This window comes from Triticum urartu, chromosome 2 (genome assembly GCF_003073215.2).
Source record: "Triticum urartu cultivar G1812 chromosome 2, Tu2.1, whole genome shotgun sequence".
Classification (NCBI taxonomy): Eukaryota; Viridiplantae; Streptophyta; class Magnoliopsida; order Poales; family Poaceae; genus Triticum; species Triticum urartu.
In genome coordinates, this window is record NC_053023.1 from 148100871 (window position 1) to 148172959 (window position 72089).

Below are 72089 nucleotides of genomic sequence, written 5' to 3' on the forward strand. Positions count from 1 at the left end.
AGATGGAGATCAAAGGAGCTATGTGATATTGGCCATATCATGTCACGTTTATTATTTGATTGCATGTGATGTTTATCATGTTTTTGCATCTTGTTTACTTAGAACGACGGTAGTAAATAAGATGATCCCTCATAACAATATCAAGGTGTTCTCCCCTAACTGTGCACCGTTACTAAAGTTCGTCGTTTCTAAGCACGTCGTGATGATCGGGTGTGATGGATCCTTACGTTCACATACAACGGGTGTAAGACAGTTTTACACATGCAAAACACTTAGGGTAACTTGACGAGCCTAGCATGTGTATAGACATGGCCTCGGAACACAGAAGACCGAAAGGTCGAGCATGAGTCGTATAGAAGATACGATCAACATGAAGATGTTCACCGACGTTGGCTAGTCCGTCTCACGTGATGATCGGACACGGCCTAGTTGACTCGGATCATGTAATACTTAGATGACTAGAGGGATGTCTAATCTAAGTGGGAGTTCATTAATAATTTTATTAGATGAACTTAATTATCATGAACTTAGTCTAAAATCTTTGCAATATGTCTTGTAGATCAAATGGCCAACGTAGTCCTCAACTTCAACGCGTTCCTAGAGAAAACCAAGCTGAAAGACGATGGCAGCAACTATACGGACTGGGTCCGGAACCTGAGGATCATCCTCATAGCTGCCAAGAAAGATTATGTCCTACAAGCACCGCTAGGTGATCCACCCGTCCCACAGAACCAAGACGTTATGAACGCTTGGCAGACACGTGCTGATGACTACTCCCTCGTTCAGTGCGGCATGCTTTACAGCTTAGAGCCGGGGCTCCAAAAACGTTTTGAGAGACATGGAGCATACGAGATGTTCGAAGAGCTGAAAATGGTTTTTCAAGCTCATTCCCGGATCGAGAGATATGAAGTCTCCGATAAGTTCTTCAGCTGTAAGATGGAGGAAAATAGTTCTGTCAGTGAGCACATACTCACTATGTCTGGGTTACATAACCGCTTGTCTCAGCTGGGAGTTAATCTCCCGGATGATGCGGTCATTGACAGAATCCTCCAGTCGCTTCCACCAAGCTACAAGAGCTTTGTGATGAACTTCAACATGCAGGGGATGCAAAAGACCATTCCTGAGTTATTCTCAATGCTGAAATCAGCGGAGGTAGAAGTCAAGAAGGAACATCAAGTGTTGATGGTCAATAAAACCACTAAGTTCAAGAAAGGCAAGGGTAAAAAGAACTTCAAGAAGGACGGCAAGGAGGTTGCCGCGCCCGGCAAGCAAGCTGCCGGAAAGAAGCCAAAGAATGGACCCAAGCCCGAGACTGAGTGCTTTTATTGCAAAGGGAAGGGTCACTGGAAGCGGAACTGCCCTAAATACTTAGCGGACAAGAAGGCCGGCAACACCAAAGGTATATTTGATATACATGTAATTGATGTGTACCTTACCAGTACTCGTAGTGACTCCTGGGTATTTGATACCGGTGCCGTTGCTCATATTTGTAACTCACAGCAGGAGCTGCGGAATAAACGGAGACTGGCGAAGGACGAGGTGACGATGCGCGTCGGGAATGGTTCCAAGGTTGATGTGATCGCCGTCGGCACGCTGCCTCTACATTTACCTACGGGATTAGTTTTAAACCTCAATAACTGTTATTTAGTGCCAGCTTTGAGCATGAACATTGTATCGGGATCTCGTTTAATTCGAGATGGCTACTCATTTAAATCTGAGAATAATGGTTGTTCCATTTATATGAGAGATATGTTTTATGGTCATGCTCCTATGGTGAATGGTTTATTCTTAATGAATCTCGAGCGTATTGCTACACATATTCATAGTGTGAGTACCAAAAGGAGTAAAGTTGATTATGATAGTACCACATACTTGTGGCACTGCCGCCTTGGTCACATAGGTGTCAAACGCATGAAGAAGCTCCATGCAGATGGACTTTTAGAGTCTCTTGATTATGAATCATTTGACACATGCGAACCATGCCTCATGGGTAAGATGACCAAGACTCCGTTCTCAGGAACAATGGAGCGAGCAACCGACTTATTGGAAATCATACATACTGATGTGTGCGGTCCAATGAGTGTTGAGGCTCGCGGTGGCTATCGTTATGTTCTCACGCTCACTGATGATTTAAGTAGATATGGGTATATCTACTTAATGAAACACAAGTCTGAAACCTTTGAAAAGTTCAAGGAATTTCAGAGTGAGGTTGAAAATCAACGTGACAGGAAAATCAAGTTTCTACGATCAGATCGTGGAGGAGAATACTTGAGTCACGAGTTTGGCACACACTTAAGAAAATGTGGAATAGTTTCACAACTCACGCCGCCGGGAACACCTCAGCGTAACGGTGTGTCCGAACGTCGTAATCGCACTCTATTGGATATGGTGCGGTCTATGATGTCTCTTACTGATTTACCGCTATCTTTTTGGGGCTATGCTTTAGAGACTGCCGCATTCACTTTAAATAGGGCTCCGTCGAAATCCGTTGAGATGACACCGTTTGAATTATGGTTTGGTAAGAAACCTAAGTTGTCGTTTCTAAAAGTTTGGGGATGCGATGCTTATGTCAAGAAACTTCAACCTGAAAAGCTCGAACCCAAATCGGAAAAATGCGTCTTCATAGGATACCCAAAAGAAACTGTTGGGTACACCTTCTACCTCAGATCCAAAGGCAAGATCTTTGTTGCCAAGAATGGGTCCTTTCTAGAGAAAGAGTTTCTCTCGAAAGAAGTAAGTGGGAGGAAAGTAGAGCTTGATGAAGTATTACCTCTTGAACCGGTAAATGGCGCAACTCAAGAAAATGTTCCTGAGGTGCCTGCACCGACTAGAGAGGAAGTTAATGATAATGATCAAGATACTTCTGATCAAGCTCCTACTGAAATTCGAAGGTCCACAAGGACACGTTCCGCGCCAGAGTGGTACGGCAACCCTGTCTTGGAAATCATGTTGTTAGACAATGGTGAACCTTCGAACTATGAAGAAGCGATGGCGGGCCCGGATTCCGACAAATGGCTAGAAGCCATGAAATCCGAGATAGGATCCATGTATGAAAACGAAGTATGGACTTTGACTGACTTGCCCGTTGAACGGCGAGCCATAGAAAATAAATGGATCTTTAAGAAGAAGACAGACGCGGATGGTAATGTGACCATCTATAAAGCTCGGCTTGTCTCTAAGGGTTATCAACAAGTTCAAGGGGTTGACTACGATGAGACTTTCTCACCGGTAGCGAAGCTGAAGTCCGTCCGAATCATGTTAGCGATTGCCGCATTCTATGATTATGAAATATGGCAAATGGACGTCAAAACGGCATTCCTTAATGGTTTCCTTAAGGAAGAATTGTATATGATGCAGCCAGAAGGTTTTGTCGATCCTAAGAATGCTGACAAGGTATGCAAGCTCCAACGCTCGATTTATGGGCTGGTGCAAGCATCTCGGAGTTGGAACATTCGCTTTGATGAGATGATCAAAGCGTTTGGGTTTACACAGACTTATGGAGAAGCCTGCGTTTACAAGAAAGTGAGTGGGAGCTCTGTAGCATTTCTCATATTATATGTAGATGACATACTTTTGATGGGAAATGATATAGAACTCTTGGACAGCATCAAGGCCTACTTGAATAAGAGTTTTTCAATGAAGGACCTTGGAGAAGCTGCTTATATATTAGGCATCAAAATCTATAGGGATAGATCGAGACGCCTCATAGGTCTTTCACAAAGCACGTACCTTGATAAGATATTGAAGAAGTTCAATATGGATCATTCTAAGAAGGGGTTCTTACCTGTGTTACAAGGTGTGAAATTGAGCTCAGCTCAATGTCCGACCACGGCAGAAGAAATAGAAGAGATGAGTGTCATCCCCTATGCCTCAGCCATAGGTTCTATTATGTATGCCATGCTGTGTACCAGACCTGATGTAAACCTTGCCGTAAGTTTGGTAGGAAGGTACCAAAGTAATCCTGGCAAGGAACACTGGACAGCGGTCAAGAATATCCTGAAGTACCTGAAAAGGACTAAGGAAATGTTTCTCGTTTATGGAGGTGACGAAGAGCTCGTCGTAAAGGGTTACGTCGACGCTAGCTTCGACACAGATCTGGATGACTCTAAGTCACAAACCGGATACGTGTATATTTTGAATGGTGGGGCAGTAAGCTGGTGCAGTTGCAAGCAAAGCGTCGTGGCGGGATCTACATGTGAAGCGGAGTACATGGCAGCCTCGGAGGCAGCACATGAAGCAATATGGGTGAAGGAGTTCATCACCGACCTAGGAGTCATACCCAATGCGTCGGGGCCGATCAAGCTCTTCTGTGACAACACTGGAGCCATCGCTCTTGCCAAGGAGCCCAGGTTTCACAAGAAGACAAGGCACATCAAGCGTCGCTTCAACTCCATTCGTGAAAATGTTCAAGATGGAGACATAGAGATTTGTAAAGTGCACACGGACCTGAATGTAGCAGATCCGTTGACTAAACCTCTCCCTAGAGCAAAACATGATCAACACCAGAATTCCATGGGTGTTCGATTCATCACAATGTAACTAGATTATTGACTCTAGTGCAAGTGGGAGACTGTTGGAAATATGCCCTAGAGGCAATAATAAAAGCATTATTATTATATTTCCTTGTTCATGATAATTGTCTTTATTCATGCTATAATTGTGTTATCCGGAAATCGTAATACATGTGTGAATAACAGACACCAACATGTCCCTAGTAAGCCTCTAGTTGACTAGCTCGTTGATCAACAGATAGTCATGGTTTCCTGACTATGGACATTGGATGTCATTGATAACGAGATCACATCATTAGGAGAATGATGTGATGGAAAAGACCCAATCCTAAACATAGCACAAGATCGTATAGTTCGTTTGCTAGAGTTTTCCAATGTCAAAGTATCTTTTCCTTAGACCATGAGATCGTGTAACTCCCGGATACCGTAGGAGTGCTTTGGGTATACCAAACGTCACAACGTAACTGGGTGACTATAAAGGTATACTACGGGTATCTCCGAAAGTGTCTGTTGGGTTGACATGGATCAAGACTGGGATTTGTCACTCCGTATGACGGAGAGGTATCACTGGGCCCACTCGGTAATGCATCATCATAATGAGCTCAAAGTGACCAAGTGTCTGGTCACGGGATCATGCATTTACGGTACGAGTAAAGTGACTTGCCGGTAACGAGATTGAACGAGGTATTGGGATACCGACGATCGAATCTCGGGCAAGTAACATATCGATTGACAAAGGGAATTGCATACGGGGTTGATTGAATCCTCGACATCGTGGTTCATCCGATGAAATCATCGTGGAGCATGTGGGAGCCAACATGGGTATCTAGATCCCGCTGTTGGTTATTGACCGGAGAGTCGTCTCGGTCATGTCTGCTTGTCTCCCGAACCCGTAGGGTCTGCACACTTAAGGTTCGGTGACGCTAGGGTTGTGAAGATATGTATATGCAGAAACCCGAATGTTGTTCGGAGTCCCGTATGAGATCCCGGACGTCACGAGGAGTTCCGGAATGGTCCAGAGGTAAAGAATTATATATAGGAAGTGCTGTTTCGGGCATCGGGACAAGTTTTGGGGTTATCGGTATTGTACCGGGACCACCGGAGGGGTCCCGTGGGCCCACCGGGTGGGGCCACCTGTCCCGGGGGGCCACATGGGCTGAAATAGGAGGGAACCCAGCCCATAGTGGGCTGGGGCGCCACCCCCTATAGGCCCATGCGCCTAGGGTTCCACCATGGAAGAGTCCATGTGGTGGAAGGCACCCCTAGGTGCCTTGGGGGGGAGGGAAACCTCCCCTTGGCTGCCGCCCCCCTAGTAGATCTCATCTACTAGGGCCGGCGCCCCCCCTTGGCACCCCTATATATAGTGGGGGGGAGAGGAGGGATTTCACCCCAGCCCCTGGCGCCTCCCTCTCTCCCCGTTACGTTCCTTTTCGTAGTATAGGCGAAGCCCTGCTACTGTGACGCCCTGCATCCACCACCACGCCGTCGTGCTGCTGGATCTTCATCAACCTCTCCTTCTCCCTTGCTGGATCAAGAAGGAGGAGACGTCTCCCGTCCCGTACGTGTGTTGAACGCGGAGGTGTCGTCCGTTCGGCGCTGGTCATCGGTGATTTGGATCACGTCGAGTACGACTACATCATCACCGTTCTTTTGAACGCTTCCGTGCGCCATCTACAAAGGTATGTAGATGCATCCGATGACTCGTTGCTAGATGAACTCCTAGATGATCTTGGTGAAACGAGTAGGAAATTTTTTGTTTTCTGCAACGTTCCCCAACAGACAATTCCAAAGTCTTCGAAGGCTTTAGGAGAGGAGATCTGTATCTTGTTGATTTCTCTACAGGACCACAACCTGCTACATGTCTATTTGCAAAAGCCTCAGAAGGCTGGCTATGGCATCGACGACTTGGTCATGCTGGCATGAGGAACTTGCACATGCTCGCGAAGAAGAAGCATGTCATCGGCATCGAGGGTGTCAAATTCCTCAAGGACCATTTGTGTGGAGCTTGTGAAGCTGGAAAGATGACCAAGGCCAAGCATCCCTCAAAGACCATCATGACTACCACTCGTCCATTTGAATTGCTTCATATGGTCCTCTTTGGCCCTACTCATTATGCCACATTTACCAATGCTGCATCTCTATATGGCTTTGTCATTGTTGATGACTATTCTCGTTATACATGGGTGCATATCATCACTTACAAAACTGAAGTGCCGGAAGTCTTCAAACAATTTTCCTCGAGGGCTTCAACCAACTTTGGTGTGAAGATCAAGCACATCAGAAGTTACAATGAAACTGAGTTCAAGAACACTGGTCTTGATGACTATTGTGATGAACTTGGTATTACTCACGAGTTATCTGATCCTTATACTCCTCAGCAGAATGGTGTCATGGAGCGCAAGAACAGGACTCTTGTTGAGATGGCTCGCACTATGCTTGATGAGTACAAGACGCCTCCTCGCTTCTGGCATGAGACAATTGATACTGCGTGCCACATCATCAACAGGCTATATCTTCACAAATTCTTCAGAAAGACCTCATATGAACTCGTCACTGACAAGAAACCCAATGTGAGTTATTTCAAAGTCTTTGGTGCTAAATGTTGGATTAGAGATCCTCATCACAATTCTAAATTTGCACCGAAAGCACATGAAGGTTTTATGCTTTGTTTTGGAAAGGACTTGCACACCTACAGAGTCTTCAACACCTATCATCACAAGGTTGTTGAAACTGTAGATGTGCGGTTCGATGAAACTAATGGCTCGCAAAGAGAGCACCTACCTCCTATGCTAGATGAAATACCACCCGAGGAATCCATTAAGTTCAAGGCTACTGAGGATGTCATTCCTACCGAAGAATCTGTTGAAGAAGTCATTCCAGAATGTGAAGAACATAATGCTGGTGCACCTAAAGAAAATGGCTCTGAAGAAAATGCTGAGCAAATTCCTCGTCGTCAACCAGCTCATCCTCGCGTTGCTAATGAAGTGCAGATTGATAAAATCATCAGTGACATCAACGCAGCACGTCCTCTCACACGCTCAAAAGCTTCACATTTGTCTAACTTTTGTGGGCACTTTGCTTTCGTCTCTATCACAGAGCCTACTAAGGTAGATGAAGCATTTCTGGAGCCTGAGTGGATTCAAGCTATGCAGGAAGAATTACATCACTTCGAGCTCAACAATGTCTAGGAACTTCAAGCGACCAGATCCTTGCAAGCACAATATCATCGGCACAAAATGGATATACCACAACAAGCAAGATGAAAATGGCCTTGTGGTGAGGAAAAAGGCACGACTTGTAGCTCAAGGCTACACACAGGTTGAACGAATTGATTTCGATGAAACTTTTGCACCTGTTGCTAGACTTGAAGCTATTCGCATATTACTTGCTTATGCTAACCATCATAATATCATCTTATATCAAATGGATGTGAAAAGTACATTCCTCAATGGTAAGCTTGAGGAAGAAGTATATGTTGCTCAACCCCCAGGTTTTGAAGATCCCAAGCATCCCGACAAAGTCTTCAAACTCAATAAGGCTCTCTATGGCCTCAAGCAGGCCCCTCGGGCGTGGTATGATACTTTGAAGGAATTCCTCATGAAGAAAGGCTTCAAACCTGGTTCACTTGACCCAACTCTCTTCCCCAAAACCTATGATGATGAATTAATCGTATGCCAAATATATCTTGATGATATCATCTTTGGCTGTACTGACCAACGTCACAGTGATGAATTTGCCTATATGATGAGTGAAGAATATCAAATGTCTATGATGGGAGAATTGAAATTCTTCTTAGGTCTTCAAATTCATCAACAAAGAAACGACATCTTCATATCTCGGGAGAAATACCTCAAGGATGTATTGAGGAAATTCGGCATGCAAGATTGCAAAGGCGTCAAAATACCTATGCCCACAAATGGTCATCTATGCACTGATGAAAACGGTATTGACTTCAATCAAAAGGTATACCGCTCCATGATTGGCTCTTTATTGTATTTATGTGCATCTAGGCCAAATATCATGCTTAGTGTTTGCATGTGTGCCCGCTTTCAAGCTACACCGAAGGAATCACACCATAAGGCTGTGAAGCATATTCTTTGATATCTAGCTCACACTCCAACACATGGATTATGGTATCCCAAGGGCTCGGATTTTGCTCTCATTGGATATTCAGATTCTTACTATGCTGGTGATCGTGTGGACCGCGAGTCAACATCAAGCATATGCCATTTCCTCGGACGATCTTTGGTATGTTGGTCCTCGAAGAAACAGAACTGTGTACCACTCTCTACTGATGAAGCTGAGTAAATTGCTACCGGTTCGTGCTGTGATCAATTGCTATGGATGAAGCAAACTCTCAAGGACTACGACATCAATGTAAATAATATTCCACTCTATTGTGACAATGAGAGTGCCATCAAGATTGCTTATAACCCAGTTCAGCACTCGAAGACAAAGCACATTCAGATTCATCATCATTTCCTTCGTGATCATGTGTTGAAGGGCGACATTGCTACCTCTTGAGCATGCATTGGTTTTCCCTTGAAGAGGAAAGGGTGATGCAGAAAAGTAGCATAAGTATTTCCCTCGGTTTTTGAGAACCAAGGTATCAATCCAGTAGGAGACTACATGCAAGTCACCTAGTACCTGCACAAACAAACAAGAACCTCGCAACCAACGTGATAAAGGGGTTGTCGATCCCTTCACGATCACTTACAAAAGTGAGATCTGATAGAGATAATAAGATAAATATTTTTGGTATTTTTGTTGTATAGATTGAAAAGTAAAGATTGCAAAATAAACGGTGACAGAAATAGCTAGTTGACGGGAAAATAATATGATATAAAGTAGACCCCGGGGCCATAGGTTTCACTAGTCGCTTCTCTCAAGATAGCATATATTACGGTGGGTGGACAAATTACTACAGAGCAATTGATAGAAAAGCGCATAGTTACGATAATATCTAGGCATGATCATGAACATAGGCATCACGTCCGTATCAAGTAGACCGAAACGATTCTACATCTACTACTATTACTCCACACATCGACCGCTATCCAGCATGCATCTAGAGTATTAAGTTCATAAGAACAGAGTAACGCATTAGGCAAGATGACATGATATAGAGGGATAAACTCAAGCAATGTGATATAAACCCCATCTTTTTATCCTCGATGGCAACAATACAATACGTGTCGGTCCCCTTTCTGTCACTGGGATCGAGCACCGCAAAATTGAACCCAAAGCTAAGCACTTCTCCCATTGCAAGAAAGATCAATCTAGTAGGACAAACCAAACTGATAATTCGAAGAGACTTGAGAAGATATCAAATCATGCATATAAGAATTCAGAGAAGAATCAAATATTGTTCATAGATAATCTTAATCATAAACCCACAATTCATCGGATCTCGACAAACACACCGCAAAAAGAATTACATCAAATAGATCTCCAAGAAGATCGAGGAGAACTTTGTATTGAGATCCAAAGAGAGAGAAGAAGCCATCTAGCTAATAACTATGGACCCGAAGGTCTGTGGTATACTACTCACACATCATCGGAGAGGCGATGGTGTTGATGTAGAAGCCCTCCGTGATCGAATCCCCCTCCAGCAGATCATCGGAAAAGGTCCCCAGATGGGATCTCACGGGTACAGAAGGTTGCGGCGGTGGAAAAGTGGTTTCGTGGCTCCCCTAGATGTTTTCAGGGTATGAGAGTATATATAGGCGAAAGAAGTAGGTCGGTGGAGCTGCGAGGGGCCCATGAGGGTGGGGGCGTGCCTGGCCCCCCTGGGTGCGCTGCCCTACCTCGTGGTCGCCTCACTGCTTCCTTGACGTCCACTCGAAGTCTCCTGGATTGCGTTTGTTCCAAAAAAGATCCTCGTGAAGGTTTCATTCCGTTTGGATTCCATTTGATATTCCTTTTCTGTGAAACACTGAAATAGGCAAAAAAACAACAATTTGCACTGGGCCTTCGGTCAATAGGTTAGTCCCAAAAAATAATATAAAAGTGCACAATAAAGCCCATAAACATCCAAAACAGATAATATAATAGCATGGAACAATCAAAAATTATAGATACGTTGGAGACGTATCAAGCATCCCCAAGCTTAATTCCTTCTCGTCCTCGAGTAGGTAAATGATAAAAATAGAATTTTTGATGTGGAATGCTACCTAACATAATTTTCAATGTATTTCTCTTTATTGAGGCATGAATGTTTAGATCCGAAAGATTCTAGACAGAAGTTTAATACTGACATAAAAATAATAATACTTCAAGCAATCATGTCTTATCAAAATAATATAGCCAAAGAAATCTTATCCCTACAAAATCATATGGTTTGTCCATGCTTCATTTTTGTCACACAAAATGCTCCCATGATGCACAACCTCGATGACAAGCCAAGCAATTGTTTCATACTTTAGTCTTTGCAAACTCTTTCAACTTCCACGCAATATATGAGCGCGAGCCATAGATATAGCACTATGGGTGGAATAGAATATGATGATGTAGGTTGTGTAAGAAGACAAAAAGGGAGAAAGTCTCACATTGATGCGGCTAATCAATGGGCTATGGAGATGCCCATCAATTGATGTCAATGCAAGGAGTAGGGATTGCCATGCAACGGATGCACTGGAGCTATAAATATATGAAAGCTCAACAGAAGAAAGTAAGTGGGTGTGCATCCAACTTGCTTGCTCACGAAGACCTAGGGCATTTGAGGAAGTCCATTGTTGGAATATACAAGCCAAGTTCTATAATGAAAAATTCCCACTAATATATGAAAGTGACAACATAAGAGACTCTCTATCATGAAGATCATGGTGCTACTTTGAAGCACATGTGTGGAAAAAGGATAGTAACATTGCCCCTTCTCTCTTTTTCTCTCATTTTGGGCCTCTCTTTTTTATGGACTTTCCCTTTTTTTCGAAGAACTTTCCTCACATGGGACAGTGCTCTAATAATGAAAATCATCACACTTTTATTTACTTTACAACTCAATAATTACAACTCGATACTTAGAACAAAATATGACTCTATGTGAATGCCTCCGGCGGTGTACCGGGATATGCAATGAATCAAGAGTGACATGTATGAAAGAATTATGAAGGTGGCTTTGCCACAAATACGATGTCAACTACATGATCATGCAATGCAATATGACAATGATGGCGCGTGTCATAATGAATGGAACGGTGGAAAGTTGCATGGCAATATATATTGGAATGGCTATGGAAATGCCATAATAGGTAGGTATGGTGGCTGTTTTGAGGAAGATATAAGGAGGCTTATGTGTGATAGAGCGTATCATCTCACGGGGTTTGGATGCACTGGCGAAGTTTGCACCAACTCTCGAGGTGATAAAGGGCAATGCACGGTACCGAAGCGGCTAGCAATGATGGAAGGGTGAGAGTGCGTATAATCCATGGACTCAACATTAGTCATAAGGAACTCATATACTTATTGCAAAAATCTACAAGTCATCAAAACCAAGCACTACACGCATGATCCTAGGGGGATAGATTGGTAGGAAAAGACCATCGCTCGTCCCCGACCGCCACTCATAAGGAAAGCAATCAAAGAACACCCCATGCTTCAAATTTGTCACACAAATTTTACCATATGTGCATGCTACGGGGCTTGCCAACTTCAACACAAGTATTTCTCAATTCCATAATTACTCAACTAGCACAACTCTAATATTACCACCTTTATATCTCAAAACAACTATCAATAATCAAACTTCTCATGACATTTAATGCACTCTATATGAAAGTTTTTATTATACCCATCCCGGATGTCTATCATATTAGGACTAATTTCATAACCAATGCAAATTGCCATGCTGTTATAAAATACTCTCAAAATAATATAAGTGAAGCATGAGAGATCAATAATTTCTATAAAATAAAACCACCACCGTGCTCTAAAAAAGATATAAGTGAAGCACTAGAGCAAAATTATCTAGCTCAAAAGGTATAAGTGAAGCACATAGAGTATTCTAATAAATGCCGAATCATGTGTGTCTCTCCAAAAATGTATGTCCAGCAAGGATGATTGTGGTAAACTAAAATTAAAAGACTCAAATCATGTAAGACGCTCCAAGCAAAACACATATCATGTGGTGAATAAAAATAAAGCCTCAGGTAAAGTTACCGATAGATGAAGACGAAAGAGGGGATGCCTTCCGGAGAATCCCCAAGCTTAGGATTTTGGTTGTCCTTGAATTTTACCTTGGGGTGCCTTGGGCATCCCCAAGATTAGGCTCTTGCCACTCCTTGTTCTGAAATCCATCAAATCTTTACCCAAAAACTTGAAAACTTCACAACACAAAACTCAACAGAAAATTTCATGAGCTCTGTTAGTATAAGAAAACAAACCACCACTTTAATGCACTGTAATAAACTCATTCTTTATTTATATTGGTGTTAAAACTACTGTATTCCAACTTCTCTATGGTTCATACCCCCCCGATACTAGCCATAGATTCATCAAAATAAGCAAACAACACATGAAAAAACAGAATCTGTCAAAAACAGAACAGTCTGTAGTAATCTGTAGGTTTCGAATACTTCTGTAACTCCAAAAATCCTGAGAAATGAGTAAATCCTAAATAATTTGTATATTGATCTACTGCAGCTGGAATCGGTATTTTATCACTCTCTGGTTAAAAATGAAAATTATTCTCGTGAATGCATACTTTCTTTTTTTTCTTCAATCAATGAAGACTAACCCTCTAAGTGTGAACAAATTAATGAAGAATTTGATTCTCAGAGCCCTACGACAATTGTACGCGGCGTATGAAATCAGCATTCTTATACGGTGGGTTAAGCCACCAACAAAAGTTGAAAATCTTCAATTTGAGTATTTCTTCATCTTGAATTTCCTCAGTTGTTCGATTTCTTCAACTCTGCAATGTCTTCACTCTCTCCGTCGTTTTTCTTCATTGACTATATATATATATATATATATATATACGAGTTTATGTCCTCTACAACATTCACTTATTACAATTCCTTTAAATTGTTTTTTTGGCTAAGTGAACGTGATCGGACCCTTCCCCCTCTATGCTATACTCAACCAAGTCTGTTCACAAATTCTTCATGTGCGTTCTATTTGAAACCCGTTCAAAATCTTCACTGTGTCCTTGTCAGCTGAAGAATTTGCGGACGAAACATTAACAATTTTCTTATCTAAATTTTCGGCTGTTGCCGCCTAAACCGTTCCACAACCCTCGATAATACTTATCTATTCACCCACGATCACACATGATCTCCACCTCTCTGTACGTGGGTGACACATGTCACAAGGATGAGAAAGGTCAGGGGAACGTTCGTCCATTTTCCTCGGGCGAGCAGTTTTTCACCGTGGCTATAAATACCCATTCCCTTCCTCAGTCTATTTTTACTCTGCTTGAACTCACTCCCTCGCTCGAGCTCTCAAAACCTAGTGTTGCCGCTACTTCCATCGTCGCTGGTGAGGAAGAGCTTCGCTACCTCGACCTCGTCGCCGTCGTACTCGCGTCAGCCACGGATTTCTTCACTCCATCGCCGCCATAGTTGTCTTCCTCTGCCAAGTTAGGGCGTGGAAGATCTGAACCGATGAGCTTCAAATGTTGCTTAGTTCGTCGTGTTCTTCGTCAAGGGTAATTAAAAGTCACTTTTACTACCCTTGTTGATTCTTATGTTTCCTACAAAATCCTCAAAAGGTGTATATTCTTCAATCTTCACACACTAAACACCTCACATAAACATCTGTTCTTGATTTATTTCCCTAAGCAACGTTTTTCTTCAAGATTCCTCAATTGTGTGGATTTTCAATCTATATAACTCTGGAACCTAAGACAAAGAACACTTAGTGAAATTCCTCAATACACCTCTGGTCAAATTCCTCAAACTTGTTCTTTTTGCAAAAACTTATGAGAACGCATATGACCTCTCCAAATTCTTTGCACCTATACTCTATTCGCAGGTACTCATGTCCGCTGCTGAATCACTAGGTTCTCATCAACTTAACTCATTTGTAGCATTCCTCGAAGAAAAACTACATACCTCTTCAGAGAACTCAATAGTTCAAAATCCTCAGCTGAAGAAAATGGCTGACGGGAAGAAATCTCAGAAGGGAGGCAGGAGACTAGAAGTCAACACAACATTTGAGATACCCGAGGACATTTATGAAGACTATTGTACTCCTGATGAGGCCAAACATGGCAAGGAGAACAAGAATTAGCGCAAGGTGTGCATACAAAGGATAGAGAGGAGATGGGCATGGGAATGGAGGGAGTACAGGTATGTTACTCCAAAGTACATGAAGAAATTCGCTCTTCACCCTCCTTGCCCAAGACCTCCACTGGCACCTGGCCAAGAAGCTGATCCCACCAGCCTCAAGCACGGTGAGGACTATCCTGACGAATGGGCAAGACGGCAAGCAAAGCTAGCCAAAATGGCTAAAGAAGCAGCGAGGAAATTCAATGAAGACTCTGCTGCTGCTGCCACTGCTGAGGCCTCTGCTAGCAAGCCCAAGAAGTCTATGCCAAAGAAGCCCACACACAAGCCCAGTGCCTCTTCTTCAATGTCCACACGGCCAAGCACCTTAGCAATGCCCTCACGGCCAATTCCTCAAGCTGCCCCAGTTCCTCAAGTTTCAAAGTCCTCAGCACCTGCGCATCTTGCCTCATGTCAAAGGACCACAGGCAAATCAATTGCCTCAGGAGCCTCTGCAAGTTTTTCAACATTGCCACAATCCTCAACTGGCCCCACTCTTCTGAAGACAAAGGCTACTGCCGGGCGAGGCACTCGACCAAGTCATCATAAGAAGCAGGTCGCCTTCCATGTGTCGTCCACTGATGACGAAGCTGATGATGATGAATTCACTGAAATCATCAGAGACAGACAGCATAGGGCCGCTAGAGCCAAAGGCACAAATGTGCCATTGATGCTGGATCCTAAGTTGATCCTCGACTTCATTGATCTATGGCACAAGGATCCAAACACACTTATGCCAGACTTCAAGCTCACTCCTGGACAAAGTCACATGCCGACTGCCTTCATCAGTGAAGAAAAATGGAAATTTGAGAAGGCAAGGAAGCTGAAGAAAGCTCAGTACAAGAAGGAGCATTATCTGAAGAAAAATGTTGTCAACATGACAACCGATGAACTTGTGGCTATCCAAACTGAGATCAAAGGACTCAGTGATGAATTCGATGTCTACCACATAGATTGGCTTGGAGCCAAAGTTAGGTTTGTGAAACTGGCTAAAGGATTCACCTCAAATGTTGCTGCTCCAACGCAACGTGAATCTCCTGAAGCTGAAGCATCTGCTCGGCAAATTGAAGGTCATGCCAGCACCGCTGATGAAAATTAGGCTGCACATGAAACTGCTAGTACCAGGGCTGATGACTCTATTCCAGCCGCTGATGACACTGCCAGGGAAACCACTAGCGTTGGGCCTCAGGAACAATCCAGGACAGCTGAGACATCAACCGCTGAGCCTGAAGAAACTGAACCAACCAGGCCAACTGCATCAGTTGTGCCTGAGGTAAATGAACCTATTTCCTCTGCTCCTCCCGCACCAACACTGATGACCCACAAGTATAGGGGATCTATAGTAATCCTTTCGATAAGTAAGAGTGTCGAACCCAATGAGGAGCACAAGGAAATGATAAGCAATTTTCAGTGAGGTATTCTCTACAAGCACTGAAATTATCGGTAACAGATAGTTTTGTGATAAGGTAATTTGTAACGGGTAACAAGTAATAAAAGTAAATAAGGTGCAACAAGATGGCCCAATCCTTTTTGTAGCAAAGGACAAGCTAGGACAAACTCTTATATAAAGGAAAACGCTCCCGAGGACACATGGGAATTATCGTCAAGCTAGTTTTCATCATGCTCATATGATTCGTGTTCGGTACTTTGATAATTTGATATGTGGGTGGACCGGTGCTTGGGTACTGCCCTTCCTTGGACAAGCATCCCATTTATGATTAACCTCTCTTGCAAGCATCCACAACTACAAAATAAGTATTAAGGTAAACCTAACCATAGCATGAAACATATGGATCCAAATTAGCCCCTTATGAAGCAACTCATAAACTAGGGTTTAAGCTTTTGTCACTCTAGCAACCCATCATCTACTTATTACTTCCCAATGCCTTCCCCTAGGCCCAAAAAATGGTGAAGTGTCATGTAGTCGATGTTCACATGACACCACTACAGGAAAGACAACATACATCTCATCAAAATATCGAACGAATACCAAATTCACATGACTACTTATAGCAAGACTTCTCCCATGTCCTCAGGAACAAACGTAACTACTCACAAATCATATTCATGTTCATAATCAGAGGGGTATTAATATGCATAAAGGATCTGAACATATGATTTTCTACCAAATAAACCATCTAGCATCAACTACAAGGAGTAATCAACACTACTAGTAACCCATAGGTACCAATTTGAGGTTTTGAGAAGATTGGATACAAGAGATGAACTAGGGTTTGAGATGAGATGGTACTGGTGAAGATGTTGATGGAGATTGACCCCCTCCCGATGAGAGGGTCGATGGTAATGACGATGGTGATGATTTCCCCCTCCCGGAGGGAAGTTTCCTCGGCAGAACAGCTCTGCCGGAGCCCTAGATTGGTTCCGCCAAGGTTCCGCCTCGTGGCGGCGGAGTTTCGTCCCGTGAGCTTGCTTATGATTTTTTTCCTGGACGAAAGACCTCATATAGCAGAATATGGGCACCAGAGGGCTGCCAGGGGGCCCACGAGGCAGGGGGCGCGCCCAGGGGGTAGGGCGCGCCCCCACCCTCGTGGATGGTGGGTGGCCCCCCTCTGGTACTTCCTTCACCCAATATTTTTTATATATTCCGAAACATGCTCCCGTGAAGTTTCAGGACTTTTGGAGTTGTGCAGAATAGGTCTCTAATATTTGCTCCTTTTCCAGCCCAGAATTCCAGCTGTCGGCATTCTCCCTCTTCATGTAAACCTTGTAAAATAAGAGAGAATAGGCATAAGTATTGTGACATAATGTGTAATAACAGCCCATAATGCAATAAATATCGATATAAAAGCATGATGCAAAATGGACGTATCAACTCCCCCAAGCTTAGACCTCGCTTGTCCTCAAGCGGAAGCCGAAATCGAAAAATATGTCCACATGATTGGAGATAGAGGTGTCGATAAAATAAAATATGGACATCAGGGCATCATGATCGTTCTTATAACAGCAACATATATATATATATATATTGTCATATGATTTATTATGCTAAAGTAACAATTCATTCACAATTTCAAGTATGAATCAGATACTTCATTGAAAACTAACAAACTATAATCTCAGACATTGAAGCAATTGCAATTTATCATAACATCAGAAAGAGTCAATATAAGAGCTTTTCAGCAAGTCCACATACTCAACTATCATTTAGTATTTCACAATTGCTAACACTCACGCAATATTTATGGGTATGAAGTTTTAGTCGGACACAGAGAAAGATAGGGGCTTATAGTTTTGCCTCCCAACCTTTTACCTCAAGGGTAATGTCAACAATAATAGTTCATGAAAACTCACATCCAATTAGCTATATATTTTAGGATCTTTCCAACACATTGTGCTTGCCAAAGGATAAAATGTAAAAGGAAAGGTGAAGATCACCATGACTCTTGTATGAAGTATAAGGCAAGAATAAAAGATAGGCCCTTTGCAGAGGGAAGTAGAGGTTGTCATGTGCTTTTATGGTTGGATGCACAAAATCTTAATGTGAAAGAACGTCACTTTATATTGCCACTTGTGTTATGGACCTTTATTATGTAGTCTGTCGCTTTTTTATTTCTTCCACATCACAAGATCGTATAAAGGTTATTTTCTCCACACTAATAAATCATACATATTTAGAGAACAATTTTTATTGCTTGCAACAATGGGAACTTCCTTGAGGGATCTTACTCAATCCATAGGTAGATATGGTGGACTCTCATGGCAAAAATGGGTTTAAGGATATTTGGAAGCACAAGTAGTATCTCTACTTGGTGCAAAGAATTTGGCTAGCATGAGAGGGAAAGGCAAGCTCAACATGTTGGATGATCCATGACAATATAATTTATTTCACATGTAAGAAAACATAACCCATTACGTTGTCTTCCTTGTCCAACATCAACTTTTTAGCATGTCTTATTTTAATGAGTGCTCACAATCATAAAAAATGTCCAAGATAGTACATTTATATGTGAAAACCTCTCTTTATTTATTACTTCCTATTAATTGCAACGATGACCAAAACTATGCTTGTCAACTCTCAACAATCTTTATTCATCAGACTCTTTATATGTGAAGTCATTACTCTCCATAAGATCCATATGATCTCTTTATTTCTTTTTATTCTTTCTCTTTTATTTTTATCTTTATTCCCTCAAGTTCATAGCAAGATAATCAAGCCCTTGACTCAACACTAATCTTTATTATATATAGCTCACGGACTCGATTACATAGAAGGATCATAAAGCAAAACTCAAAACTAGATCATACTAAAACTTTATTCTACTACATTAAGATATTATCAAAAGGATCGAACTAAGAAACATGATAAAGATAAAAGTGTGATGATGATATGATACCGGGGCACTCCCCCAAGCTTGGCAGTTGCCAAGGGGAGTGCCCATACCCATGTGTTTATGTCTCTTTCTTCGGGGATGGTGATGTGATATTCTTGGCGATGATGCCCCTCAGGATACGATTCTCTTCCTCAAGCTTATTGACTTGCTGCTTGAGGTCCATTATTTCCTTATGGTTCTTGCCCGTGAAGGCTAAAGCTCCTTTCACCCAAGGATGTTGCATAGCTACGGGAGAACAAGTAACTGTCGGTGTTATGGGAACGGGGGTCCCCAGACTTGCCTGCCTGCGGCCCACGGCGTGGCTTTGCTGGCAGGCCTGTACGACCCATCTTCATCAACAAGGAATCAAGACCCTCGCGAGGGGCCAAGCCTCGCGAGGCAGACGACACAAGACCTCCTCAGGAGCAGCCTCATCAGGCCGCCTCGTGAGGGGCGGAGAGTTCAAGGTCGGGCAAACCTCGTGAGGTTCTCAAGACGTAAGCCATGACGATCGAGACCGGGTGGGCGCCAGGCGGGCGCCAGCGCGCGCAACGTCCTTGTTTCCTCTTTGGTGCTAAGGGGGCAAGCGCAGGCACGGAGTACCGAGGCATCAGGCAAAGGTTTCCATACTGGTGCAACGAGACCAAGACCAGAAGGACGGCAAGACGGAGGTCACCATGGAGCCCAGGACGGCGTCACCACCAGAACCTTTGGCAGGCGAAGATCACTTTTTGTCAGGATAGCTTGTACTAGATGTCCCCTTTTAAATTGGTCGTTGTTGGCTCCCTTCCTGCTCAATATTTGGGGAGAGGACCAGGGCCTCTATAAATAGGACTAGCCACCACCATAGGCGGGGGAGAGGAAGGATCAAGTTCATCCTCAGCCACACAAGTGCACCAAGCACAAGAACACCTCAACCTCAGGAGGCTGTTCTTCCCCTTGTACTGTTCATCCTCAGCCCAAGAGGCAATCCACCACCACCACACTGGAGTAGGGTATTACACCACAATGGTGGCCCGAACCAGTATAAATCTTGTGTCCTTTGTGTTGTGAGTTCGTCGAGTTAGTTCATGAGATCTAGGCTAGGTAGGACGTGGATCAATAGGGGGGATCTTCGCGCGCACCCTAGTGTTCGAACCTTAAGGGTTTTGCCGGAACCCATGATCCGACATTTGGCGCGCCAGGTAGGGGTGCGCCGAAGCTTCTCTTCCGTCGCTTCATCGTCTCCATGGTGGACGCACATCGCGCCTGTGCCGAGCGCCGGGCTGCCCTCGCCACCCGCGTTGCTCAGACGACCCCCGTCGGTGGGCCACCCCATCTTTCTCCGTCGCCTGCCGCCACCGGCCCGGCGGGGAACGAGCAGCAAGCATCCTCGCTGCACCCCTCGGTGCGACAGGACGGCTGTCGGTGTCAAAACCGGCGGATCTTGGGTAGGGGGTCCCGAACTGTGCGTCTAGGCCGGATGGTAACAGGAGACAAGGGACACGAAGTTTTACCCAGGTTCGGGCCCTCTCGATGGAGGTAAAACCCTACGTCCTGCTTGATTAATATTGATGATATGGGTAGTACGAGAGTAGATCTACCACGAGATCGAGGAGGCTAAACCCTAGAAGCTAGCCTATGGTATGATTGTTGATGTGTATGTTGTCCTACGGACTAAAACCCTCCGGTTTATATAGACACCGGGTAGGGTTAGGGTTACATAGAGTCGGTTACAATGGTAGGAGATCTTCATATCCGTATCGCCAAGCTTGCCTTCCATGCCAAGGAAAGTCCCTTCCGGACACGGGACGGAGTCTTCAATCTTGTATCTTCATAGTCCAGGAGTCTGGCTGAAGGTATAGTCCGGCCATCCGGACACCCCCTAATCCAGGACTCCCTCAGTAGCCCCTGAACCAGGCTTCAATGACGATGAGTCCGGCGTGCATATTGTCTTCGGCATTGCAAGGCGGGTTCCTCCTCCAAGTACTTCATAGAAGATTTTGAACACAAAGATAGTGTCTGGCTCTGCAAAATAAGTTTCCACATATTGCCATAGAGAGAATAATATTTACACAAATATAATCTGCTGACGTATTCCGTAGTGTGACATCACACCATGGCCAAGCTTTTATTCGAACCGTTTTACTGTCCATCTCAGCGTGTTATGCGAGGCGGTTTCCTTGGCATGTCCTCTTAAAGCAGAGATCGTGTCCCCTTATTCCGGGATTCTCATCAATACGAGCGTGGGTAACCCAACCGCTTCTAGGACTCCTAGATTGTAGGCAAGTCCAAATGGGCACGGAGAGGACGCTTGATATTCACCCTCTTTATAAAGGGGACAAGGCTTTTACTTTTCCCTCCCGTGCTCAATCGAATCCTTCCCCCACCTCAAGCTCAAACGCCCGAAGTTCAGGTCAGGCGCCCTGAACCTTCAGTCATGTCTGGATCTAGCCTTCAAGGCCGATGGATGCCTTCCACCGTCACGGAAGAAGACATCAAGAAGTTGAGGGAGGGCAGATATCTGACCGCTGAGATTTTGCATCGGCTGCCTCCCCGAGGGCAAGCTGTCCCCACCCCTGAATCTAACGAGAACGTCATGTTCGTTTCCCACTTCCTCCGAGGCCTAGGCCTTGCCCTGGATCCTTTCGTCAGGGGTTTGATGTTTTACTACAGGCTAGATTTTCATGATCTAGCTCCGGACTCCTTTCTTCATATCACGACATTTATTATCGTGTGCAAGGCCTTCCTCCGGGTTACCCCTCACTTTGGCCTATGGCTCAAGACCTTTGAAGTGAAGCTGAAGTTGGTCGAGGGGGAGCATGCAGCGTGTGGAGGTTCCTCAATACGCAAGATGACAGGAGCTTCGTGGCCCAAAGGTTCCATCCCAGAGGTGTCTGAATTGTGGCAACAGGAGTGGTTCTACATCACGGCTCCTAGAAGTGCCAAGTGGGCGCCCCCCCCTGTTTTCCGCTCGGGCCCCCCACCACAACTGATGTCATGGATCAGCAGAGGTCTGAGCTGGGGTCCAGCCAAGGACGTGCCTATACTGCAAGGCCGCATTCGAGATCTCTTCAATGGAGATATCAGTTTGGTTGCGGTGATACAGGTTATGCTGGTTCGTCAAGTCCAGCCTTGCAAACACCGGCCTCTTCGTCTATGGGAGTTCAATCCGAGGGACCGCGTGCCATTCAAAATTTTCTCAGCCTGACGCACGAGGAGATGTACAGATCATTCTTCGGACCTCAGACGGAGTGTCCGGAAATCACCGAGGACGTGGGCCTGAGTAGCAACCGCACCGTCGAACAGGTAAGGCATCTTCCGGCCGAACATACTTTCTCTACTTTGTTATGAAGTTATCTCTGAGAGTTTGCTTTTTGACCAGGACTGGCTAACAAAGTTGAAGTTGATTCGGTGTTTGGCTCCCCTCTCTGAGGGTTTGGAAAATCCAGTATTGGAAAAGATGCTCCAGACCGCACCTTGCCCGGAGCCTTTGAAGGAAGATACTGTGGAGGATAATGCGGGCGGACGCGGGCCCCCAACGCTGCCCATTCTAGCCGAGGGAGCGAGCGTCTCCATGAGGGAAGGCAACCAGAAGAGGAAAAGGACTGCGCCCGGGGATTCGGAAGCCGAAGCTTCCAAACGGGAGAAGAAGTCTCCCGCAGAGGGTCCCACCTTGGGGGGAGTTGTTGCCGCACAAAGTCCGCGGGGGGATCGATCCTCCCACGAGTCGTAAGTGACCCGAAATACCTTTGGTAGTACAGATATGCCATCTTTTTCTTCTGAGAAGATAACCACCGCATATATTTTTGCAGTTCGGGCCTTAGCCCCTCTCAAATGAGCTTATCTTCAGGGGATCTTCTTCCAGAGATGATGGAGAGCGAAACGCCTCCTCCAGACTCCTCCGCTCCGGAAGCAGGCGGCCCTGAAGTGTCGTCGCGGAGGGCCTCTCCGAGTCCGGTGAGGCCAGAAGATAATCCCGTTGATCCCCGAAGCTCCCAATGTCCGGCTCCCGAAGAGAGCAGACAAAAGAGTCTGGCACCGTCTAGTGTGCGATCGGATGTTCTGAGGGAGTTGGTGGGGCGAGCGGCCATCTCAGATGAACACCGTGTGCTGATGAATACGGTGATGGAGAGAATATCGTCCGCCGAAAGCGGATTGCATGAAGCTTTTATGAGTCTACTGACGGGCTTTGAGGTACGTAAAAGAATGTATCATAATCCTGCACATGCTAGGTGTGCCCTGTGTAGGTAGTAGCCCCTGAGACTCTGGTTGTTGTCGGAAACAACGACGAACAGAGGATCATATTCCCAGGAAATAATTATACTGCCTTTATGTGCAGGTGATGGAAGCTCCGGTGGGTAGCCGGACTAGCGAGTTTGCCCATTTAGAACGACAGTTGGATGCGGCAGACGCCGACATCGAGCTTGTTAACAAAAGGCTTGACGAGGCACAGGGTAAGTGTCAATATTTGGTAAACGTCACATAGGAAGAGCAGCATGATGCCAGTATCTTAAATATGTTGTGACTGCAGATGGAGCTGCCACTGTTGAAGCCTTGCGGGCAGAACTTGCCCGAGCCAAGGAACAAGCGAGGTTAGGTAATGCGGCTGCTGTGAAGGCGGCCGAGGAGTTGCAAACCGAGAGGGCCGCGCATAGCGGGACCCAGGACAAGATGGCCAAGATGGCTATAGAATTAAAAGCCGCCGCCGACCGTTGCCGGGTTCTTGAAAAGGAAAACCAAGCGAAGGCATCGGACCTTGAGAAGGCCGCTGCGACAAAAAAGGATCTCCACTCTGCTATGAGGGCAAAGAAGGAGGAGCTGCGGGAAGCCGGGGATATTGTAGCTGGAAAATCCTTTATGTTGCGGAGGAAATTCGGAGATCCACGGTATGCCCCTCTGGATCGGCTATGGAGTTCGGAGGATGCGTATATGGATTTGGCGGCGAGCGCTGCCGATGCGGCCAAGTACTTTCAGGGTCAGATGGACCGTGGAGTAGACCGGCTGTTTTGGAGGCAATTCCATTCTCCCGAGCGTCCACTTTCATTGACTGACCAATTAGCTGAGTGGGCCGAACTAAATAGGTTGTCCGGACTCTCTATGAGGTCTGTTGTGGATCAGCTATGGCCGGGAAGGCCAAAACCGAGCAGCTACTTCAGCTTGGTGTAGCAGGTCCTTGACGTGGTGCCGCGTATTGATGCGATGAGAAGGTCGGCGTGCATAGAGGGCGCACGGATGGCCTTTGCCCATGTTAAGGCATATTGGGCGGAGATGGATGCTACCGATGTTGCAGCGCAGGATTCGGCTATAAGTCGAAAGGCTGCCGAGCACTACTTTGAAGAGGTTCCTGAGGGTGCCCGTCTGATAGAGACCCAGTGCTCAAAAAATATTATGTTTGAGTGATATGTAATCTTATTGTAAGCGAAATGCTTTTATAAATTTTTATAAGGCTATTTTTATACTTTTGCCTGAAAGTAATATGATGCCTCCTGGGCGGCCGTTTACGTATACCTGTGTATAACCTGAAAGATTGCAGTCGTTGGCTTCAGCCCCCACGCATATAATGCGAAGGTGCTCGCAAAAACACGCGTTCACACTTAACCCAACGTCTTGGTCCTATTAAGGAGGTGATAGCGGAGCGAGCGAGGCAACCGGACTATAATGCTTTAGCACTTTCACTTAGCCATAGGAGTTTGACAGTGGGGCTACTAGATAGCCCCTGGTGGCTCCGCACTCTCCCGGTTCCGGGGTGCGTACATGCCTGGCCGGAAAACGGCCCTTCGTTAAGGCGGAGGAATTCTAACATTCCCACAGGTCATCGAGTGGTTGACCAGTCTCACGCTATATCATGACAGTCAGTTTTCGGCTTTCTCTACTAAGGTGCTCGTCCGGATGAACCAAGGCACAATCGCAGTAGTTCTCCTGGTGCTACCTTAGCCGGTAAAGCGGAACGTAAGGCACCAAAACACAGGAGCCGGGAAAACCCAACATTTGACCAAAGACAATGATTCGGAGCTGATGCATATAGGGCCAAACTCGCGACGCCGAACACTCCCTAAGGTATTCGGTCTTTGTGGTATAAACCGGGCCTAAATAATGGCCCTTGTAAGAAGCCCCTTGTGTCCAGGTACGTGCATTGTTCTGGCGTGGCCACATGCCAAGATGTTAGCATCCTTCTCAACAGTGGATATGTATCAACAAGAGACAGTAAAAAAAGGTTTACGCAGGGTCTTAATCTAAAAAGAATCCTTGGAGCGGGTCCTTGCTGCACGTCTGCGCCTGTGTCTCCGTTGTGCCGTATCCTGGACGGGTGTAGCACGATGATCGTCTGTAAAAGAAAAGAAGTTAAGTGAAAAAGTTGTCGTGCAAAAAGATAGTTTTTAAAGAAACCATGTGTAATTCAAGATGATAAGAAATTGCCACTTGTCTGCGCGCGTTGAGCCCCTTGTATTGACAAATAGGGGGTGGTCACTTATTGCCGTATAAATAGCGGCGCCGGACTTGATTAGTTGTATCTGAGGTCTTGACGACCTATTGGATGCTTTCGTTTGTCCGGGCGCCTTTAGTGTGCGGCGGCCAAGGTAGCCTCACTCTCTTCGGCGCGTAGAGATCGCTTGATATTTCCGTGCACTGTAATGATGCCACGTGGACCGGGCATCTTGAGTGTGAGGGAGGCGTAGTGCGGTATTGCATTAAAGCGAGCGAAAGCTTCGCGTCCGAGCAGTGCTTGATAGCCACTTTGAAACGGAGCGATGTGGAAAGTTAAATGCTCGCGACGGAAGTTATCGGGGGAGCCGAATATAACTTGTAGTAAGAGGGAGCCCGTACAACGAGCCCCTGGGCCTGGCGTTACTCCTTTAAAGGTAGTATTGCTATGGCGAATTTGTGTTGGGTCTAACCCCATCCTGTAGACTGTATCCTGATATACTAGGTTTAGGCTACTGCCGCCGTCCATCAAGACCCTTGTGAAGTGATATCCACCAATTACTGGGTCTAATACCAGGGCAGCCCATCCTGCGTGTCGGATACTTGCTGAGTAATCGCGTTGGTCGAAAGTGATCGGTTGAGATGACCAGTGGCAGGACTTCGTAGTGATGGGCACTTGGGTATACTTTCCTGGGAGTGCCGTATTGTTTTTTCCCTTGATTATGTGTAACATGTTTACTGTTTTGACTTCTGGTGGAAATTTCTTTTGTTCCGCCGTGTCTTGCTTGGGAGGCTCGCCGTCGTCTTCACTTGGTGTATCCTCCCCCTTATGTACGGCGTTGAGCTTGCCGGACTGCTTGAAGACCCAACATTCTCTGTGGGTATGATTACCAGGTTTACCAGGGGTACTATGGATCTGACATACTTGGTCCAGAATTTTGTTGAGGCTGGACAGTTCATCCCTGGTGCCTTTAGGCGGCTTTTGACCTAGCCGAGAGCTTTTGAATCCGGCATTTACTGTCGTGCCCTTCGTGCTGTCTTCTTTATTCCGGCGTTTGTTATTGCTGTTACGCCGTAATTTCCCGTTTCCATCTCTAACTTCAGATGTACTGGGGTCGCTGGTGTTGCATCTGGCTAGCCAGCTGTCCTCCCCCGCGCAAAAGCGGGTCATGAGGTTTGTTAATGCGGCCATCGTTCTTGGCTTATTTTGGCCGAGGTGTCTGGCGAGCCATTCATCACGAACGCTATGCTTGAAAGCTGCTAAGGCTTCGGCGTCCGGATAGTCGACAATCTAGTTCTTTTTAGTAAGAAACCTGTTCCAAAGCTTTCGGGCTGACTCTCCGGGCTGTTGAGTTATATGAATCAAATCGTCCGCATCCGGAGGTCGGACATAAGTCCCTTGAAAATTTGCCCGAAAGGCGTCTTCGAGCTCTTCCCAACTTCCGATGGAGCTTTCGGGGAGTCCTTTGAGCCAGTGACGAGCTGGCCCTTTGAGCTTAAGGGGTAGGTACTTGATGGCGTGGAGATCATCTCCTCGAGCCATATGGATATGAAGGATGTAGTCCTCAATCCATACCCTAGGGTCTGTTGTTCCGTCGTATGCCTCTATGTTTATGAGCTTGAATCCTTCTGGAAATTCGTGGTCCAGCACCTCATCGGTGAAACATAGGGGGTGTGCGGCACCCCTGTAGCTGGGTGTACTGCGTTGTTCGGATGTTTGTTGTATTGCATTGTATGCTAGGGCGCGCTTGCGTGGTCCATAGATGGATCTTGTTACACCGTCCTTTGGGTGCGAGCCCTCGCATTGGTTGTGTGTTGTATGGTGAGCGGCGTTGTATGCCGCTCTGTATTGGTAGAGGGGTCGTCTATCCGACCAGGTGGCTGCTTCGATATTTGGTTGTGGGGGTTATGAGGCCTCCTCATCAAATTCGGGTAGCAGCTTCCGCTTTGGGTAGCTTTTGAAGGGGCGATTGTCGCCGTACCTTGCTGCAGTGTTGAGTATTTTACTCCATCTGAATTGGAGTGTGTCTTGCGCGGCCTTGAGCCTTTGCTTCTGCTTTTTCAGGCTCCTCGCGGTGGCAACGAGCCTTTTACTTGCAGTCTGTTGCTCCGGGTGTCTGTCCGGCGTTATGTCATCCGGACCATTATCCTTGATGGGATTTGTTTGTTCGGTTTGATTATCTGGATTGCCGTTGTCCGGCAGCGGTTCGCCCTGCTCCAGCGCTGGGTCTATGTGATCGCTATTTCTGTCGAAGCGGGATTTGGGGCGGCGCTTGCGGCGCCGCTTTGACTGCTTTTCGAGGGAACAAGCCTTAGGTGCGTCCTTCCACTCCTCCACGTCTTCTTTTGGTGCGTCCACCATGTATACGTCATATGACGAGGTGGCGTTCCAGGGCCCAATAGGCGCTGGTTCTTCATCGTCTCCTTCATCGGCGTCCATACCGTTGATGTCTCCGGAGTCGAAGTCGAGCATGTCGGTTAAATCATCGACAGTGGCTACAAAGTGGGTGGTGGGTGGGCTTTGAATTTCTTCATCGTCCGCATCCCAATCTCTCTTACCATAGTCCGGCCAGGGCTCTCCTGATAAAGAGAGAGACTTCAATGACTTCAGGATATCGCCCAAAGGCGAGTGCTGAAAGATGTCCGCGGCAGTGAACTCCATAATCAGCGCCCAATCAGATTCGATTGGCAGGGGCGTGGAGGGTTCGGAGTCCGGAGAGGAGTCCGGCTTCTTGGAGTCACGGGTCTCGCAGAGTACGGGGCTGGTGTTCGGCTCAATCGCCATTGGGGTCACAGCCCCCGGGGTGGCGTCCAACCGCCCATCCTCGATCGGCGCAGTTGGCTCCAAATTAAGGGTCGGAGCCGATGCGGATGCGGCCTCCAGGGCACTGTTCGGCGGCAGAGCTAGATCATGCTCGTTGTGACAGTGCGGCACGCTCGGCAGTGGCTCGAATCCGTAGAAGATCAAGTCCCCGCGGATGTCAGCCGTGTAGTTTAAATTTCTGAATCTGACCTGACGGCCAGGGGCGTAGCTTTCGATCTGCTCCAGACGTCCAAGCGAATTGGCCCGCAGTGCGAAGCCGCCGAAGACGAAGATCTGTCCGGGGAGGAAGGACTCACCCTGGACTGCATCGCTATCGATGATCGTAGGAGCCATCGAGCCTGACGGCGACGACATAGAGGAACTCTCAATGAAAGCACCAATGTCGGTGTCAAAACCGGCGGATCTCGGGTAGGGGGTCCCGAACTGTGCGTCTAGGCCGGATGGTAACAGGAGACAAGGGACACGAAGTTTTACCCAGGTTCGGGCCGTCTCGATGGAGGTAAAACCCTACGTCCTGCTTGATTAATATTGATGATATGGGTAGTACGAGAGTAGATCTACTACGAGATCGAGGAGGCTAAACCCTAGAAGCTAGCCTATGGTATGATTGTTGATGTGTATGTTGTCCTACGGACTAAAACCCTCCAGTTTATATAGACACCGGGTAGGATTAGGGTTACATAGAGTCGGTTACAATGGTAGGAGATCTTCATATCCGTATTGCCAAGCTTGCCTTCCACGCCAAGGAAAGTCCCTTCCGGACATGGGACGGAGTCTTCAATCTTGTATCTTCATAGTCCAGGAGTCCGGCCGAAGGTATAGTCTGGCCATCCGGACACCCCCTAATCCAGGACTCCCTCAACGGCCGCACCGCTACTCCATCGCTGACTCCCGCTGGCTCGTCGTCTCACGCTCGTCGCATTCCCACGGACGCACAGGCCGCGCTCCTCATGGCGCACGAGCTCCTGCACTACCGCCTAGTCGACGACCTCTACGAGGACTGGCTTGACCGCATCGCCGAGCTTGTCTGCGCCGCAGGGGGCTCTCCTGCGCCGTCCTACTCTCTGCCTCGCCCTCCGCTAGACACGGGCGACGCGGCTCATGAAGCACCTCCACCACCTCTGCCCCAAGACGGCACCCTAGCGCCAAGGCACGTGGCTCCACGGCGTGACCCAAGCCCGCACGTGAAGAAAGAAGCTGCCAAGAAGTCCCTCGACCGCAAGCGAACACTCAGCCGCTCCTTGCTCCATCGCGCCAGGATCGTTTGCTGCGGCAAGGCCCCGCGCCACTGGCCGTAGCGGCACGTGGGCGCCAAGGCTAAGCTCCACCTCCAAGGCGGGCCCCAGTGACCACGGCCGGCTACCGCGCCTTCACCCCCGAGCTGCGTAGCGTCACCTGGCCGGGCAAGTTCAAGCTAGATCTGCCTCCTCGCTATGACGGCACCCCTGACCCCGCGGAGTTCCTGTAGCTCTACGAGCTGAGCATCGAGGCAGCCAACGACGATGAGAAAGTCATGGCGAACTGGTTTCTCATGGCTCTCAAGGATGGTCCCCGCTCCTGGCTCTTGAACCTGCCTCCAGGCTCAATTTCCTCTTGGGACGAAATGCGTAACCGCTTCATCGCCAACTTCCAGGGCACTCGCGACCGCCCCCCCCCCAACCGGTCGCGGGCGACCTGCGCCGCATCAAGCAACAACCAGGAGAGACCCTGTGGAAGTACATTCAGCGCTTCAACAGCGCATGGATCAAGATCCCCAAGGTGACCGACGAGGCCATCATCTCAGCGTTCTCCGACAGCGTCCGCGACGTCAAGATGAAGAAGGAGCTCGCCATCCACGAGGAGCTGTGCACGACCTTGGAGCTGTTCAACATCGCGACCAAGTGTCCCAGAGCTGAGGAGGGGTGCCTCTCCCTCCTCGAGCTCCCTGCTGCAGACCCAGAGGAGAAAAAGACCAAGGCCAAGGACGTGAAGCGCAAGGGAGCAGCCGTGCTCGCGGCGGAGCCAGACACCAAGCGCGACAGAGACCAGCCTGAGTCATCCAAGGGCAGCCGACCGTTCTGCGCCTTCCACAACCTGCATACCCACAATACCAGCGACTGTCAAGAGCTCAGAGCCATTCGAGAAGGATGCTTTGGTCGACGCCCCGAGCGCGGCGACCGGGGCTACGTCCGAGGAGGAGAACATGGTGGCGGAGGCTGGGACGACCGTGGCCCGTGCCAGGAGTGGCATGACCGGCCTCTGAGGACCGCTGGCAGGATCAGCCTCGCGAGGGTGCCTGGAGGGACCAGCCTCGTGAGGCCTGTCCTCAGGGCAACGCTGGACTCCCTCCATTGCCGCCACTGCCCGGAAGGAATGACGACCACCATCAAGACGAGGGGGCTGGGGGCTTCCAGAAGCCACGTGCTATCACTTGCATCTTGGGCGGAGCTCAAGCCCCAGCCTCGCAGCGTATCTTCAAACAATTTGCCCGTGAAGTGAATGCAGTTCTCCCCAAGCTCGAGGCCAGACGCCCGCTCATATGGTCCAAGTGCCCCATCACGTTCAGTTCGGCAGATCAGCTCAAGTGCGCGGCTACTGCGGGCGTCCTCCCAATGCTCCGTTCGCCAGTCATCAGCAACGTGCAAGTTACCAAGACCCTCATCGACGGTAGCACAGGGCTCAATGTCTTGTCCTTCGACACGTTCGACAACCTCCAAGTGCCATATGACCAGCTTCAGCCTACCAAGCCTTTCTCAGGAGTGACCGACGGCTCTACTACCCCGATCGGGCAGGTCCGCCTCCTCGTTACCTTCAGAGAACGCAACAACTACCGCACCGAACTCATTGACTTCGATGTCGCCTACATCCACCTGCCATACAACGCCATCCTCGGGTATCCTGCCCTGGCCAAGTTCATGGCGGTAACCCATCACGGCTACAATGTTCTCAAGATGCCGAGAAGCAGCGGAATCACCACAGTCCCGTGCGAAGAAAGAGACACGGTGTGCTCCCTCGAGCGTGCCTTCCAAGCTGCAGCAATCGACGACCCCGACAGCCAGGGCGAGCGCCCTCCTGAGGCCACCCCCAAGAAGAAGAAGCAGCTGCGCCACGCAGGGCCTCAAGCAAGCGGCGCCTCGTCAGGATCGGTGTCTGCGCCTGGGCGCCTCCCTCCATCGCATAGGAAGGCGCGCCCAGTGCCCCTCTCGGGCAGGGCTCGGGGGCTCTCTTCTGGAGGGCCACAGACCTTGCCAGCATCACAAGGGAGGCGCTTGGGCACCACTTGGAGGTGTGCTTCATGGCACGTTTCCCTCAGGAGAACACATGGCAAGGAGTGCCCACCGCTCACGAGTTCATTACCAAAACCGCTCAGGAACTGCAAGACACGAGGGCCATGCACGACAACCGCCGCTCACCAGGCGTAGCTCCCCATCCAGGCGAGGATGCCGGGTTGTGTGTCTGCATCGACGTCCCAGGACTCAACCAGGCCGCCTCTCAGGAGCTTCTCTGGCCTTCGCACGTGGGATGCTGCGAGGTCCCACCTCACAACTACATTTGCATGCCCTTTGGCCTGCCGGGCGTGGCGGCCGCCTATCAACGCAACCTGCGGAGCATCCTGGCGGCTTAGGAGGCCAGGCACCATGCGGTGCTGGCGGAGATGAAGACGGTCCTCAAGGAACCCCCTGGACCCCCAGAGCCTCCCAAGGCTCAGGGCCCCGGTGGCCCATGAGGTGCAGCCCCTTCGCCGCACGCCTTCAGCTACCTCAACTCTCCTTCGTCAACAGAGCCAGGTGAAATTTTCCAAAGTTCATTCAGCTGGGAGCGCCCCCAGGGCTGCATCATTCCCAGGCCGTGTGGGTCCGTCCCTGTGGCATGTATCTTTCCTCTTATGTCTTTAGCTTACCTTGTTGGGGCGCCCCTCGGGCTGCATCATCCCCAAGCCGCTCGGGCTGGACTCAGTGGCATGCATCTTCCCTGCACTTACCTGAGCTAGGTTGTTTTCCATGCTTAATCTATCTATGACTATCGCTTGCTTGATTGTCACCCACCATGGGAGTCGCACGTCGGTCGTCTTTCTTCAGGACCCTTCATGTTGTCTAACCATTTCACAGGACCAAGACGGCGAACAAGAACCAAGACCAGACGCAACCCGCCTTGAGGTAGGGCCTTGTGAGTCCTGCGCTGGCTCACGAGTGCCCAGATACACCTCGACTAGCCCTGTCGTGCAAGCCACGTGTCAGGGCGGGGATGTACACGCCCCGGGGGCTCTCCGCGGTAGGGAGTCCCCCTCCCATGCCCTAGTGGAAGCACCATGCTCCACGCCGGCCGTCGACACTGCCGAGGAGCGGCTATGCCCATGCACAAGCGGAAGCACTACGCTCCGCGCTGGTGCTAAACAACTAAGGGCGGCCCCATGGTCGTACCAACCTCAGGGAGCCCCAGAGCTCAGTGTCCGGCCTCACCGCAACGCCTCCCCTTGGGAGAGCCGCGCGAGGGGGCTGGGCACGAGGGCTGCGCTTGGGTCAGGCCCAAGTGTTCGCCACCCAACCAGGTCCTCCGGACTTGGTCGTCGCACGCCCCTCCTGAGCCGAGCCTCGGTGAGGGCAAAGGTATGGAGAATGTTTGCACGTCAAGGGGGACTCCTGAGCATCGCGACTCAGGAGCCTAACTGGTCATGTAGCCCCTCGCTCCTTGGTGTGTCCTGGTTTCTGGTCGACTCAACGGCGGTTGAGGTATGCGCGGGGCCGGGCTCCACCAATGTAGAACATTAACCTATCCTCATGTGTCCTTCCTATAGGCTGTTTGCGCGTCAAGGGGGACTCCTGAGCATCATGACTCAGGAGCCTAACTGGTCACATAGCCCCTCGCTCCTTGGTCCGTCCTAGTTTCCGGTCGGCTCAACAGCGGTTGAGGTATGCGCGGGGCCGGGCTCTGCCGACGTAGAACATTAACCTATCCCCGCGTATCCTTCCTATAGGTTGTTTGAGCGTCAAGGGGGACTCCTAAGGATCGCGACTCAGGAGCCTAACTGGTCACACAGCCCCTCGCTCCTTGGTCCGTCCTAGTTTCCGGTCGGCCCAACGGCGGTTGAGGTATGCGCGGGGCCGGGCTCTGCCAATGCAGAACACAAAGCAAATAGGAAGAAAATCACAAAACCTCAAAGCAAATATTACAATACATATTGTTCTCGGAATATCAAACGCAAACGCAAGTTTAACACCTCCACGAGGCATGGTACATGTTGCAGGAACAAAGCAGAAAAGCAGCCGCAAGTCACCCCTGGACACCGCCGGCACCCGCAAAAGGTGCCCCCTCTTGGGTAGTGTCGCCTTCACCTGCATTACCGGTCGAGGGCACGGGGGCGAAGGCGTCGAACTTCTTCAGCAAGGCTTCCACTTGACCCTTCACGGCCGTGGCGGCAGCCGCGCAGTGTTCGTCAGCTACAGGTTCCAACAGCTCATCAAGATGAGCGCTGGGGTCGCGAAGGTGCAGGTGGCTGAAGACCCGTGTCAGCGCGGCTGAGGAAAGGACGCGAGCCTCTCCCTCCGCCATGGGACCGATGCCTTCCACAACCTCCTCAAGCGCCTTCACCAGGAAGGGAAGCAGCTGAGCAGGGCCATCCTCGTCGCTGGCCAGCGGCTTCTCCAAGCCCTTCTCGTACAGTGTCTTCAGCGCCACGTGGGACCTCTCCTCGAAGGTCAAGAAGGCCGCGCGGTCTTCGGCAAGGACCCGCGCCTTGGCGTCAAGGTCGGCCTCCTTCGCCCTCGCCTTCCGCTCCAACTCCTCCATCCGGTTGCCCTCCACTGCCCGCGCCTTCGCCAGCTCCCCCAGCTTAGCGTCGCGGCCCTTGATGGCGTCCTCCCGGGCCTTCATCTCCTCCTCCTTCGCCTGGCGGCCGCGTGCTTCTTCCGCATGACGTTCGCGCAGGCCCTTCTGCTCGTCCTCCAGCTCTCGGCAGCGGCCGTGGGCGGCCTCGGCATCCTTCAATGTCGCCTCGTGATCGGCCGCAGCTTTGGCGGCAGCCCTGCTTCTCCTTCTCGGAGGCCGCCGCGGCCTGGCTCAGCGACGCTCGAACTGCCGAGTCGGAGTGAAGCCAACCGGAAACCAGCTCCAAGCGCCCTGCCACTAGGTGTGAGTTCGTGCCCTGGAGATCTTCCCGCAGCCGGGCCATCTCCGAAAAGGCACGCTCCAAGACGGCTGAGGAAGCAGAAGAACCTGGAGCCAGGGGTACAGCAGGAGAAGGGGGCGACGTCGTCACCACAGCCTGGGAAATCAAGGGCTCCTGAACCTCACCAGCCGTGCCAGACGCCGGCACCTCCTGAGCCAGCGGCGCTTCGGGGGCTGACTCCTCCCGAGGATGCTCCATCGGGCCTCGCGAGGATGACCAGGCTGGAGAAGCATGAGCACCACCCCCTCCTTTGCCCATGGAGAGGGGCATGGTCGCAGGAGGCGACACGGACTCAAGCGGCACCACCTCACTCTCCCTTCTCCTCTTCACCGCAGACGATAGCCTGGTCACGCAGCAAGGAAAGAGAGTCGGAAACGAGCACCAACAGCAGGAACAAGGCGAGGCAGGGCACTTACTGGCCAACAACGACGTAGTCCACCTTCCGCTTGGTGAGCTTGAAGCCGGAGACCGTCGTGACCCGAGGCGTGGGCGCACCTGCTCCAGAAGCCGAGCAGGAGCAGCAGTTGAACCGGAGGCGGCTCCAGCCGGCACCGGAGCAGCAGCAGAATCTCAGAGGACCAGCACCGATCTGCTCCTCGTCGGGATCACGGGCAGTTCCTCCTTCTCCTAGGAAGTGTTGGCCTCATCATCGTCAGGGAAGGCGTGGAGGATGTCAGCCTTATTCAGGGGGGAGGTCTCCCCTGTCCCTTCGGGGGTCACCTCTGAGTCTTCCTCCTCCTCTTCTTCCTCATGGGACTCACCAGAAGACAGCTCCACCGGCGCTGGCGCCGCTGGGGCCCCCATGAGCACCGGCGGCACTAGTCCCCGTCCATCAAAGGTCGGCTTGGAGGCCACAATTAGCGCGCTATCCTTGCGGCGGAACAAGGGAGTAAAGACATTCGGAGGATACTCCTGATCATCCCCGACCAGGAGGCGGAGAGCTGCGGTCAGCTCCTCACCAGACAAGGCCCCCGAGCTCAGGCGAACCTTGTCTTCTTCATCCCCAAGTTCCCACAATGGGCGCGAACAGACCTGCAACGGGGCCACGCGCAGCGCCAGAAACTCCCTCAGTAGCATGTCCCCTGTAATCCTCGCCGCCTTCGCATTGCCGGGCTTCAGGTCGGACTTCATCTGCTCCAGTACCAACATCACCCGCTCGTCGGTGAGCTTCGTGCAGGACCACGCCTTTTTGGCCTGGGGCTTCTCCGTCGGCAGTGCCAAGCGCGGGTGGACATGCTTGGCGCTCATCATGACCCACTTGGCCCTAAGGTTGTCGGCCTTCTTCCCGGTGTTTGAGATCGAGTTGGCCTTGCCGGTCGCAATGAAATTGGCGCACCCAGAGATATGGCCCTCGCTGGCACGAAGGAAGAAAAAGTGGCGCAGCAGGGCCACGGACGGCATCACGCCCAGATACGCCTGACAGTAGTAGGGGAAGATGGACAAGAGAAGGACGGAGTTGGGATGGAGATGCAGCGCCCACAGCCCGTAGTGGTCGAGGACCTCATAGAAGAAATCGGAGAAGGGAGGAACCAACCCGGCGACGATACTGCTCGTGAAGAAGGGGAAGAACGCGCTCCCCTCGGGCTCCGGCACGTCAGAAGCAACCCGGAGCTCCGTCTTCCCCCATTCATTACTCCCCCCCCCACCGTCAGCAGGTGCGTGGCGACAAGGTTTTTCTCCGAGACATTGGGCGAGTCGAGGGCAGGTTCGTACCAAGCCTTCGCCGCAGATGGCACCGGCGACGAGGCAGGCTTGACCCTCCGGAGCACCATTGGTCGCTGTTGCAGGAAAGGATGGGAGTGGATCTGAAGATTTCGGAGGCAGGGAGCAAGAAAGGGGATCTGAGCAAGGTGAAAGGAAACAGTAAAGGTAAACGCTGTCTATGCCAGCCTTTTGACAGTCGGCCAGTTGCCGAGGCAGCGTGGGGAAGCGGAGACGCCCACGTCCAATCAACCGCCACGCGTCGACCGAGGCCGTAGGCTATTGGCGCCTGCGGCGCTCCACACTTGACCCTTGGCTTCGCCTCGAAGCCAAGCCCGAGCGCGCCTTGGGCCTGGGGGCTACTGTCGGTGTTCTGGGAACGGGGGTCCCCAGACTTGCCTGCCTGCGGCCCACGGCGTGGCTTTGCTAGCAGGCCTGTACGACCCATCTTCATCAACAAGGAATCAAGACCCTCGCGAGGGGCCAAGCCTCGTGAGGCGGACGACACAAGACCTCCTCAGGAGCAGCCTCATCAGGCCGGCTCGCGAGGGGTGGAGAGTTCAAGGTCGGGCAAACCTCGCGTTGTTCTCGTGACGTAAGCCATGACGATTGAGACCAGGCGGGCGCCAGCGTGCGCAGCATCCTTATTTCCTCTTTGGTGCTAAGGGGGCAAGCGCAGGCGCGGAGTACCGAGGCATCAGGCAAAGGATTCCATATTGGTGCAACGAGACCAAGACCAGAAGGATGGCAAGACGGAGGTCACCATGGAGCCCAGGACGGCGTCACCACCAGAACCTTTGGCAGGCGAAGACCGCCTTTTGTCAGGATAGCTTGTACTAGCTGTCCACTTTCAAATTGGCCGTTGTTGGCTCCCTTCCCGCTCAATGTTTGGGGAGAGGACCAGGGCCTCTATAAATAGGACTAGTCACCACCATAGGCGGGGGAGAGGAAGGATCAAGTTCATCCTCAGCCACACAAGTGCACCAAGCACAAGAACACCTCAACCTCAGGAGGTTGTTCTTCCCCTTGTACTGTTCATCCTCAGCCCAAGAGGCAATCCGCCACCACCACACTGGAGTAGGGTATTACACCACAACGGTGGCCCGAACCAGTATAAATCTTGTGTCCTTTGTGTTGTGAGTTCGTCGAGTTAGTTCGTGAGATCTAGGCTAGGTAGGACGCGGATCGATAGGGGGGATCTTCGCGCGCACCTCAGTGTTCGAACCTTAAGGGTTTTGCCGGAACCCGTGATCAGACAGTAACACTCTTTTTCATATTTTCATAAGAAAGAAATCTAACATTGGAAGGAATGACCGAGTTTGGAATAGCTGAGCTTTGTAGTTCCCCCATCGTGAATCCGGCTTGGAAACGAGAAGTAACTTCTTGATCCTCCTCCATGGCATCTATCCTTTTCAAGTCGGCCCCCGTATCTTCCTCAGTTGATGGACCAAAGTGGTCAACATCGCTGTTTGCTCTTGGCCCCGGTATCGGATGAGACACCCGACTCTCCCCGACTAACTCTTGAGAAGACATCTTGCTCTAAATCTGCAGCAGAAACAGCTCGAAACAAAAACAGAGGATGTTTGCATGGTACGATGGTCAAAATCTTCGGGAGATTATATAATGAACTTTTACTGACCGAAAGAAGTATCGTGCAAGAAAACGGAGTCAGGAGAGCACACGAGGTGCCCACGAGGCAGGGGGCGCGCCCTCCACCCTCGTGGACGCCTCGCGTCCTTCTCGGACTACTTATTTTCCTAGTTTCTTAAATATTCCAAAATGGAGAAAAATTGCTATTAGAACTGTTTTGGAGTCGGTATACTTACCGTACCACATACCTCTTCCTTTTCGGAGTCTGAGATGTTCTGGAAAGTGTCCCTTATGTATTCCTCCAGGGTTACAGTTTCAATAACATTAGTTTCAACATTTATGGGATTACCTAAGATATAATGTTTGATTCTTTGACCATTCACCACCCTCGGATTTGTGCCCTTGAAGTTGTTGATTTTTATGGCACCGGAGCGATAGACCTCCTCGATAACGTAAGGCCCTTCCCATTTAGAAAGGAGTTTTCCTGCAAAAAATCTTAAACGAGAGTTGTATAACAATACATAATCACCTACATTAAACTCATGTTGTTGTATCCTTTTGTGATGCCATCTTTTAACTTTTTCTTTAAACAGTTTGGCATTCTCATAAGCCTGGGTTCTCCATTCATCAAGTGAGCTAATGTCCAAAAGCCTCTTCTCACCGGCAAGTTTGAAATCATAATTGAGCTCTTTAACGGCCCAATATGCCTTATGTTCTAGTTCAAGAGGTAAGTGACAAGCTTTACCATAAACCATTTTATACGGAGACATACCCATAAGATTTTTGTATGCGGTTCTATACGCCCATAAGGCATCATCAAGTTTCTTGGACCAATTCTTTCTAGATCTATTAACAGTCTTTTGCAAAATCAATTTAAGCTCTCTATTACTCAATTCTACTTGACCACTAGACTGTGGATGATACGGAGATGCAATTCTATGATTAACATCATACTTAGCAAGCATTTTATGGAAAACACAATGAATAAAATGTGAACCACCATCAGTCATTAAATATCTAGGGACTCCAAACCTCGGAAAAATAACTTCTTTAAGCATCTTAATAGAGGTGTTATGATCAGCACTACTAGTTGGAATAGCTTCTACCCACTTAGTAACATAATCAACAGCAACTAAAATATGTGTATACCCATTAGAGGAAGGGAATGGTCCCATATAATCAAAGCCCCAAACATCAAATGGTTCAATAACAAGTGAATAATTCATAGGCATTTCTTGACGTCTACTAATATTACCAATTCTTTGGCATTCATCACAAGACAAGACAAACTTACGGGCATCTTTGAAGAGAGTAGGCCAATAAAAACTGGATTGCAATACCTTATGTGCAGTTCTATCTCCAGCATGGTGTCCTCCATAAGCCTCGGAGTGACACTTGCGTAGGATCTGTTCCTGTTCATGCTCGGGTACACAACGTCTAATAACGCCATCTACTCCTTCTTTGTAAAGGTGTGGGTCATCCCAGAAGTAATGTCTTAAATCATAGAAAAACCTTTTCTTTTGCTGGTATGTGAAACTAGGTGGTATGAATTTAGCAACAATATAATTAGCATAATCAACATACCATGGAGCAGTACGAGAAGCATTAATGATAGGTAATTGTTCATCAGGAAAGCTATCATCAATAGGTAGTGGGTCATCAAGAACATTCTCTAACCTAGACAAGTTGTCTGCAACGGGGTTCTCAGCTCCCTTTCTATCAATAATATGAAAATCACATTCTTGTAGCAAGAGAACCCATGTAATAAGTCTAGGTTTAGCATCTTTCTTTTCCATAAGATATTTAATAGTAGCATGATCAGTGTGAACAGTTACTTTAGAATCAACAATATAAGGTCTAAACTTATCACAAGCAAATACAACTGCCAAAAATTCTTTTTCAATAGTAGCATAACTTCTTTGGGAACTGTCTAGAGTTTTACTAGCATATTGGATAACATTTAATTTCTTATCAACTCTTTGTCCTAGAACAGCACCTACAGCATAATCACTAGCATCACACATAATTCCAAATGGTAAATTCCAATCAGGAGGCTGAACAATAGGTGCAGAAATCAAAGCTTTCTTAAGTATTTCAAATGCTTCTACACAATCATCATCAAAGACAAAAGGAACATCTTTTTGTAAGAGATTATTCAGAGGCCTGGAAATTTTTGAGAAGTCTTTAAGAACCTCCTATAAAAACCGGCATGACCAAGGAAACTTCTTATACCTTTAATGTCCTTAGGACACAGCATCTTTTCAATAGCATCAATATTAGCTTTATCAACTTCAATACCTCTTTCAGAAATTTTATGCCCCAAGACAATACCTTCATTAACCATAAAGTGACACTTCTCACAATTCAAGACAAGATTAGTTTCTTCACATCTCTGCAAAACTCGATCAAGGTTGCTTAAGCAATCATCAAAAGAAGTTCCATATACGGAGAAATCATCCATGAAAACCTCAGCAATCTTTTCACAAAAATCAGAAAATATAGCAGTCATACATCTTTGAAAGGTAGCAGGTGCATTGCATAAACCAAACGGCATACGTCTATAAGAAAAGGTACCAAAAGGGAAAGTAAAAGTTGTCTTTTCTTGATCCTATTTTGACACGGGTATTTGAGAGAAACCAGAATAACCATCTAGAAAGCAAAAATGTATATGTTTGGATAATCTTTCTAGCATTTGATCAATAAAAGGTAAAGGGTAATGATCCTTTTTAGTAGCTTTATTTAATTTGCTAAAATCAATTACCATTCTATAACCTGTAACAATTCTTTGTGGGATCAATTCATCTTTATCATTAGGAACAACAGTAATACCTCCCTTCTTAGGGACACAATGGACATGACTTACCCACTGACTATCAGCAACGGGATAAATTATACCTGCCTCCAGAAGCTTTAGTATTTCTTTTCCTACCACTTTTCATCTTAGGATTTAACCGTCGTTGGTGATCAACAACCGGTTTCGCGTCTTTCTCCAATTTTATTTTGTGCTGGCATAGAGTGGGAGTAATGCCCTTAAGATCATCAAGAGTATATCCAATAGCAGCACAGTGCTTCTTCAGAGTTTTCAATAATTTCTTTTCTTCATGCTCTGAAAGGTTAGCACTAATAATAACATGATATATCTTCTTTTCATCAAGATTAGCATATTTAAGAGTATCAGGTAATGGTTTAAGCTCAAACACGGGATCACCCTTGGGTGGAGGAGGACCCCCTAGGATTTCAACAGGCAAGTTGTGTTTCAAAATAGGTCCATGTTTAAAGAATACTTCATCTATTTCCCTTATTTCATTCATAAACATATCATTTTCATGGTCGAGCAAATATTGTTCTAAAGGATCATTAGGAGGCACGAAAATAGAAGCAAGACCAATAATTTCATCTTTACTAGGCAATTCTTTATCATGGGGTTGTCTACGAAATTTAGCAAAATTAAACTCATGAGACATATCCCCAAACCAATAGTAACAACATCCTTTTTGCAGTCTATCTTAGCATTAACAGTATTCAAGAAGGGTCTACCAAATATAATGGGACAAAAGTTATCTTGTGGGGAACCAAGAACAAGAAAATCAGCAAGATAATTAACTTTCCCACACAAGACTTCAACATATCTAACCATCCCAACTGGTGAAATAGTGTCTCTATTGGCAGGCTTAATTGTAACATCAATTTCCTCTATCTCAGCAGGTGCAATATCATGCATAATTTCTTTATATAAGGAATGAGGTATTGCACTTGCACTAGCACCCATATCGCATAAGCCATGATAGCAATGATCTCCTATTTTAACAGAAATAATAGGCATGCCTATGACAGGTCTATGTTTATTTTTAGTATCGGGTCTAGCAATTCTAGCAGCTTCATCACAAAAGTAAATAACATGCCCATCAATATTACCGGCCAAGAGATCTTTAACCATAGAAATACTAGGTTCAACTTTGATTTGCTCGGAGGGTGTAGGTGTTCTAGTATTACTCTTACGAACCACAGTTGAAGCTTTAGCATGATCCTTTATTCTAACAGGGAAAGGTGGTTTCTCAATATAAGCAGTAGGAACAACAGGATCAACATTATAAGTGATGGTCTTTTCTTCAACTTTAATAGGTGCAACTACTTTTACTTTAATGGGAGGATTATATTTAAACCACTTCTCCTTAGGGTGATCAACATGAGTAGCAAAGGATTCATAGAAAGAAGCTACTATCTCAGAATCAAGTCCATATTTAGTGCTAAATTCACGAAAGGCATCGGTATCCATAATAGATTTAACACAATCAAACTTTGGGGTTATACCTGACTTCTTACCTTCGTCGAGATCCAAATCTTCAGAGTTGCATTTAATTCTCTCTAATAAATACCATTTGAATTCAATAGTCTTCATCATAAAAGAACCAGTACAAGAAGTATCGAGCATGGAGCGATTATTGCGAGAAAGCTGAGCATAAAAATTTTGAATAATAATTTCTCTTGAGGGATCATGATTGGGGCATGAATATAACATTGACTTAAGCCTCCCCCAAACTTGAGCGATGCTTTCTCCTTCGCGAGGCCAAAAAATATATATATAATTATGATCACGATGAACAAAATGCATAGGATAAAACTTCTGATGAAATTCCAATTTCAATCGGTTGTAGTTCCATGATCCCATATCATCACATAGCCTAAACCATGTCAACGCCTTTCCCTTCAAAGATAAAGGGAAGACCTTCTTCTTGATAACATCCTCGGGCATACCTGCAAGCTTAAATAATCCACAAAGTTCATCCACATAGATTAGGTGCAAATCGGGATGCAATGTTCCATCTCCTGTAAAAGGATTAGCTAGCAGTTTCTCTATCATACCCGAAGGAATTTGAAAGTAAACATTTTCAGTAGGTTCAGTAGGTTGAGGAGCAACTCTTTGCTCTACTGGTCGGGGTGAAGATACCTCGAACAAGCCCCTCAAAGGATTATGTTCCATAGTAACAAGTGACAGTAAATTTCAGCACACTATATAAATTTTTCACCAAATTCCAACTACCAAAGGCGCTTCACTCCCCGGAAACGGTGCCAGAAAAGAGTCTTGATGACCCACAAGTATAGGGGATCTATCGTAGTCCTTTCGATAAGTAAGAGTGTCGAACCCAACGAGGAGCAGAAGGAAATGATAAGCAGTTTTCAGTAAGGTATTCTCTGCAAGCACTGAAATTATCGGTAACAGATAGTTTTTTGGTAAGGTAATTTGTAACGGGTAACAAGTAATAAAAGTAAATAAGGTGCAGCAAGATGGCCCAATCCTTTTTGTAGCAAATTACAAGCCTGGACAAACTCTTATATAAAGGAAAACGCTCCCAAGGACACATGGGAATTATCGTCAAGCTAGTTTTTATCACGCTCATATGATTCGCATTCGGTACTTTGATAATTTGATATGTGGGTGGACCGGTGCTTGGGTACTGCCCTTCCTTGGACAAGCATCCCACTAATTATTAACCTCTCTTGCAAGCATCCACAACTACAAAAGAAGTATTAAGGTAAACCTAACCATAGCATGAAACATATGGATCCAAATCAGCCCCTTACAAGCAACTCATAAACTAGGGTTTAAGCTTCTATCACTCTAGCAACCCATCATCTACTTATTACTTCCCAATGCCTTCCTGTAGGCCCAAACAATGGTGAAGTGCCATGTAGTTGACGTTCACATGACACCACTATAGGAAAGACAACATACATCTCATCAAAATATCGAACGAATACCAAATTCACATGACTACTTATAGCAAGACTTCTCCCATGTCCTCAGGAACAAATGTAACTACTCACAAATCATATTCATGTTCATAATCAGAGGGGTATTAATATGCATAAAGGATCTGAACATATGATCTTCCACCGAATAAACCAACTAGCATCAACTACAAGGAGTAATCAACACTACTAGTAACCCATAGGTACCAATCTGAGGTTTTGAGACAAAGATTGGATACAAGAGATGAACTAGGGTTTGAGATGAGATGGTGATGGTGAAGATGTTGATGGAGATTGACCCCCTCCCGATGAGAGTGTCGATGGTGATGATTTCCCCCTCCCGGAGGGAAGTTTCCCCGGGAGAACAGCTCCGACGGAGCCCTAGATTGGTTCCGCCAAGGTTCCGCCTCGTGGCGGCGGAGTTTCATCCCGTGAGCTTGCTTATAATTTTTTCTCGGATGAAAGACCTCATATAGCAGACGAGGGGGACCTAAGGGCTACCAGGGGGCCCACGAGGCAGGGGGGCACGCCCAGGGGGTTAGGGCGCGCCCCCACCCTCGTGGATGGTGGGTGGCCCCCCTCTGGTACTTCCTTCACCCAATATTTTTTATATATTCTGAAACGTGCTCCCGTGAAGTTTCAGGACTTTTGGAGTTGTACAGAATAGGTCTCTAATATTTGCTCCTTTTCCAGTCCAGAATTCCAGCTATCGGCATTCTCCCTCTTCATGTAAACCTTGTAAAATAAGAGAGAATAGGCATAAGTATTGTGACATAATGTGTAATAACAGCCCATAATGCAATAAATATCGATATAAAAGCATGATGCAAAATGGACGTATCAAACACCAAGTCCAGTTCTTCCTTCTGCATCAGAAGCGAAGAAAACCAAGGCTGCAGAGCGAGTAGCAGTGAAGAAAAGGAAAGCATCTGCTTCATCAGATTCTTCGGCACCGAAGAAGATGAACAAATTGACAAGCTCTTTTGAGAATCCAATTGATGCTATTCCAGTTTCAAGCATGCCATCAAAGGAACTCATTCCCTTTGGTGAGGATTATGTGATCCCTAGCAGATCTGATGAAGATGTTCCTTCTGCTGCTTCTTCAAAGCAGTTGGACGAAGAAATTGAAGCGGATAATATCCCTTCAACCCCCATCATCTCATCGCCTATGCCTCAGTTCACAGCTGAAGAGGCAGGCGTTGAAGAATTGAATGAAGAAGATGAAGACATGGATATTGGGTGCTCCACTCCAGTGTCGAATGATGATTATTGTGATAGTCAGCACCCCACCTCTCCCATGTTCACGCCACTACAACAAATTCCTCAGTCCCCAGTGCACACTGAAGTTCGAATGGGTTCTGAAGATCATCACTCCACCCCTTCCATTCCTGAAGAAATTCCAGCCACTAGTGCTGATGCTAATGTTGATGAAGAATTGAAGACCCAGGCTGCTACTGAAGCAGAAACTGAAATTCCTCAACCTGTGGTTCCTGAGAATGTGATTCCTAAGGCTGTGATGACTTTGACTGACACTCCTCAGCCCAAGCCGAAGAATCCCTTCTCCAAGAAGCAAAAATTCAAGGCTGATGACTTCTTCCATGAGCATGTATTCTTCATAGATTACAATCCTTATGACTCTGATCGTCTGTGAAGGAAGCATTTCTGGACCACAAGCCAAGCAAACTTCTATTCTTCACTACTTTTCGATAAGGACAAAGTATTTGATCATGAGCATATTCCTCATGTGGACATGGAATCACTGCCTTGCTTCACACTAGTCCTCAGTGTTCTTCATGACGCTGGGCTGCTAAACTTTTGCACTGACATCATAGACTGGAATGAAGAACTAATTCTTCAGTTCTACGTGACGTTGCACATCACATGAAATGTTGAAGATGTGAATTCTTGGGTGTTGGACTGGATGACAGAAAACACTCACTTCAAAGCACCGGCCTCTGAATTGCTTCATGCCCTGCCTGTCAGTCCTCCCCTTGAAGGTGCATGTTGTATCTATCATGAACCTGAGCTATCTGACTATTACATGCAAGTTTTGATGAAACCTCTGAAGCCTGGTTAAGCCCCAAGGACCAAATTCCTCGTGAAGGAATTGCTATATGTGTCTTAGACCATCTATCGCATTCTAACCAAGACATTGAGTCCCATCAAAGGCCACGACTCGAATGAAGAAGAGGTTGTTGGCATTATGAAGAATTTGTTGTTCAACATCATTCATGGCATCCCAATCAACTACCATGATTTCTTCATGAGGACTCTGGCAAATGTTGCATTGTCGCCTTTTGAGTTGAAGCCTTATGCTCCCTGGATTATGAGATTCCTCGGATCAAGGTATTCAATCAATTACAAAGTTGACTTTCAGAATCATCTCAGTTACCTACTGCCCATTGAAGTCTTCAAAAGACTTGTTTCCTCATCTGATGAGAAGGGCAAGGCAACTGCTATTATCGATGAAGGCATTCGTCCATTGGATGGTCAGTTCCGCAAAGCTGCATCTTACTCCACCAATGATGACTATGCCACTTATGACTCTGCCGCCAATGCTTCAAAGCAAAATCCTCAAGCCAGAGCTCCAAGGGTGTTGACTGATCGCGAGCTTCTCCTCAGTCTTCACCAGAAGGTCGATCGCAACCATAAATGGGTCAAGCGTCAGTTTGGTTCAATTCTTCAGAACATGACCATCACTCAGAATTCAGTGAAGAAGAACCATTACTACCTCCATGAAGTATTTGATCGCACCTGGGCTATTCTGACTCAACTCTACGGTGAAGATGATCTCAAGAAGATGGACTTCAAGCAAGACTTTGACTGGTCTCAGCCACCTTCGAAGAAATTCAAGAAGGTCAAAGTTCCTCACTTGGTAGCCAGATCTTATTCTTCATCGCGCGAGACTGATGAAAATGAAGATTTTGACGACACTGCGGCAGGCCCTACTTCAACAACCGACCCCAACAACGCTGGCGCTCCTCCATTGACTCAGTGATGATATTACTCAGGGGGGGTTAGTCCTCATTTTTCATCCCTTTTGGTCATACGATGACAAAGGGGGAGAAATTTGAGTTAGTCTTCAAGCGAGTCTGTTTATATGAGAGTTTTTTGCTAAGTTACAACTCTCGTTCTTCTAAAGATTTATTGGATCGAGTTGTAAACTTAAGTCCGATGGTGGTCTGATACTTTTGATATGTTCTTCTACATGCTATTTCCTCATGTATGATAATGCACGCATGATAAATTACAACAGTCACCATATTTCATCATGCATTTTAAATTATCAATATCATATGTTAAATGCGTGTATGAATTACAAGATATAGGGGGAGATCTCCATGATTCTACTCTTCAAATGTGCATTGCCTCAAAAGCAAATTCCTCACTATGCACCTCTTCAGGGGGAGTCTCTTCTATATCTTGCAATAAAATTCCTCAATATCAGTATTTACACTTCATTTGTTTATCCTCGTTGAAAACTTAACCTATATTGTCATCAATCACCAAAAAATAGGAGATTGTAAGTGCATCTAGTGCCCCTTAGTGATTTTGGTGTATTGAAGACTTATAGTTTAAGGGATTGATGCATTTGTGAGTGTACACATGTCTATAAGTCTTTGAGGAGTTTGATATTTACAGAGAAAGTCAACCCCTAAAAATGAATGTTTTCATCTAAAAACTTTCTGAAGACTTTGAAAGCGAAGAAATTGGTGTGACTATGAAGACTTGATATTCATGTGAGAAACATGAAGCGTGAAGACTTTTGTTTTCGTAGTTTCATTTTCTCTTTCTTGAGTCATAGGAAACACTGTACTGTTAAAGAGGGTCAAGGTAAAACTAAGGAAAAGTTTCTAAGTGATGCACAACTCAAAATCCTACACCTACCAATCCCTTCGAGTGAAGCCATTGGAAATCTCATATAGTTCATTCAATTTCTTCAGTGACAGAGACGTAGTTCTTCTAGTCTCTGAGGAATTTGGCCTGACTAAGGAGTTAGGAATTCGCCAGTGCGGATTGCCTACAAGTGAGGAACATGATAGCCCTGAGGAATTTGAACCTCAAATTTCCGACCATTGCTGTGATATGCGCCAGCTGTCCCAAAATATCTTATCCATGTAACAGTCATATCATTGAAGGGCATTTATGTCTTATCATGTCGGGCTGTTCCCTAGGCTATAAATAGCCGCCCCTACAACCACTAGTTGGTTGGCTGCTCCGTGAGAAACTGACACTTGTCATTGAGAGCATCCCATCCTTCGAGGACTTTGAGCGAAAATCATCAAGTGAGGAAAAACCCAAAACCCCAAACCAAACACCTACAAACCCAAAGTGATTGAGCATCACCGAAGAGATTGTTCCTGTGTGGAACCGACGCTTGTTACCTTTGAGGACTGTGCATCCTCCAGTCGGTTAGGCGTCATGGTCTAGAGCATCCAAGAGGAAATTGTGGATCGCCGAGTGGCCGAGTCTGTGAAGGTTTGGAAGTCACCTGAAGACTTACCACGAGTGATTGGGTGAGGTCTGTGTGACCTTAGCTCAAAGACAATACGGTGAGGACTGTGTGTCCGGGACTGGGTGTCCTTAGGTTTAAATACCTAGCCGCTCCAACCAGACGTACGACTGTCACAACAGTTGGAACTGGTCTACCAAATCATTGTCTTCACCGAGCTAACTGGTTCTATTTCCTCAACCCTTTCATTTCCTCATTACTGTGTTGTGTGCTTGTTCATATCTGTTTGAAAGCTTTGACTGAAGACTTTCTCAATTTTCTCAGTTTAATTTCTTCAGTCTGTTTGTCTTCATCCTGTTTTATCCTGTGTTTACGCTTTTTGTTCTCTGTGCTTCATTTCATATCATCATGATGAGTGTGTTTTTATTCTGTTATGTTTGCATCTAAGTACTTATTCCGCTGCAAGTAGTTCTTCGCTTAGAAATTTCCTCACCCTGAAATTCCTTAGTGAAGAATTCATAAAAATTGCCTATTCACCCCCATCTAGTCGACTTAACGCACTTTTACCAACCGCTAGCAGAGCGCGCGCGGAGGGACGCGAGCAGAGCGGTCACCTCAACGACGATCAACCAAGTGTTATTGTTTGAACCAAGTGTGCTGCAGTACTCACACGAGTGAACTTCGTGTCGAAAAAAACTGCACGCAGTGTTTTTCCGGTACTGTTTTCGCTCTAATTTTTGAACCGTTTATCGGAATGAGGCGTATAATATACCGTTGGAAAGCTATTGATTAGGCACAACTTCACCATGTTGAACACTTTTCGAAATTCCTCTCGGTTTAAGAGCAGTTTCAAAAATAGTGCGGCGGATGACGAGTGGCAGCGAGCATATTTTCGTGATTTTTTCTAAACCGCTCATCGGAATAAGGCAAATGATACGCCGTTGGAAAGATATCGTCGAGGCGCATCTTTTTCATATCTATTATTTTCTTTAATTCGTTACGGTTTAATAGCAGTTTCAAATTTACTAAATCACGGAATTCTGTTCTTTTGGAAATTTTGCAATTTTCGGTACTGTTTTCGTTCTAGTTTTTGAACCGTTTGTCGAAACGAGGCATGTAATACGTCGTTGGAAAGCTATGGACAAGGCGCAACTTTCATATGTAGAAATGGTTTTCAGATTCCTTACAGTTTTAAGTTAATTTTGAAAATCGTGCGGCGGACGACAAGTGGCAGCGGTCGTTTTTGGCGAAATTTTTACAAACCGGTTGTCGAAATGATTCAAATGATACGCCGTTGGAAAGATATCAACGAGACGCAACTTTTTCGTGTAGAACACTCTCTCTAATTCCTTACGGTTTAAGAGCAGTTTTAAATTTACTGAAATGCGGACATTCTGTTTTTCGCGACACCCAAATCGACGAGTGGACTTCATCTGACAGAAAACCGCACTGCTTCAGTCGAAAATCGCACTGCATCAAAGATACAAGTGAACTTCATGATTTCTGTTGTCGGACGTACATTTTGTCAAACGAGTTTTTGTTGTCTTTTTTTAATATTTTTGTGAACAAGTGGACCGCAGAGACGGGGCAAGTGAACCACGACATATATCGAAGTAAACCGCATTACTATTGTTGTTTCACTAATTTTTTCGCATTTTCATGTTGGGCACAAGTGAATATCATCACTCTCAAAAGTGAAGCACATCGGAGGGCCAAACGCACTGCAGCGTTGCATTTGATATAGTGAACAATGGAGGAGTTTTATTATAGTGAACCACTTGGGAGAACAAAGTGAGCTTCAAAACATATACTCTATATTTTTTCATTATTTTTAAACAACCACACACACACAGCCATTCGACGGTGGACCACAGAGTTTCACCATAGGCGAGTTTTTGTTACCTTTTTCTTCTAACTTTTTTTATGAATCTGAGTGGACCGCGGAGATGAGTGCAAGTGAACCACATGAAGTGGAAACGTGGTTTGCGACAGAGTCTAAGGGGAAAAGTGAAACTTCTAAGGTAGTGTGGTTTTGTCTTTTTTAAACTTCTTTGAAATTTACCTCGACTACATCATCAATGTTAATGAGTTGCATCAAAATTTATATTCTTACTAAGTGGACCACTTAGCAATTCAGAGTGAGCTGCGTCACATCGCTTTTTAACTAGCAAACTACCAAGCCACTTCAAATATGCAAACATTGTTGTTTTTGTACAAAGAGAACCACCGGGACCCCACAACGAACTACAATGATTTTCAACAAGTTTTGCCTATACAATATAAATAAGTGAATCGTGGTAGCAGACGCCCGCAACGGAATGCAAAATTTTGTGTCTGTCGTCCCGCGGGCTGCACTGCAACGCCTTTGCCTCCGAACTGCGGAAAACAAAAATTGAAAGAACAGAAGGAACACTCCAGCCACGCTGCACTGCATCCGAGCACGCCACAAACTGCAGAGAGCGCCAAAGTGAGCTACAAACCATTCAGTTGCCTGCTGCACTGCATCCGAGCACGCCACAAACTGCAGAGAGCGCCGAAGTGAGCTGCAAAGGGAGAAAGGTGAGCACGGGGCATCGATGTATGCTGCTCCTGTCCATGGGGAGGAGTAATGGAGAGGAGCGAACTGCACTGGTCTATGGGCTACTGCTCTACCTGGGAGTGAACTCCCTGATTTCAAAAGAGGAACACAGAGAATGGCAGATAGCATAGAACATCCTCCGATCAAAATCACACAAAAAAGATTCTTAACTACACGCGCACGTCGCCGATGAGAAGTGGAGGAGTTCACTGGAAGGTCTAAACTACACTGGTCGGACTAGACACATGGTCGGCGGAGTGCACGCAGATGTGCTCCGCACTACACGGGCACGACGCGTGAACTGCACGAGGTGGAGGCGTGGCTCCCTGGAAGCAGAACATAACAGCACGCTACCCCCGGCGAAGAGCTACACAAAACCTTTTTCAAGAACAAAGTCAACTTCTTCTTCAGTATAAACTGCAGACGACACATAAACAAAATCCAAAGTAAACACATGTGTACTGCACCGCGGTCGTCGGTGGCTCCGGCCGGCCTCGAGAGATTGACCCCGATGACGGGAAGGGCGGAGGCAGGGAAGGGAAGGGCCGAACTGCAAGCCCCTGTTGGTCGAGCTGCACGCCCGCGTGGGAAGAATTGCACGCCTGTGCGGCCCGTCCCGAATCCGGCGGCGGCAGCCTGGATCTGTGCAGATCCTTACCGCTCAAGGGAGAGGGAGAGGACGACCCGTGCCCCAGCGGCGCCATGGTGGAAGGTGGCGGGGCAGGGGTGTATCCAACGCGAGGAAGGGGTGGCCGGGGCTGGCACCGTAGGGATGCGGTTGGGAGGGTGGATCAGATGGCGCACGCAACATGCGTGGTGGGGGTGGGTGGGGGGGTGGTCAGCGGTGCTCGATCCTGTCGCCTGGTGCGCGACATGGCCGGATCCGTCGTCGAGTAGGTACGCGGGGAGGAGATCGGTGCCGGTTGCGGTGGTGGAGGAAGCAGGTCGGCAAGGGATCACGCTTGGGGGATGGTGCGGGGGCGCAGGAGATCGGCGCCGGCAGCCGCGCGGGCGATTAGGGGCGGCGCGCCCGGATCCACGCCGGCAACCGCGCAGAGTGCCTGGGCCCAGGGATGGAGGCGGGCGGGGCACCTGGGAGGTGGGGGGGGGGGGGGGGGGGGGGGGGGGAGGAGGAGATTAGAGCGGCGGGGGAGGTAGCCGGCGGGGCGGCGCTGGTGGCCGGCGCGTCGTCCAGAAGGAGAGAAGATGGGTGCGGCGAGGAGTTGGCTGGGGCAGGGGAAGAAGGTGGGCAGGGGTGGGTAGGTGCTGCGGGGGTGGGGGAGAGGGGAAGAAGGGTGTGGGGCTGGTTTTGCTTTTTATGTTAGCAATTGCAAGGATCGGGGTGTTAGCAGAATAAGGGCCAGTTCTTTTCGGCGATTCTTCCAGAATCGCCCCCTTCCCCAGCTTCTCTCAGAATCGTCACTTCATATTTTTTTTACAATCCTATCTAGTTAAGATCTAATTATTTAGGATTGTAAAAAACATATGGAGTTGTGATTCTGGGAGAAGCTGGGGAGGGGGCGATTCTGGTAGAATCGTCCAAAAGAACTGGCCCTAAGGTTAGGTGTTATCAGAATAAGACTCTTAAGGATGTTATCATAATAGACCCACCATGTATATATATAGCAGTTGAACGTGCAAGGAAAAGCTGTCCACAAGCCGAGTGCGCCGACGGACGCAAGTAGAGCGCGCCAACGGACGCGACAGAGCATGCCGTAGCGCCTAACGACGAGCAGAGCTGCCGAGGGACGCGAGTAGAGGACGGCACAGTGATACGTGGCAACGAACTGTAAGAGCGATGTCGGAGACATCAAGCACGAATCAGATTAGAGTTGTGTGTGCGATACGTGGCATACAGTTGATCCATCCGAGTTGTTTCTGATGGAATAAGCCGTGTGTGTTGCGGGAAAATGCTTGCTGGTATATAACCTTAAATTTAATCAAAACAGTGTTAATGCATGTTACAAAAATTGTATAGCTGGAAACTATGTTCAAATACGACTCCAACGATATAATCTTTGGCGACATGCATTCGTATTTTATTAGTTAAATCCTACTTATAAACCAGGACGGGGGTATAGTAGGTAATTAAATCACAAACGTTTTTTTATTAAATGTGTCCTCTCGCACGTCTTGTCACCCCCCTGCCGCAGATGGCTTACATCGCAACCTTGCGTAGCGCGGGGGCGTTCTTTTGGCCAAACGGTGGCGCCAATGAATCATCGGTGAGCTCGTTCCCGCAGAACCTCGCAGGTTCCCGCGCAAGCTTCCCGCCCAACTCGGTGAAGTCCCCCAAAATCCCAATGCTTACCGGCCTGCTATAAAAACCCTCACGGTCGGCGAGTCCTGCGTCGCATTTTCCCCTCCCTCCCTGTAGCTTATCTCATCCGCTTCTCCGACAATCGCCAATGGCACCAGTCATCATCGTCGCTCAGCCACTCCGCCGTCATCAGAGGACAGCTTCAGCTGGGAGGCTACACCGCGGCGGCGGCATAGTCCCCGACGCAGTGTAGTGCGTGTGGCGTCCCTGTTGGGTGTGCGCGGAACACCCACCACACGCTCCGTCGCCGCTGCCCGTCGGCAGCTATTGTCGGCCGTCGTTGCCGCCACACCACCATCAAAAGCCAGGGCCATCTCCCGCTCCGCCGCCGTGGCCCGAAGGCGGGAGGTGGCCGTCGTGGCCACTATCCCACTGCCGGCCACCGTGGCCATTACCTGCTCCGCCACCGCGGCCCGAAGGCGGGAGGTGCTGGTCGTGGCCGCCATCCCATCGTTGGCCGCCGTGGCCGCCAGCCCACCGTCGACCGCCGGGATTATCACCCGCTCCGCCGCCACGGCCCGAAGGCGGGAGGCGGAGGTGGAGGACTGCACGTGCGGTAGTGACCTTGCGCACTACATCGAGTTCCTACGGGGGAGGAGGAGCGCCTGTCGAGCACACAAAGAGCCTTACTGCAGCCATGGCCGCAGCACACGCCGACGCAGAGGCGAGGAATCAGGAGATCTACGAGCAGTCTGGTCGCTTCGAGAGGGATCATCTGGAGCGGCAGTGGGCGTTCAAGCTGGCGAGCGTCGCTGAACATGCAGCAGCGGCAGGCACCATATAGCATTTGTCCAGCTCATCGGTAGGCTCCTCCTACTCCTCTGCCTCTTACTGAGCAGGTGAGCGCGCTCGGCAGAGGAGAGGCTGCCGGAAGTAGCACAAAGCCCCTCCGTGGTTGTAGTAGTATTTAGGGGCTATTTTGTTCAGTTCATCTGACTATAGATGTGTGGTCGAACTGTACAACCTACTTAAAATTAGCTAGTATATATAGTTGAACTAGCTATTTCAGTACGTGGTTGGCAACAATTGGGGAGAAGTTTGGTCGGTTCAGCTGTCGAGTTGAACTATTTGTATAAATTAAGAACGAATGCTTAATCTATGCTTAATTATTGAATTTTAGTTGCAAAAATTAGATAGTGCTAATGATTTCTAGCTGCATATTTTGACAAATCACAGTGTTACAAGGATTGACAAATGGCAACGTTACTAGATCAACAAATGTAAATCTTTCCAGTTTGACAAATGGCAACATACCCAATATGACAGATGCAAATCTTACCAAATTGTTTGTACGTGGTTGCACACGGGTCATCCAAAACAACCGTTTGCATTGAAGGGATGCACAAATCCTGCGCCGCTCTCACTTTGCATAGTGGTGTTCTATCTAAAACATTTGCGATCAAGAGCTGCACAAATCCTGCCCGACACATTTTCGCTTGGCTTCCTGGGGAAGCTGTCGGTTTGCATACGGGTGTTCTAACTAAAACATTTGCGATGAGTGTTTTATATTTAAAAACCGAATTAAACTGGGGAAACCGAATTAAACCTGTGGAAGCTGACAAAATTTTTACCACGACATGTTGATGTCGCTCCATGATAGCATGCCAAGTTTCATGAATTTCAGACGAGTTTTGGATTTACTAGAATTTAAAAACCAGGTATCTCAATGTTTGCGGCTGAGTGACGGTGGCAAGGTGTTTGAAATTCATTCCCATTTCTTGCATGGGACCTAAGCATGCACCCAAGGACACATATTTGATTTTTCAACCAGTTTATATGCACTGGAGAATGTGCATGTAGTTCAAATTTGAATTATGCACATAAAATGCCTAGAAAACCCAGTTAATGTATACAAATGTCCAAACGAACCCCAAAAATTCCAAAATTGAACACAGCACTCTTGTTGTTCTATGTCGACACTCGAATTTTTTTGAAAGCAATAAGAGGCAACGGATATCGTTTCGTCCCCAAAGGTGGCACGTTCCCTACCGAAACCATCACGCTTGTTGTGAGAAGCTCTGATTTGTGAGAAGCTTATACCCAAACCTGCCCCAAATGGGACAAAATTTTTATCCTGGCATGTTGATGCTGCTCCATGATATCATGCCAAGTTTCATGAATTTGGGACGAGTTTTGGATTCACTAGAATTTAAAAACCAGGTATCTCAATGTTTGCGGCCGAGTGGCGGTGGCAGGGTGTTTGAAATTCATTCTCTTTTCTTGCATGAGACCTAAGCATGCACCCAAGGACACATATTTGATTTTTCAACCAGTTTATATGCACTGGAGAATGTGCATGTAGTTCAAATTTGAATTATGCACATAAAATGCCTGGAAAACCCACTTAATGTATAAAAATGTCCAAACGAACCCCGAAAAATTCCAAAATTGAACACAACACTCTTGTTGTTCTATGTTGACACTCGAAATTGTTTGAAAGCAATAAGAGGCAACGGATATCATTTTGTCCCCAAAGGTGGCACGTTTCCTACCGAAACCATCACGCTTGTTGTGAGAAACTCTGTTTTGTGAGAAGCTTATACCCAAACCTACCCCAAATGGGAAAAAAATTTAACCACGGCATGTTGATGCCGCTCCATGATAGCATGCCAAGTTTCATGAATTTCAGACGAGTTTTGGATTTACTAGAATTTAAAAACCAGGCATCTCAATGTTTGCGGCCGAGTGACGGTGGCAGGGTGTTTGAAATTCATTCCCATTTATTGCATGGGACCTAACCATGCACCCAAGGACACATATTTGTTTTTTCAACCAGTTTATATGCACTAGAGAATCTGCATGTAGTTAAAATTTGAATTATGCACATAAAGTGCCTGGAAAACCCAGTTAATGTATAAAAATGTCCAAACGAACCCCAAAAAATTCCAAAATTGAACACAACACTCTTGTTGTTCTATGTTGACACTCGAAAAATTTGAAAGCAATAAGAGGCAACAGATATCGTTTCGTCCCCAAAGGTGGCACGTTCCCTACCGAAACCATCACGCTTGTTGTGAGAAGCTCTGGTTCGTGAGAAGCTCTGGTTCGTGAGAAGCTTATACCCAAACCTGCCCCAAATGGGACAAATTTTTTACCACGACATGTTGATGCCGCTCCATGATAGCATGCCAAGTTTCATGAATTTTAGACGAGTTTTGGATTTACTAGAATTTAAAAACCAGGTATCTCAATGTTTGCGGCCGAGCGGCGGTGGCAGGGTTTTTGAAATTCATTCTCTTTTCTTGCATGGGACCTAAGCATGCAACCAAGGACACATATTTGATTTTTCAACCAGTTTATATGCACTGGAGAATGTGCATGTAGTTCAAATTTGAATTATGCACATAAAATGCCTGGAAAACCCAGTTAATGTATAAAAATGTCCAAACGAACCCTGAATAATTCCAATTTTTTTGACGACACACCTATAGTTGCATGTTCACTGCAGATAAAAGTTCTAGCAATTGAAACACCGTCCATGGCCACTGTGACCCCATTATGTAATTCAAATCAAGACGAAAAATCAAGTAGATCCCACACAATTTATTATAACCAACGGTGTGAGATGCAGCACAAAATATCTTGGAGCACCGTCGGAGTATAGTATGCATACGGCTTACGCGAGAAGGTGTGATGGCTACAGTCCACAGCCCGCTCTGAATAAGGGACCGTGTCTGATGACACTTTGCACGCCTGTTTTTTGGCTGAAGCGATTCCAAATTTTCGGTTTCCGCAGAAATATCTACCTCCCCGCCACCTCCCCCTTACCAAAAGCCACATTTCCCCTGTTTCTACCTTCCTTTCCAAGTTGAAACCTTCACTCCTTGCTTGCAGCGCCGCCGCCTCCTCGCCGGCGACCCTCCTTCATGCTGCTTGGCCTCGCCTATCTAGGCAGGTAATCCACACCCGACCCCCATCCTCCTCCTCCTTCCACATCCCACATGCCCCGACCGCCGGCGCGAGCGCAACACCTTCCACCCAAATCACCGACCCCTCCACCAAATAAGCGCCGGCTTAAGCCATGGTGCATGTAGTATAGCCAAGACCTCAAGGAGCATTTGGCAGAGGATAAGAAAATCGCGGCCGCACGCGCGGATGTGGTCGCGATGGCTGCCATTCGTGCCGACCCCCAGATCTTGAAGGAGCACCTTGCCATTTGCTAGCTACACCGGTTAAGCATGCTTGGTTTACCCGTTGCGTGTGCTGCTCCTGCCTTTCTTTCACAAATTCTAGTGAATTGTGCTATCTAATTTTACCATGCAATCTGTTGCTCTAGTGTATATGTTCTATATGTCGTGCAGTGTGGTGCTCACTTATTAACTATTTTGTTAATTAGTTGTCGTCTTTAGTTAACTGTTTGGTTCAATTCTGCAAATGTGATGTTCAATTCTTCAGGCTGCAATTTTGTATTGTCTTCCACGTGAGAAATAAATCGAATTTATCTTTACAAAATACATGAGAAACGAATACAATTTCTATATTTCTAAGTTGTCAAGCATGCTTGGTTTGGTTATACATTGTGCAATGTGGTGCTCAGTTAACGTTTGGTTCATTTGTGTTGTGGTGTTTAGTTAACTGTTTGGTTCAATTCTGCAATGCGATGTTCAATAGTTGTGGGTGCATTCTGTTATTGTATACCATGTGAGGAATAAATTGAATTTGGCTGTAGTAAATACATGAGAAACAAATACAATTGCTACAATTGGCTGTAGTTAACTGTTTGGTTAACTGCCTGATCTTCTATTAGGAGTATGTTATATTGTGCAATGTGGTGCTCAGTTAATGTTGGTTCATTTGTTGTGGTGTTTAGTTAACTGCTTGGTTCAATTCTGCAATGCGATGTCCAATTGTCGTGGGTAGAATTTTGTATTGTTGTGCATGTGAGGAATAAATCAAATTTGGATGCACTTAATACATGAGAAACATATACAAGTGCTATATTTCCTAGTTCTTAATCATGCTTGGTTTGGATAAATGGGTTTTCCGTGTGGCTTGAATTAATTTGATGAATCTGCAATGTGCTTATTTTTCATCAACATATTTTACTGATAGCATGCGAACCCTTACTTAACCTGATGACTAACTACCTTATATGTGTTGTAGGGAAACAATGGAAAGCACTGAGGTTTACAATCGAGGTTAGCACGTGCATGGTCCGTTATCTAATAGCACATTATTGTGCAATTGCAGGAACCATTCTAATATTTAGGTTTTTAACAATTTGGTCTTGCACATGTAGGTCATGCTGTCAGAGGTTTTGACCCACTGTTCGACCCTTTTTGCATATGGGGAAATGAGTTGTCCATGAATATCGGTCAAGTCAAGAAACTCAGAAAGATTGTTAGGATAAAGAAATTAGCGACAAAAAACAACAGGATCTTTGTCTGCATAATGAAGAATACATCCGTTCACTACAGGATGGTACTAACTATTACACCTTGCCTTCTTTATTCCTTTGCCCCATTTCCAATATAGAGAATATATTTATGCACATCCTTGTTTTCAGGCCTTTCCAAAGAAGTTCACTGATGATTACCTCTCAAACCACATGTATGGTCAGGAGGCGAGGAAGGTATTCATACAACACCCACGGTTCAATATTGAAGTGTTTCTGAAGAGGACGAAGGATGGATGGTCAATCATCCACAGGCACTGGCCTAAAGTTACAAAGACCTTCAACATCAATGAAGGCTCAATATTCGCCTTCTGCTTCAGCAGTTTTTCGGATGAGATACATCTGTCTATGTACCGTCTATGATGCTAATTTCGAAAGGTTATAGATGTCGCATGTGAAACTTGGTCCTGGTGTAGTTGTGTAATGGGGTAGCTGAGTGCTGAAGCTATATGATGTTCTACTCTAATGTATTTCAATTATGAAAATGAAATATATTGTGTGCTTAATATGAAATGTCAATTAGATTAATAAATGGATTATGAATAATCGGATAATTAGCCTGCTAGTTGGGTTTTGCTATTGCAAACGGTTGTTGAAAAAATACCGCGGGCGATGACCTCAGGCAATGCACATAGTTTCTAGGAATAAACCATGTTGGATCAATGAACAATCACACACGACTTTCTCTTGAAAACTGTTCGCGTTAGGCTAACATGTGCAAACGTTTACCACATAAAAACTGTGTGTGATGGAGAGCCTTTGCCACACAGTTTCTTTGGAACGTGTGTGATACATTCAATAACGCAAACGATTTAACGGGAAAAATTGTGTGTGATGTACCTGTGAACGGAAACATTTTCCTTGGAGCGACTGTGTGGGATGTACATACGAACGGAAACGTTTGGCGGGGACTGACTGTGTGGGATGTACTTGCGATCGGAAACAATTTCGCCATATAATTGTATTTTTTAGCTCTACTGTACGTATTTCCGTATTTGAGCGCTCGCCGGTCGCACACGACCTCATTTTGCCGAGCGTGTGTGCCTGGAGGGCATATCCCCGACGGTTTCTGGGTTGTGTGGGAAGGACCCCCCTATCTCCCACACTCACTTGGCGACGGTTCCGAATACCGTTGCGGAAAGGGGTTTAAACCGTTTGTTTAGCAGCTTGCTGTACTAGTGCCTCATGGTCCTCGAGATGAGATTCCAACTCCTCGATGTATTTCTTGCCCTCAATGGCAATGGACATAATTTCCATGAAGTTGGAATGAGCAATTTTATTTTTATGAAGAGCTTTAAAAAATCATTTCCCCCTTAGTTTTTAAGGAGGCAACATTATCATTCTCTTCATCATCATCAACATCATCATCATTCTTATCATCATCAATATCATCACAAGATATATTGGGATTCAAAGTGGGAGATACCTTTGAAGCCTTAGCCATAAGGCAAAACGCAATAGATGATGATGTAGGATCCCTTGAAGCACCATTCAAGACCACATCTTATTCCATGGGATGTTGGGTTTCCTCTACATTGTTAGAACAACAATTCAAGGAAATAGATGAATTTTTATCATGGCAACAAGACATAGCAAGCATATCATCATGAGAGTTAGTCAAGCAATTTCTACACGATACACAAGAACTATTAACACAAGGATGTGAAACATTTGGAGTGCTCGAAGTGTTAAAGTCCAAAGATGAAGCATTGCGATAAGGAAGTGATGAAGGATCATCAACAATAAGCCCACTATCATCATTGCAATGAACACCACTACTCACCATATCATTACCTTGTGGAAAACCACATGTAGGTGAAGTATAAGAAGTTGAGAAGGCAACACGACCGGAGGTGGAGGGAGAACAATCATCCCCACAAATCTTGGACACACCATATTTATCTTGAGGCTTTGTCCACAACTCATGAGCATCCTGGAATGGCATGAGTTGAAAAATCACTACATTGATCAAAGCATCGAAAAGAAAATTAGAAGCTTGAGCATTGAGATAAGAGTTTTTCTCACCCTCTAAAGATAATCTTTGGGGATCATTTGGAGGAGAAAAACCCATATCTACAATTCACTCTAAATTTGGGTCCATGACCCTAAAGAGTTTAAGCATGTGAATTACCCAACTATCAAAATTTGTGCCATCGAAACTAAGAGTGTCAGAGAATACTAATCCCCTAGTCGACAACTTTACTCTTTAGGCGGTTAAGCCTATCAAAGAGAGACGAGGCTCTGATACCAATTGAAAGATCGTGGATCTCACCTAGAGGGGGTGAATAGGCGCTTTAAAATAATTATGGTTTAGGCTTGAACAAATGCGGAATAAACCTAGTAGTTAATTTGTGAAGCACAAAACCTACAACAACTAGGCTCACCTATGTGCACCAACAACTTACGCTAACCAAGATAAACTACTAGGTGATACCAAGATATATGACAAGAAACAATATGGCTATCACAAAGTAAAATGCATAAGTAAAGGGCTCGGGTAAGAGATAACCGAGGTATGCGGAGACGACGATGTATCTCGAAGTTCACACCCTTGCAGATGCTAATCTCCATTTGAAGCGGTGTGGAGGCACAATGCTCCCCAAGAAGCCACTAGGGCCACAGTAATATCCTCACGCCCTCGCACAATGCAAGATGTCGTGATTACACTAAGGGACCCTTGAGGGCGGTCACCGAACCCGTACAAATGGCAACCCTTGGGGGCGGTCACCGGTACCCGTCAAATTGCTCGGAGCGATCTCCACAACCTAATTGGAGACCCCGACACTTGCCCGGAGCTTTACACCATAATGATTAAGCTCCAAACACCACCAACCGTCTAGGGCACCCAAGAGGAACAAGCTTAAGGGTACCAAGCACCCAAGAGTAATAAGCTTCTCAACTTGTAACTTCCACGTGTCACCGTGGAGAACTCAAACTGATGCAGCAAATGCAATGGCAAGGGCACACAGAGTGCCCAAGTCCTTCTCTCCCAAATCCCACCAAAGCAACTAATGCTAGGGAGGAAAATGAGAGGAAGAACAAGAAGGAGAACACCAAGAACTCTAAGATCTAGATCCAAGGGGTTCCCCTCACATAGAGGAGAAAGTGATTGGTGGAAATGTGGATCTATACCTCCTCTCTCTTTTCCCACAAAAACTAGCAAGAATCCATGGAGGAATTGAGAGATAGCAAGCTCGAAGAAGGTCAACAATGGGGGAAGAACACGAGCTCAAATGATAAGGTTCATTGGGGAAGAAGACCCCCTTTTATAGGTGGGGAAAAATCCAACTGTTATGCTCACAACCCGCACAGAGCGGTATTACCGCTCATCCTCACGGTACTACCGCTAGGGGTAGCGGTACTACTGCTCGCCAGCGGTACTAAGAAAATACATCCGTGCCTACCACCACTGGACTTGAGACGAGTTTTTGGTTCAGGCGGAATTAGCTGCGGTAGTAAAAAAATACATCCCCTCCAAGCGGTAGTACCGCTGCAGCCTTTTTAAGGATACCAAAACTGACACAATTTCTGCAAACGGACTCCGAATTCAATGAAACCAAGTTTGTTGGAAAGCTAGCGGCAAGGGATAACACAACTTGATAGAAATAACAATAAGAAGGACATTAGAAAAGGCCAATAAGAAAAAGGTGAGAACAATTCCTCGAATAAGACCAGCAAAACCTCCAACACCGAAAACGCAATAGAAGAAGTATGTGAACTCTGCTTTCTATGAACTCAAGCTTGTCAAGAAGATGACCATAAGCTCTGAATCTCACAAGGAGAAAACCAAACAAGAACCAAGAAAGATGATGCAAGCATGCAATGGTTTGAGCTCTCTACGAATGATACGATCAAGCTACTCACTTGAGAGCCCCCCTTGATAGTACGACAATCGATCCTATAACCCGGTCTCCAAACTACCACCATGAGACCGGTAAAATAGAGAACCTATCAAGGACAAACCTTTGCCTTGCACAAAGTCCACTTGAGCTAGATGTAGATGATCTTGACTTTCTCAAGTAGGACCACCTTTCTTGATTGCGTTGGCTCGGTGAAGACTAGTAGATTGCTCCCCCATACTCCACTATGGGTGAGCCACTCTTCGACACATCTTCACAAGTCCATTGTCACCATAATGGATGACAATCTTCAAGCACTTGATCTCTTCATGATGCATCACTTGAATGTGCACACCGCAACCTAACCCCACAAAGAACTCTCACGAAGACCATGGGTTAGTACACAAAGCGTAATTGACAATGCTTACCATACCATGGGATCACTTGATCCCTCTCGGTACATCTTATATGCTTTGTGAGTTGATCAACTTGGTTCACTCTTGACTTAGTCTTGATCAACCTTGAACCTTTCCAACTCTCTTCATTTGGATGATGCCTTGAAGGTAAGCATGAATGATCACACGATCTTCTACTTCATACATACTTGCAATAAGCTCAACTCTCACATGAACGATCTTTGGATAATTCCTTAATATATAGCACCTTGGTCAACACATAAACTCCTTGAAACCAACACATGGACTTCAAGAAATGCCTATGGAGAAATCCTTCAAATATAACTCAATGCAACCATTAGTCCATAGAGAATGTTATCAATTACCAAAACAACAGATGGGGCACCACATGTCCTTTCAATGGTGTCATGCCGGTGACGATGGAGATCATGACGGTACTTTGGAGATGGAGATCAAAGGCACAAGATGATAATGGCCATATCATGTCACATATTTTGATTGCATGTGATGTTTATCTTCTATGCATCTTATTTTTCTTAGTACGACGACAACATTATGAGATGATCCCTTACTAAAATTTCAAAGTATAAGTGTTCTCCCTGAGTATGCACCGTTGCGACAGTTCGTCGTGCCGAGACACCATGTGGTGATCGGGTGTGATAAGCTCTACATTCACATACAACGGGTGCAAGCTAGTTTTGCATGTGCAGAATACTGGGGTTAAACTTGACGAGCCTAGGATATGCAGATATGGCCTCAGAACACTAGAGACCGAAAGGTCGAACGTGAATCATATAGTAGATATGATCAACATAGAGATGTTCACCATTGAAGACTACTCCATCTCACGTGATGATCGGACATGGTTTAGTTGATATGGATCACGTGATCATTTAGATGACTCGAGGGATGTCTATCTAAGTGGGAGTTCTTAAGTAATATGATTAATTGAACTTAACTTATCATGAACTTAGTCCTGATAGTTTTTGCATATCTATGTTGTAGATCAATAGCTCGCATTGTAGCTCCCCTTTGTTTTTGATATGTTCCTAGAGAAAACTAAGTTGAAAGATGATAGTAGCAATAATGCGGACTGGGTCCGTGATCTGAGGATTATCCTCGTTGCTGCACATAAGAATTATGTCCTTGATGCACCGCTAGGTGACAGACCTATTGCAGGAGCAGATGCAGACATTATGAATGTTTGGCAAGCTCGGTATGATGACTACTTCATAGTTTAGTGCACCATGCTTTACGGCTTAGAACAGTGACTTCAAAAACGTTTTGAATGCCACAAAGCATATAAGATATTCCAAGAGCTGAAATTGGTATTTCAGACTCGATCATGCCCGAGTCGAGAGGTATGAGACCTCTGACAAGTACTTTGCCTACAAGATGGAGGAGAATAGCTCAACCAGTGAGCATGTGCTTAGAATGTCTGAGTACTACAATCGCTTGAAACAAGTGGGAGTTAATCTTCCAAGATAGTGATTGACAGAGTTCTCTAGTCACTATCACCAAGTTACTGGAACTTCATGATGAACTATAATATGCAAGGGATGGAAAAGACAAGTCCCGAGCTCTTCGCAATGCTAAAGGATGCGGAGGTAGAGATAAAAAGAAGGAGCATCAAGTGTTGATGGTTAATAAGACCACTAGTTTCAAGAAAAAGGGCAAAGGAAAGAAGGGGAACTTCAAGAAGAATAGCAAGCAAGTTGCTACTCCTGGAAGAAGCCCAAGTTTGGACCTAAGCCTGAAACTGAGTGCTTCTACTGCAAAGGGACTAGTCACTGGAAGCGGAACTACCCCAAATACTTGGCGGATAAGAAGGATGGCAAAGTGAACAAAAGTATATGTGATATACATGTTATTGATGTGTACTTTACTAGTGTTCATAGTAGCCCCTGTGTCGTGGAATTGTCACGGCAGATATCATAGTGTGAGGACTTAGTCGTGAGGCCAACGCATCTATGTGATAGCTTGAGAGGGGTTGATCGGGATGAGAGACGCAACACACAAGACAAGGGTTTAGACAGCTTCGGGCCCCGGGAAACATCATCCGGTAATAGCCCTACATGTTGTTTGTGGCTAGGTCTCATTATGCTCATGAGGGAGACGCCGTAAATCCGACTCTCCTATCTTTGTGTCTAGCCTTAATGATTCTTTTTCTGTCCCTCTTGGGGTGCCCTGCCCCTCATATATGTTGAAGGGCCGGGTTACATGATTAGTCCTATTAGGATTAGGATTACTCTATTACAAGTGGAGTCCTAGTCTTGTTTCCTTTGTAGGAGAATATTCCTTATGCCTTTCTTCTTAAGCCGGCCCATCATAACGTGAGCCGGCCTTCTGGGCCTTGGGCTTTGTCATCCATCTGAAACACCCGCCAGGTCACCAATGAGTCTTCAGGCTCGTGAGTCGTCACACCAGTGAACCGCCAGACATGTGAGTCACCAATCCTCTGGCGGGTTCCCAATGAAACGCCAAGTCCGGTCGGGTCATATATCCGGCCGAGTCATACCGCGGGGTATATCCCCGACACCCTGGGTATTTGATACTGGTTCAGTTGCTATGATTACTAACTTGAAACATGAGTTACAAAATGAACAGAGACTAGTTGAGGGCGAGGTGTGTGTGTTGGAAGTGATTCCAAGGTTGATAAAGATCACCATCGCACACTCCCTTTACCTTCGAGATTAGTGTTGAACCTAAAATAAATGTTATTTGATGTTTGCGTTGAGCATAATATGGTTGGATCATGTTTATTGCAATATGGTTATTCATTTAAGTCAAATAATAATTGTTATTCTATTTACATGAATAAAATCTTCTGTGGTCATACACCCAAGGTGAATGGTTTATTGAATCTCAATCGTAGTGATACACATATTCATACTATTGATGCCAAACGATGCAAAGTTGATAATGATAGTGCAATATACTAGTGGCACAGCCGTTTAAGTCATATTGGTGTAAAGCACGTGAAGAAACTCCATGCGGATGGACTTTTGGAATCACTTGATTATGAATCATTTGATGCTTGCAAACCATGCCTCATGGGCAAGATGACTAAGACTTCGTTCTCCGGAACATTGGAGCGAGCCACTAACTTATTGGAAATAATACATACCGATGTATGCGATCCGATGAGTGTTGAGGCTCGCAGCGGGTATTGTTATTTCCTGACCTTCACAAATGATTTGAGAAGATATGGGTATATCTACTTGATGAAACACAAGTCTGAAACATTTGAAATGTTCAAAGAGTTTCAGAGTGAAGTTGAGAATCATCGTAACAAGAAAATAAAGTTTCTACGATCTGATCGCGGAGGCGAATATTTGAGTTACGAGTTTGGCCTTCATTTAATACAATGTGGAATAGTTTCACAACTCACGCCACCTGGAACACCACAACGTAATGGTGTGTCCGAACATCGTAACCACACTTTATTAGATATGGTGCGATCTATGATGTCTCTTACCGATTTACCGCTATAGTTTTGGGGTTATGCATTAGAGATAGTTGCATTCATGTTAAATAAGGCACCATCTAAATCCATTGAGACGACACGTATGAACTGTGGTTTGGCAAGAAACCTAAGCTGTCGTTCTTAAAGTTTGGGGCTGCGATGCTTATGTGAAAAAACTTCAACCTAATAAGCTCGAACCCAAATTGGAGAAATGCCTCTTCATAGGATACCCAAAGGAAAATGTTGGGTACACCTTCTATCACAGATCCGAAGGCAAGATATTCGTTGCTAAGAATGGATCCTTTCTAGAGAAGGAGTTTCTCTCGAAAGAATTGAGTGGGAGGAAAGTAGAACTTGATGAGGTAATTGTACCTTCTCCCGAATTGGAAATTAGTTCATCACAGAAATCAGTTCGAGTGATTCCTACACCAATTAGTGAGGAAGCTAATGATGATGATCATGAAACTTCAAATCAAGTTACTACCGAACCTCATAGGTCAACCAGAGTACGGTCCGCACCAAAGTGGTACAGTAATCCTGTTCTGGAAGTCATGTTACTATACCATGACGAACCTACGAACCATGAGGAAGTGATGATGAGCCCAGATTCCGCAAAATGGCTTGAGGCCATGAAATCTGAGATGGGATCCATGTATGAGAATAAAGTATGGACTTTGGTTGACTTGCCCGATGATCGGCAAGCCATTAAGAATAAATGGATCTTCAAGAGGAAGATGTATGATGATGGTAGTGTTATCTACAAAGCTCGAATTGTCGCAAAAGGGTTTTTGACAAGTTTAAGGTGTTGACTACTGAGATTTTCTCACTCGTAGCGATGCTTAAGTTTGTCCGAATCATGTTAGCAATTGCCGCATTTTATGATTATGAAATTTGGCAAATGGATGCAAAACTGCATTCCTTAATGGATTTCTTATAGAATAGTTGCATATGATGCAACCATAAGGTTTTGTCGATCCTAAAGGTGCTAACAAAGTTTGCAAGCTCCAGCGATCCATTTATGGACTGGTGCAGGCCTCTTGGAGTTGGAATATACGCTTTGATAGTGTGATCAAAGCATATAGTTTTATACAGACTTTTGGAGAAGCTTGTATTTATAAGAAAGTGAGTGGGAGCACTACAGCCTTTCTGATAAGTATATGTGAATGACATATTGTTGATCAGAAATGATGTAGAATTTTCTGGAAAGCATAAAGGAGTTTTGAAGGAGTTTTCAAAGAAAGACCTCGGTGAAGCTGCTTACATATTGAGCATCAAGATCTATAAAGATAGATCAAGACGCTTAATAAGATTTTTCAATGAGAACATACATTGACAAGATTTTGAAGTAGTTCAAAATGGAACAGTCAAAGAAAGAGTTCTTGCCTGTGTTGCAAGGTGTGAAGTTGAGTAAGACTCAAAACCCGACCATGGCAGAAAATAGAAAGAAAATGAAATTCATTCCCTATGCCTCAATCATAGGTTCTATAAAGTATGCTATGATGTGTACCAAACCTATTGTGTACCTCACCATGAGCTTGGCAAGAGGGTACAATAATGATCCAGGAGTGGATCACTAGACAGCGGTCAAAAATTATCCTTAGTTACCTAAGAGGACTAAGGAAATGTTTCTCGGTTATGGAGTTGATAAAGAGTTCATCGTAAAAGAGTTACGTCGATGCAAGCTTTAACACTAATCCAGATGACTCAGAATCTCAATCTAGATACATATTGAAAGTGGGAACAGTTAGCTAGAGTATCTCAATGCAGAGCATTGTAGACATAAAAATTTGCGAAATACATAGGGATCTGAATGTGGCAGACCCATTGACTAAGCTTCTCTCACAAGCAAAACATGATCACACCTTAGTACTCTTTGGGTGTTAATCACATAGGCGATGTGAACTAGATTATTGACTCTAGTAAACCCTTTGGGTGTTGGTCACATGGTGATGTGAACTATTGGTGTTAAATCACATGACGATGTGAACTAGATTATTGACTCTAGTGCAAGTGGGAGACTGAAGGAAATATGCCCTAGAGGCAATAATAAAGTTGTTATTTCTATTTCCTTATATCATGATACATGTTTATTATTCATGCTAGAATTGTTTAACCAGAAACTTAGTACATGTGCGAATACATAGAAAAAATAGTGTCCCAAGTATGCCTCTACTTGACTAGCTCGTTAATCAAAGATGGTTAAGTTTCCTGACCATAGACATGTGTTGTCATTTGATGAATGGGATCACATCATTAGAGAATGATGTGATGGACAAGACCCATCCGTTAGCTTAGCATAATGATTGTTAAGTTCTATTGCTATTGCTTTCTTCATGACTTATACATATTCCTCTGACTATGAGATTATGCAACTCCCGAATACCGGAGGAACACTTTGTGTGCTATCAAAACGTCACAACATAATTGGTTGATTATAAAGATGCTCTACAGGTCTCTCCGATGGTGTTTGTTGAGTTGGCATAGATCAATATTAGGATTTGTCACTCCGAGTATCGGAGAGGTATCTCTGGGCCCTCTCAGTAATGCACATCACTATAAGCCTTGCAAGCAATGTGACTAATGAGTTAGTAATGAGATGATGCATTACGGAACGAGTAAAGAGACTTGCTGGTAACGAGATTGAACTAGGTATGATGATACTGACGATCGAATCTCGGGCAAGTAACATACCATTGACAAAGGGAATGATGTATGTTGTTATACGGTTTGACCGATAAAGATCTTCGTAGAATATGTAGGAGCCAATATGAGTATCCAGGTTCCGCTATTGGTTATTGACCGGATATGTGTCTCAGTCATGTCTACATAGTTCTCAAACCCGTAGGGTTCGCACGCTTAACATTCGATTATGATTTGTATTATGAGTTATGTGATTTGATGACCGAAGTTTGTTCAGAGTCCCGGATGAGATCACAGACATGACGAGGAGTCTCGAAATGACCGAGAGGTAAATATTCATATATTGGAAGGCTATATTCGGACATCGGAAAGGTTCCGAGTGATTCAGGTATTTTTCGGAGTACCGGGAAGTTACAGGAATTCACCGGGAGAAGTAATGGGCCTTATTGGGCCTTACGGGAAAAGAGGAGGCAGGCCAAAGGGAGATGGCGCCCCCCATGGGTCCGAATTGGACTAGGGGAAGGGGGCGGCGCCCCCTTGCCTTTTCCTGTTCCCTCTCTCTCCCTCTTTCCTTCTCTCCTACTCTGAAAAGGAAACGAATTCCTACTAGGACTTGGAAGTCCTACTAAGTCCTAGTAGGACTCCATACGCTTGGCGCGCCCCTAGGGGGCCGGACTCTCTCCCTTCCTCCTTTATATACGTGGGCAGGGGGCACCCCAAAGGCACACCAAGTCTTCTCTTAGCCGTGTGCGGTGCCCCCTCCACAGTTACACACCTCGGTCATATCGTCGTAGTGCTTAGGCGAAGCCCTGCGCCGATAACTTCATCATCACCATCGCCACACTGTCGTGCTGATGAAACTCTCTCTCGTCCTTAATTGGGTCAAGAGCTTGAGGGATGTCATCGTGCTGAACGTGTGCTGAACACGGAGGTGCCGTACATTCGGTGCTTGGATCAGTTGAGTCGCGAAGACGTTCAACTACATCAACCGCGTTACTAAACGCTTCCGCTTTCGGTCTACGAGGGTACGTGGACACACTCTCCCCTCTCGTTGCTATGCATCACCTAGATAGATCTTGCGTGATCATAGGATTTTTTTTTTGAAATACTGCGTTCCCCAACAGCTTCCTGCGGTACTTCCGCTCCGGCGTACCTCTGTACCATTGTTCCTTTGTACCATGTGATCGTAAGCGGTAGTACCACTCATGGATGGATGGTAGTACAGCTCCGGTGGCACTACCGCTCCAGCACTTCACGTGGTCACTCTGCTACTTCTAGAACTACTGCTTTAAGCGGTAGTATCGCTCCTAGGAGCGGTAATTTCGGTTTACTACGGACTATGGCATAACGGTTGGATTTGTCCCCACCTATAAAAGGGGGTCTTCTTCCCCAATGGATTTTATCCTTCGAGCTCGTGTTTTTCCTTCATTGTTGACCCTCTTTGAGCTTCCTATATCTCAATCCCTCGAATGATTCTTGCTAGTTTTTTCGGGTAAAGAGAGAAGAGATCTACATCCACATTTACACCAATCAATCTCTCTTCTATGTGAAGGGAACCCCTTGGATCTAGATCTTGTAGTTCTTTGTGTTCCTTTTCTTGTTCTTCCTCTCATATTCCTCCATAGCTTTCGTTGCTTTGGTGGGATTTGAGAGTGATGGACTTCGGGCACTCCATGTACCCCTGCCATTGCATTTGGTGCATAGATTTGAGTTCTCCATGGCGATATGTGGAAGTGAAAGTTGAGTAGCTTATTACTATTGGGTGCTTGGTACCCTAGAGCTTGTTCCTCTTGGATCCTTGGGCGTCCTAGACGGTTGGTGGTGTCACGGAGCTCTATCATTGTGGTGGAAAGCTCTGGGCAAGCATCGGGGTATCCAACTAAGTTTTGGAGATTGCATCGAGCAATTTGACGGGTTCCGGTGACCATCTCAAGGGTTTTCAATTGTACAGGTTCGGTGACCGCCCCCAAGGGTCACCATTTGTACGGGTTCGGTGACCGTCCTCAAGGTCCCCTTAGTGGAATCACGACATCTTGCATTATGCGAGGGCGCGAGGAGATTATGGTGGCCCTAGTGGCATTTTTGGGAGCATTGTGCCTCCACACCGCTCCAAAGGAGATTAGCATCCGCAAGGGTGTGAACTTCGTGATACACCGTCTTCTCCGCGTGCCTCGGTTATCTCTTACACGAGTCCTTTACTTATGCACTTTACTTTGTGATAGTCATAGTGTTTCATGTGATATATCTTGCTATCACTTAGTTCTTTATCTTTTTTAGCATATAAGTTGTTGGTGCATATAGATGAGCCTAGTTGAGTAAGATTTTGTGCTTGACAAATTATATGCTAGTTTTATTCCACATTTGTTCAATCCTAAACCGTAGTTATTTTAAAGCGCTTATTCACCCCGTGTAGGCGACATGACGATGTGAACTATTGGTGTTAAATCACATGACGATGTGGGAGAGAATATCAGTTTACTGAAAATGACAGCCTGTTTGCTACAATGCTCTCGCTAGGTTAAGTACCCCACGTCCCCTCTGGCTCACTCCGGCCACACACACACTTACAGTTGTCACACACACGCACTCACGCTTGGCACAGCCAACTGGCAGTCACGCGGTGGTGCCTTGCACTGCCGCGGTGACATTCTCCCCTCCTTGAGAACGCCCTTCTTCTTCTGTTGCATCGTCTTCCCAGATGCTTGCGTGCGGGTATCGCCGGCGGAGCACGTCGTAATCTTCCCAGGTGATCGTCGGAGGAACTGTGTCCCAGGCTATTTGTAGTTGAACCACGGGTGTGCTGCCTTTCTTCATCATTCTGCGATCAAGTATCTCCACTGGTATTGTCTCCTGAGTGGATAGATCCGTAGTGACCGGAAGTTCAGAGAACACCGGACTGTAGTTGGGGGTGAAAGGCTTCAACTGCGAGACATGAAACACCGGATGGATTTTACTGTCAGTAGGGAGGTCCAGTTTGTATGATGCAGGTCCAATTCTGGCGATGACAGGAAAATGGGCCAAAGAACTTGAACGCCAGCTTTGGGCAGGGGCGGCTCGCCACAGACTTCTGAACATATGGTTGCAGTTTCAGAAGAACCTGCTCCCCGACCTGAAACGCCCGCTCTGTTCGATTCAGATCCGCGAACTTCTTGTGCTTGACTTGCGCGCGTGCCAGATGTGCACGCAAGTTTTCCTGATGCAAAGACCAGTCCCACTGCTCCCCGTCCGGCAAGGCTGGTTGGGATGCCGGCCAGGTGGCCATGCTCCCTTCGTTGGCTTCGACTCCGTACAGCGCTTTGAAGGGAGAGCAACCCAGGAATGAAAGGAGGAATTGTACCAGAATTCAGCCGCGGGAAGCCAACGGCGCCATTGCTTGGGGGTGTCGTGCACGACACAGCGCAAGTACATCTCCATGCACTGATTGACACGCTCGCTCTGGCCATCCGTCTGGGGGTGGTA